This window comes from Xiphophorus couchianus, chromosome 13 (assembly GCF_001444195.1).
Source record: "Xiphophorus couchianus chromosome 13, X_couchianus-1.0, whole genome shotgun sequence".
In the NCBI taxonomy this organism is placed as follows: domain Eukaryota; kingdom Metazoa; phylum Chordata; class Actinopteri; order Cyprinodontiformes; family Poeciliidae; genus Xiphophorus; species Xiphophorus couchianus.
Window position 1 is genome coordinate 8,330,962 of NC_040240.1, and position 50,675 is coordinate 8,381,636.

General features: G+C 41.1%; 5 protein-coding genes and 2 long non-coding RNA genes across 7 annotated transcripts; 4 read left to right on the forward strand and 3 right to left on the reverse strand.

Moving 5' to 3' along the window:
* Positions 1-5,886: 5,886 nt before the first annotated feature.
* On the reverse strand, positions 5,887-9,748 carry LOC114155404 (homeobox protein XHOX-3). Its single transcript, XM_028035272.1, is given in 4 exon segments — positions 5,887-7,735; positions 8,074-8,312; positions 9,072-9,511; positions 9,513-9,748. Coding segments are annotated over 4 exon segments (1,314 nt in total). The 5' UTR covers positions 9,611-9,748; the 3' UTR covers positions 5,887-7,198.
* A 10,159-nt stretch (positions 9,749-19,907) lies between these two features.
* On the forward strand, positions 19,908-22,617 carry hoxa13a (homeobox A13a). Its single transcript, XM_028037213.1, has 2 exons — positions 19,908-21,029; positions 21,565-22,617. Exons 1-2 carry the CDS (start codon positions 20,372-20,374, stop codon positions 21,810-21,812), a joined length of 906 nt encoding a protein of 301 aa, XP_027893014.1. The 5' UTR covers positions 19,908-20,371; the 3' UTR covers positions 21,813-22,617.
* A 4,730-nt stretch (positions 22,618-27,347) lies between these two features.
* LOC114155611 (uncharacterized) lies at positions 27,348-32,205 on the reverse strand. The gene is made up of 2 exons (XR_003597794.1): positions 32,094-32,205; positions 27,348-27,651 (listed from the first exon to the last, which is right to left on the reverse strand). It is a non-coding gene; the product is annotated as an uncharacterized LOC114155611 (long non-coding RNA).
* On the forward strand, positions 27,658-36,919 carry hoxa11a (homeobox A11a). Its single transcript, XM_028035574.1, has 2 exons — positions 27,658-32,750; positions 33,487-36,919. The coding sequence occupies exons 1-2, from the start codon at positions 32,045-32,047 to the stop codon at positions 33,717-33,719; spliced, it is 939 nt and encodes a 312-aa protein (XP_027891375.1). The 5' UTR covers positions 27,658-32,044; the 3' UTR covers positions 33,720-36,919.
* Positions 36,920-40,270: 3,351 nt separating this feature from the next.
* On the forward strand, positions 40,271-43,704 carry LOC114155606 (homeobox protein Hox-A10). Its single transcript, XM_028035573.1, has 2 exons — positions 40,271-41,370; positions 42,668-43,704. Exons 1-2 carry the CDS (start codon positions 40,503-40,505, stop codon positions 42,940-42,942), a joined length of 1,143 nt encoding a protein of 380 aa, XP_027891374.1. The 5' UTR covers positions 40,271-40,502; the 3' UTR covers positions 42,943-43,704.
* Positions 42,968-47,878, reverse strand: LOC114155610 (uncharacterized). The gene is made up of 2 exons (XR_003597793.1): positions 47,669-47,878; positions 42,968-43,085 (listed from the first exon to the last, which is right to left on the reverse strand). It is a non-coding gene; the product is annotated as an uncharacterized LOC114155610 (long non-coding RNA).
* On the forward strand, positions 47,165-49,664 carry hoxa9a (homeobox A9a). The gene is made up of 2 exons (XM_028035575.1): positions 47,165-48,171; positions 48,554-49,664. The coding sequence occupies exons 1-2, from the start codon at positions 47,646-47,648 to the stop codon at positions 48,793-48,795; spliced, it is 768 nt and encodes a 255-aa protein (XP_027891376.1). The 5' UTR covers positions 47,165-47,645; the 3' UTR covers positions 48,796-49,664.
* Positions 49,665-50,675: the final 1,011 nt, after the last annotated feature.

The window sequence follows — 50,675 nt, forward strand, 5'->3', positions numbered from 1 at the left end:
CACAGCAGAGATCACATTGTCATCACCTTCATTACTGTTCTGCGGCGGATATCAAGCAAACCCATAGAGGGGCGCATTCTCATTGTGAAGAACAAAATCTAATGTTGTGAATGACGCAAACCCATGTGTGGCTGTGGGAACGGTGCCATCCCTCACACTGGAGTTTGTTTGATTGTGTGGGAAAAATGGGGACTAACTTTTCCTGTCGCCTTCGACCACCGCCGTTACTGAGCAGTAAAGCAGCGAGCGAGCAGTAAAATAAAGGGAGGTGTGGGGAGAATTGGACTGATCGGCTAAGCTTTTGGCAGCCGTAATGGCTGTAAAATAATACAACACTGTCATAAAATGAAGTGCTTATTAAATTATTTTTAAACAGTATCTCACAATACGGTGCATGCTTTGCGAGCTCCTCCACAAAATAGACAGACCTCATGGGGAAAGCAGCAGAACAATCAAATGGCGTTTAACAAGTTGGTCATTATCACAACACTGAGTAAGACTTTAGGCAAACTGTGGTGACAGAGCTCCTACCAGCACTATCAACAAAGTCTCACTTTGCCATTGTGTGGCCATTACTTGGACTTTAAATGAAAATTGTGCATCACAGTAGCAGTTGAATATGGCCTCATCTTCAATTCCACATTATGTTTGAGAGGCTTTTGTGTAGGCTTTATGGGGGAAGGTGTAGAAACTTTGGCAGGAAAAGACCAAAGACCAATATATGCAAATTATCCGAATCTCCATTCAGAGGTATTGCCTCAACGCCAGTGTTTTTGCACATGACCAATCACACGACATGTAAACAAACTACAAGCTGTACTTGTTGTAGCAGTTGCAAATTTGGATAACAAAATTATTCCGAGTGCAACTGTTTTAACCTGAATATGAATCTTATGAAAAGGAGAACATATTGAAATCACAGCCTCTTTGATTAAAGCTGGTAATATTACTTTGCTACCTGACCCCATGCCTAAAAAAAAGACAAGAAAAGGAGAAATAGACAACATACTTGTACAACTCTTAAATGGAGTAGACGTTTTTCTAGATTGTCATGCAAAGAACAATACCTTGAAATCATGTCTGTGTTTCATCAGCATGGGACATAACCATGTGAAATGTGGAATTGTCATTATTTTCAAAATCCCTCAAATTTGCATGCATAAGTGTGGTGAAAAGTTCTGGTATTACAAATTTTGCCATTTTTCAGGTTTAGTTGTTTTCTGTGCAGTGTTTCTGCAGTTTTGCCTTGTGTGCTGGATAGTACAGTAACTTCTGTTCACAGTAACGGGGGAATATATTCTGTACACAAGACAGAAATGGACAAGACAAAAGATGAGCAAATATTGTGCTCTGAAAATGAAAAAAAAAATAAAAATAAAAATCAACCATGATAGTAGTTTGATGTTCTGCAGCTGCTCTTCTGTGTTTCAGGAATCGGACAACTTGCAGTTACTGATTCAGCTTTTTGTTTTGCTCCCTCTCAGAAAATCCTGAGGACAATAGCCTGACCATCAGTTCGGACATCATGACTTTGTAGCAGGGTAGTGATCTGAAGCAAACCAGCAAAGTCCACCTCTGAAAGGCTAAAAAAAATATCTTGAATGAAAATTCAAACATGGATTTCTTTGTGTTTAAATTAATTGCTAATGTTTTTTTCTAGTTAGCTCCTGAATAAACAGATTAATGTCTTTGGAAATCAGCAGGTCAGTGAAAAGGCCTAATACTTGATAAATGTCCCATTGCACTGTCAACTACTGAATATTTTTCAGCTTCATTTCAGCAAAATGAAGCTGAAAAACCTCCTAGAGATCCAACTTTTGTTTTTAAGCGGTTGATAGTTTGAATTAAATCCTGCTCAGTTACTGGGAAAGCCAGTGGAAGTTAGCATTTCTGATTAAAAGGTGAATTCATTTCAACAGAATTCTGTACATTTATGTTGTGCCAATTCACAGCAAATGCCATCTCGAGGAACTTGAAACACCTGTTATTATTTCTCAATCAAATCAAAACGGTTTTAATCGGTATATTGCCATTTTACATCAGTTTGAACAGATGTTTATGTAATTTAAAGATGTATCATTACGTATCAAGAAGTTCTCGTCAAATGCTGAAACAGCTAGTTTGTTCATGCGTTACCGACCATTGGTCAGTGCAAAATGGTTTCTGTTGTGATTTAAGAAAACAACGAAAAGATTAATGTAGATGGAATTTATTTTAAGGTTTTTGTTTAAAATCTAAACAGGAGGAATCCCCGCAGCATGGTGCTTCCACTACCACTTTAATCTGTTTCACCGTGTCTTAAAGGTGACGATAGTTTCACAAAAATCTCTTTTAGAAAATGTATCCAAACGTATGGATCCAAATGATAGCTTTTGCAGGTTTATATGCTGGATGAAACATACAACTTGGAAATATTATACGAAGCCGAACAAGGCATGAAATATATGTCCTCTTGAGGACATATTGTTGTCCGAGTTTATTTAACGTACTCGGCAAATGACCCAAATTCGAAGCACTTCAGACTCTACTTAATTCAAACACCTAAAGATGACGATGTAATTGAGTCGTTCCTTTGATGGCCCGAATCCTTCCCGCTCTGTTATCCTGTCTGACAGAAGCCTGCAGCAGCCGGGGCCCATTTTCTCTCCACGCTCGGCTGTCTCCTGTGCGCCGTAAGTAATGTTGATAAAGACGCCACCCGCAAAAAAAAAAAAAAAAAATAAAAAATACTTTCGCGTCTCTCACTCCTCCCTCTCCCGATTGATTTAACGTGACCTTCGTTTCCAAATGATATTGGAAGGCCGTTTAAACAGATGAAGGCTTAAATTGTCTTGCTTGTGTGCGCATTAATCTCCCATTCATCATCATTACTGTGCGATCGGTCCGTCCACGCCTCCGCCAGTTTCTCTTTTTTTTGTGCGCTGCGAGGCTCTGTAAATTAGGATGTAATCCAATTTAACCAGCAGCAGCAGCCACAGATCCGCTAACCACCCCCACCCCACCCCCCCTTCCCCCACCTCCCCTTGCTCGGTGGACAGCTGCACTGCACCGCCCATATCAAAACGCTTTGTGCTCGTTGTGAGAGCTGGGGGAACCCTCCGCCGATTCTCGCTAATAGGATCTTATAAGTCGGATGTAATTGCTGTTTTACGCGCAATCTATACGAGCCCATCACGTCTTCCAGCTCAGTCATCTTCCTGCAATTAACTGACGGTGCTGATGCTGCCGCTGAGGATACAGTCGCATCCAAAGCCACCAGTGCGGCTGGGTAAATGTGGTTGTAATTTGCCTCACTTTAATGTGTCACTTTGGCACGCTCTGCTTTACAAAGCTTTTTTTCTTCTTCTTCTTTTTTAAGGAAAGAAAAGAAAAGCGTTCAAAACACGGCGGTCTTTCAGAGATCGGCCTGATCCCTGCTCATCTTTGTTGTATTACGCGCTAAAAAAAAAAAAGACAAGAAAGCAATTTCCCTGCTTGACCCTCGTTTCTGCATCAGACGCCGAGCCTGATAGTTTACATAAATCTGCCCGACCCGCGAGGCTTAAACGCTGTATTATTCCAAACATATGCATTTTAATCAGCTCGGTCACACTTACAAGAACTCCAGTTAATAAGGCCATCAATCAAACGCGTGTTGTGGAGAGGGGAGGAGCGTGGGGGTTAAGGGAGATATGGGAGGGGGTCCAAAGGAGTAGGTGGGGGGAATCGGTGGGGCAGGGGGGCTTGTGACTATTTAGGACACAACATTTTTATCTAAAGAAGCGACAGAAAATAAACAGTCTGGTCGCTTTTTCTTTTTTTAATTTTTTTTTTATTAGAATATTTGAAAAAAAAACAAAAAAAAACCCCAAACAATTATTATGTTGTATGTTTATTAGTGTTCCATTAAAACAATCTAAGACATCATCAGTTCGCGCTCATTTCTATGTACGTATACCTGGTGTGAGATTTAACAGAGCCAGGTGTGTTGCGCGAATAGCAGTCAGTTCTGCAACAAATGTCCGCAGACGGTTATTTTTAATGTTTGTAGACGAACGACGCAAGTAGGGCAAAGATGTGCTCTACAAATGGGAAAATTGAATGTGTTTGAAAAATGTATTTGAAATGTAACCAAATAACATGTTGATTTAGGAAACTTTAGACAAGTGCCCATAAATTAATAGTTTTAATTAAACCCATTTAAACTCTCATCACACTATGGTCAGGTTGCATCAAAGAAGACCTCATCGTTGTAGTTTTTTGTTAGATTTTCTTTTAACAATATATTGCAAAAATGTTGCAAAATTTTACAGTGTTGGCCCCCCTTTTTGTTGGTTAGAAAATTCAGGAAAAAAAACAAGAGATCTTTGTGGTTGCTGTATCTGTGAAATGTTTTAAACTGAAGTATGTTTGATCTTTGTATTTTAGAGCAAATAATTAATCGCAGGGCCGGCCCAAGGCAGACTCAAGTGCTACTTACGGGCATCCAGACCAGATGGGCCCCCGAGAGAGCTTGATTTCTCCCAACGAATAATTAAGAGTCTCGGATGTTGCTTCGCGGTTTTATGAATTGCAAGTTCGAAGAAATCCAAAATGTTTTCGAATTCAAAATAGTTTATTTATGATTTTATACAACTGACAGATGTACTTAAAAGAAGAATGTATTCAGAGTACATGTCGTAATTTAATGTTCGATTAATCATGTCTGCGGCTTGCGTCTGGGTTGTAGTTCCACTTTGTGCACGTTGTAACTGCTGACTAATAAATAAATAAATGACAACTGAAGTCTAGCCCTGCTTCTCAGGACAAACGAATAAATCCAGTAAATAACTTTGTGTTAATGATTATTTTTCTTTTTCCTCGTCATACATAATCTGAACTTGAATTGGGACAAGCTCTGATCATTAATTATATATAAAATGAATACATCACTGTGCTGCTTGTGCTATTAAAATAAGTTGACTATAAAGAAAAGAAATCAAGATTTCTGAGTTACCTCTCCATTTCGATGCCCCTGAAAAGTTTCTATTTTTAAGGGCTACAGTCATTTTATTTAACCATCTTCCTCTACTCCACAGAAACATCTGGGACACCGTACCCCTTAAAAGCATAGGTTTAAGGATTATGACTGAGTGAAAATTGGAAAATGGGAATAAATCTTATTGTTTATTGTGAAAGTCCCCCCCCCCCACCCCCCTCTATTTTTCTGCAGTTACTGTCACTCAACATTCCAAGATGAAGCCTCAACGTCCAGCCTTTAAAATACGAGGCATCATGTCCCAATGACGTCTTATCTGCGACATGAAATGCCTATCAAAAGCAAATCTGCATATCCGTGAGCCGCATGCTTCCCCCCTCAATCCCATTTACGCTCTGAAAACTCGTTTAATTTGCGCGGCCCTGTTCTAACGCGGTCAATTAAGATGCCGCTAATTGTTTGCGCTCCTAACTTGAAAGATCGATGCTTCTACATTTTTTTTTTTTTTTTATCTCGCTCTTTCTATCGCTCTAGCTCCAGCATCCAGACAACTAATTCCATGTCTATTAAGTGGTTGCAGGGAAAATATGAGTGGCGTTAACGGAGCTCGGGGACCACTTAGCTGTCACGGTCAATCTCTCGCTCCCGTCAGGAGATATAGTGGAGAGGATTGGGGGGCCACGCTGGGGTGTTTTGACAGCGGCCACTTGAGAGCAAAATTGGTGTTATTTTCAAAAAAAGGAAACTGGGGAACTTGTTCTGATCGAAATCAAAGAATATTTTATATATATATATATATATATATATATATATATATATATATATATATATATATATATAAATGAAAAACAACAAAGGTTTTGTTACCATAACGCATCACAAGAATTTCAATAACTTAAAAAGAGACAAATGTGTTTAGCTAACAAAAATTAATTTCATTGACTTAATTTATTGCAAATAAGACATTATGGACAACGCAGTCTGAAAAAACATGAGCAAACAATCACAAATAATAATAATAATAATAACAACAACAGTAATAACGACACAAAAACGAATGATGCAAACATAGAGCAAAACAGAACAAAACATACTCCCCCCCCCAAAAAAAACGATGGAGATCTATGGATTTGTATGGCTATCTATGGTTGGTCAGTCATTGCGTTTATCAATAATAATAATAATATTATTATTAATAATAAATCTTAAATCTAACTCTTTAGTTTTTTTAGAACACAGATCGCGTCCGAATTTAATCCAAATAAGAACTTTCAAAGTCTTTTCACTCTCACTTCCCAGTGACATTGAAGCTTCAGAGTAGGTCCTTTCACCTTTAACTTTTTCAACAAAAATGCCAAAGTTTGGTCAGGCAGTCCGCTTTCCTTCATGAGGCGCTAATGAAAGTGTTGACAAAACGTACAACTTAATTGTGTTTAATCGTATTAAAAAAAAAATATATATATCTGTATTTAAAAAAAAAAAACACACCAAAAGAGGAGCTCAAAAAAAAAGGAAGATGTTCTTCCATTTTCTCCTCCTTTCGATTGTCCCCTCTCCATCCTCCTTTGGGCCCCCCTCCGCCCCCCTCCCCAATCCATCTCCCGCATCAAGTCGCGCGGGATGTGCAGTCTAATCCGTTCCCTCGGCGCCTTGTTATACCTTTTGTCAGCAACGATCCCTTCCTGCTGGTATTACCATTAATTCAGCGCTCAAAATGTGCCGGCTCGTACATATACATCACTTACTAATTTTACTTGCATGTGCACATTTCGGCCCGCGCCGCTGCCTCCGCCTCTTCTAGGACCCCGATGTGGAGAGTGGCTTTTAATGAGGCGGTCATAGTCTGCCTTATGGGGGAAAAAAATAAAATATATATCCCCTTGTTAAAAAAAAGAGAAATGGGAAGCATCATTCTCGCGTAACTAATTACACGCGTAGATCGATTTAGATGCCTAAAGAGGCGACAAGCAATAACAATGAGAGAAAACCTTAATGACATCCATCCAATTGGATTTGCCCGCCCTCAAATAAGTCTTCTAAAAATCATATCTGGTATCCCTGTTTTGATGTCCTGGCTCTCAAGTAGAATTAAGTTACAGTCAGGCCAGATTCTTTGAGCGCTTTCTCGAACGTCGGAAGTGTTGTTTTCCTCTCCGATTTATTCATGCTGTTTTAGTCCCGGTCCAATAATGCAGAGGTTTACGCTTACACAAGCGGGGAGAGTTGGTTTTGGTTTTGGTTTCATCTGGTCAGAGGCACCTCTTCCCTCTGGTCTAGTGTAACAGATGAAGATTTGCTGAGCACTGAAGGCGTAAAAGTGACAAAAGAGTCTGTCCTGCTGGTTGGGGAGCAGGTAAAGTCCGAACCGGATGGCCTGCTAGCGATCCCGTTGGAGTGACTAGTGTGACAGGCCAGGCAGGAACAGGGACTCCCACCCGGGCCGAGGCCATGGGCCGGGCCTGACGGGTAAACGGAAGGGTGCCTAAAGGCGCACAGAAGCTCTGGCCTCTGGTAAGGGTGAGACAACACCCGGAAGCTGTCCAGAGAGCGCAGCGGGGTCGAAAAAGGTGTGGCACCAGGGGCCGGGGCGCCGCCGACACCAACACTCAGGGGAGAATAGTAGGGCAGCGGCAGGTGGGACGGGAAGGGGTAGGGCAGGTTCCCAGTGGCCGCGGCGTGGCTCATCATGTAGGTGTAGAAGGCCGGGTCGGCGGGGTGAGGCCACGTCATGGCCAACCGCTGGCGCTTGTCTTTCATTCTGCGGTTCTGGAACCACACCTGGAACAGAGTCGCATTGGGTCAAAGATTAACCACGGCCCTCCCAGTGACCAACAACAACAAAAGCTGAACCCTCCAGTACTTCCGCTTTTACGCAAACAGGCCCAACTTCTAATTTAGTGTTTTCTTTCAAGAGATTTCACATCTACTGAAGCAAAGTAGCTGCATTTCTTAAAGGAAATATGATAAAATGACAGAAAGTGATTTTTAAAATATTTTTATTTTTCAATTCAGATTGTACTAGCGTAGAGTAAGACTCTTTTGTGCATCTGGAGCCTGGTTGCCTCCTTTCTAATTTAAGCCAAAAACAATATTGTCACCTGATATAAAAATCTTACTTTGATTGTGGTTTCAGGTAGATTTAGAGCAGCCGCGAGCTCGCATCTTCTCGGCCTGGACACGTAGTTTTCCCGATAGAACTCCTTCTCCAGTCGGGCGATTTGCTCCCGGGTGAACGCTGTTCGGTACCGGCGGATTTGGTCCGCTCCGTAGGACAGAGAACCCTGACCAGGGATTGTCTTACCCGGGTCGGCGCCGCTCTCACCCGGAGAATGACCCGGAGATTCTCCGTTGCGACCTGAATCAACATGCAGAATGGTGCATCATGTTCAGCGAGGAAGAACGATTTGAACAAACGCTCACTGACTGCAAAGGATGAGCATAGCCATATTTGAAAGGGCTTCTCCTCCACTCTTAACGGGCCTTCCTGACGTGCATCTTTGTAACAGCTGAAGTCTTTATTCACTGGGGTGTCCTCCTCTTTCACGGTTTACACAAACAACGAATAAATACGAACGTGCCGTTTGATGTGAAGAAGACGTTACATGTACAGATAAATATGTGTAACATTTCTGCAGGCCTATTTCACACTTACGATACTCGGTTTTTGAATCTTGCACAAACCAAGAAAGAAAGAAAGAAAAAAAACAGCAATAAGGAGATTCAGATGTTCTTTCGTTCACACATTTATTTCGTGTGGGTTTCTTTTGGCGGCTACTTAAAAATCTATTTTCTGCCTCATGCAGTTCAATTAGGCTTACGGGCACATTCGCTGCCAAAGTCAGTGATGAGAATGTCTGATTACACTGTGGGTGTCACCGCAGCGTTTTCAGCCACTTGACAGAACAGCTGCATGCACCGACAGCAGTTGTGCTTGATTTCCTCCGGCTCCACTAAGTCGAAAGTGTGAAACATTCGAGATTTCATTAAAGCAGCGTTCAACAACACCCTGGTAACTTATGCACGGATTTCTTTGTATGACATTTACAAGATGCAAAATTCAGCGTTTTGGTTTGCATGTAAACACAGACAGAATCCAAAAGAAATGTCGCCCTACCTTTAGACGTTGGGTAGTCCATGCTGTCAGGGGTGCAGCTCACATCAATTTCCTCATAGAAGTCCGACTCATTGTCCGAGCTGCTGCCATCTTTGTGATGCCGTACCCCGGAGGAAGATACGGTGACCGACCTGGTGTCGGCGCACATGCTCCTCCGTGCGCTCTCCTCCGGCGCAAGCTCCGTGGTCCTCTCCCGCGAGTACGGCGCAGCGCCGGGGCTCAGGCAGCTCCTGTGGCCCGGTTTCCCCTGCGGTTCCCGAGCTGGGATCCCAGTGACTCCCTCCGCCGATCTCACCATCACCACCTCCTCTCTGCCTTCCATCACCCGTCGCTGTTCTGAAAAGCGTCGACTTCGCGGGAGAGCGTGAGCTGCCAGGAATGTGAGCCGGAGGTTCTCAGCTCGGAGTCGGCGGCGGTGGGAGGGGTGGGGTTGAAAGCGCTTTGGAAAGGCTGCTGGGAAAGAGGGGACGCAATCCGGTGTGACCCTCAGAGAAGAGCGCGGCAGAGTGTGGAGATGGAGCTCTGGGAGGGATCACCATTTACCCTCTCTCTCTCTTTCTCTCTCCCCTTCTACAGAGCTGTCATTCCTCACAGGCCAGTCTTCAGGATGGTCCCCCCTGATGACGCCACGGATTGATTAGAAATGTGGGTAAACAGAAGGAAGAGAAGGTGGTGGCGCTGTGGTTGGAGGAAGGAGGGGGGGGGGGGCACGTTCTGTATTTCAAATCGATAATTTGTGTATATTGATTCACTTGGCTACCTCAAAAATAGCAACAATTGTAACAACTCATATCAGTGTGTATAATTCCAAAACAAAACTAAAAGTGAAAATGCTGAGAAAATAATTTTTACTTTGATATATATATATATATATAATTTCGATTCGTTAGCAAATTCAGAATGAATAACACTCAATTTTAGAGCAATAACTACACCTCCTGGTAAATTGGTATTAACGAAATGTAATATCTATGAATTATGTGCATCCAGAATCAAAATCAAACCCAGAATACTTAACTGCTCCCCTGAGCGACAATCTAATGTTGCAGCAGCATCCATTATGAAAGCATGAAAAGAATAGGATACAAAGATAAAAAAGAAATCAGCATTGATCATACATACAAGTAAACATAATATTGCCCATATGTGAATCATGCAGAAATGTTTTAAAACCCATATAAGTGATGTCAAACAGTTGGGGAGGAGCTGCAGAGTCCAGTTGCCAAAGGTAGAAATAAGTTTCTGCGGCGCTCTGTGCTACATTTTGATTTAATCCTGAACTTGACCAGTGAGTCGTGGAGTGGGTGGGAGACATTGTCCAAAATGGCATGCGGCTTCTGCAGGATCCTCCTCTGTCCTGCCCCTTTATTTGCCCCTTCCTCCACCCCCTCGTCTTAAGTGGAGTCAAGTAAAGTCCTTAAAGGTCAAGTCGTCGGTCAGAGTTTTGATAAGAGACTATCCGAGGAAAGCTCTAAAACCAACAGATCCTTGACTAAACTATAATCTCACGTAGAAACAACCTGTATGGGCCCTTAGGTACATTGCGGTTGTCACACTTGTGCAATTTCAGCCTTAAATTGTAGAAGTTTAAGATTTTCTGATCACTCCGCTCACAGCTGAGATTAACCAGAGGAAATCCATGTTTTTGCTTCATAAAAATAAATTAATAATAAATACATAAATATATAAGTAAATAAATAAATAAAAGTCAGCAAACAAACAAATGTTGTATAGACATATGTATATATATACACATATATATTTATAGGGGACTTTTTAACCAGTGGCGCCACCAAGGGGGTTAAATGGGCGCGGTGGCCTCCCCTGTCGCATCCAGTCCGATCCAGCTGCCCAGCTCTGTTGGTACAGCACTAGAACGAAGTGCTGCAGAGAGCAGTAAGACAAAAATCCACACAAAAATATAAAACACAATGAAGTTCTGAATTTTCCCAGATATAATATTTGTATTAATGAATTTAAGAGAAGGGAGGACAGGTTTTTATGAATTACTTACTTAGTTTGTTTATGACGCTGTGGTTCTTTTCTGTCATTCTACTTTGGTTGTCTGACACGGTACTGGGCCCTCAGTCAAATGTCACCAGAATCACACACTTAGGCAAAACAGTTTGGGGATTAACAGTATATTAAAGCCATGGGTGCTGATTAGCTGGTGACCCTGTCCAAACATGACATGCCTGACGAACGATTTACTAATATATTATTTTAAGAGAAGGAAGGACATCCTTTCTCTCTTTTCTTCTTCCTTCTTTTCTTTCTTGCTTTCTTTTCTCCATATTTGAATCAAAATTAAGGTGCCCACAGCAGACTAAAATTAAAAATGGTGGGCACTCTAAAAAATATATATATGATAAACTTATTTGTGTATATTGGTGATTAAAAACAAAAAATTAAATAAGAGGGGGGTTTTTTTAAATGCCAAAAAAAAAGAAGATATTTTGTATTAATTTTTGCTGCCTGATCTCCCATCCAAAGCTTATTGGTGCCCCCAATTTGGCCACCCCTTACATAATTCTCTGGAAAATGATGAAATGTAAATGTAATCAACATTTACCTCCAAAACGTAATCAAATATTTGATCTCTCTTTCAAGAAGATAGATCTTTCTGAATGGAAGAATGGATCTTTTCAAAACTCAGACATGACGTCTGAACGCCAATCAACACGTATGAAAGGATCAGAATTTTTTTGTGTGTGTGTGTCAATAACAGCATGGAGAGAACCACAGGACAGAACCTGCTGCTTTGCATAGATAACATGTTTTCTCTGAATCACCAGCTTGTAGCCAGTCTTGTGGTTCAAGGTGCTTTTTAAAATCGTATCTTTACAGTGATTAGCGAAGAAAAATACTTGGTGATTAAAAAAGAAGATAATTTTGCATATGTCTTGGAAAAGTGAGGAAAGTTTGGTGCCTTGCACGTCATTGGGGTGTTTTCAGACCACGTGAATGTTTATTCTATTCAAGCAACATGGCTTCACCACTTTCCAGCTTTTCATCAAATATTAAAAAGCAACTATTCGAAACGTGCAACATGCTTTTGGAATTATATCTTTCTGTGACACAATCATCTCTTTTTCTTTTTCAATAGAAATCGAGCAGCAGCACGGGCCTCATTTGTTTACACGAATTTCAAGCATTTTCTCTCCTTTGCAAAACTCCACATTATTAAATGTATGACAAGTTACGTCAAACTACATAAATCAAGGCGGTTTACGTTGAACCGTGCAGCGCTTCTGCACGAAGACAATGACACGCTGAACTAAGCTCGGTGCCTATGGATTCAGGCTGCTTTACGCGTGTTTCTGAATTAACTTTCAGAGAGAGAGAGAGAGAGAGAGAGAGAGAGAGAAAGGAGTAGAGACTTTGGATGGAAGTGATGCACTTCAAAGTCAGACACCAGAGAGCTCCTGCCATGTTGGTCTCTCTCACGCACACGCGAGAGATGGGGGGTGGGGGGAGCAAACGGTGGCGCTCCTGCAGCCTCCGCTGTCCTTGTGCGCCCTCGCCTGTCCAAAAGAGGAAAAGCGAGTGACTGTAGTGGCATCCCTCCCACCCCTCCCCCCTCCACACGCCCCGGAGGCTGAGAAGTAAGGGAAATTCCTTTGCCCCCCCCACCCCAACTCCTTCATCTGGTCTGAAAAGGGGAGGAAAAACAAATACTTCTTTTTGCACCATGCTCACTTTGTGTGCTAGTGGTTTTAAATGTGCAAAAGTGAACTTAAAGTCATTTTGTCGCGCACGTGTCATTTGTTATTTACTGAAAATAAATGTATACGGCGGAATGGGCGACAGCCATGTGAAAGTGTTACCGTGTGATTGGTCAGAGTTATAAGTCAACCACCAAATTAAGCAGGAAAATGCACTCGAACACTGAAAGGAATTGTCAGCTGAACCAAAAAACATCTCCTAAAACCAGAAAGGAATTTGTTTCATTTCCGTCCTTCACCCGCAGAAGTAAAACCTTATCAGGCAGCTCTTTACTTAGTCTAACGCTTTTTGACCAACAGAACCCACAGTGTGTGTGTGTGTGTGTGTGTGTGTGTGTGTGTGTGTGTGTGTGTGTGTGTGTGTGTGTGTGTGTGTGTGTGTGTGTGTGTGTGTTCTTTTTCCCAGAAGATGAACATGTTGCGTAAAGCGCTTCGTTGCAAATACATAGGGAAGGAGGATGCTTGTCAAATCTCATCCGGGGAAGCATGGGGCAGATTATTTTGAATATTGAGAATTCCCCCGTCGCCTCCCTCCGGTATATAGGGGCGGAGTTGTTATACTTTTGCTCTGACATTCATAAATGTGGGAATACATGCGCTGTGTTTGTGCACTCCAAAGGTGGCAACGATCCATCCGGTTACTGAGTTATGGAATGGGTCGTGGCCGGGGCAGATGGGATCTTGTGATCGTGCGGAGATAACGCCTGGAAGCCTTTTGCGCAACAGATGGATGACCTTGCGCGTTTACAGTAGTGCCAATTATATTGTGTGTGTTTAAGATAGTGAAGGACATCGGATGGGTTTACTCGCTTGTGCATCATGTTAACCCCAAGAAAGGAACGAAAAAAAAAAAACAAAAAAAAAACAGGGACCGCAGACATACCTTTAAACCAAGCGGCAGGTCGGGTTGCTCGGGTTGTTTTGCAGGGTGGTGAAGGTGAAGAGTGTGGGGGGAAGTGGGGGTGGGGCTCAAAGAAATGGGGGAGACCAGAGAGGCAGACGCTGCAGTATGCGCACCCCCCCAGTTTTATTAGCCAGCCCAACTTGAACTTGACCATGGAGCCTGCGCAGTGCGGGTGTAATCCAATCCAGCCCACCAAACCAAACAGAATGGCTCTCACGGAGCAGGAAAATATTTCAATATGTGACAGGGCTGGATCTTCAGTTCATATCAAGTGGATTTCTTCTCTAATATAAACAACCTGTAAATGGGGGGGAAAGAAAGGAATGCCTCCTCGGCGGCCCCTCCCGTCTCAATTTCTTCAACTTGGCCTTGAAACGGGATGACGCAGCAAGCCGAGAGTAACTCATTGACCTTGGAGCGAAACCCTTTTCGATGACTAAACAGCCGGAAATCAGTGCGCTTTGAGAACGTCTTTTCTCAGATCCGTCCCACAAACACAAAGTCTCTGAAATCAGGCCCGTGTTACCCCGTTTTAAAAATTGGTGGAGGGGGCAGAATGGGTTTCCTTTATCACCTATTCTGCAGTAGCAGCAGCAGCAGCAGCAGCAGCACACCAGGTGCAAAGCCCTGGCATCTCACTTGTAAGTCTTTAGACTGATCCGTGCATCTCTGGCATCTCAGAGAAAGGTGATATTTACAAGTCTGTCTGCTTGCAAATGGGCTTTCATTTTTAGTGGGTGTCGGTCCCGTCAGTTCCGGTCTACCTTCCACTGTTTCTTTCTTTCTTTCTTTCTTTCTTTCTTTTTCGTGCCATTTAGAGGATGCTACTCTAAATTTCGAACACTGTTTTGGTTCGATTACGTTTTGTTAAAATGCAGTTTGGTCTGTTTAAAAAGAAACATGCGTGTGACTCACGATGCAAATAGGGAGACCCAACTGATTTGCATCAGTGTAAGAGCAAGAGCAATGAACGAGGCTCGGGTCTTTTTTTTTTAGGCTGACGACCCATATTGAGTTTACCAAACTAATTTTGCACTTTAATTTCTTTCTCTTTAATGTTCATTGTCACTTGGCCTTCGGTCTGCGTTCACTATTTTAAAAAACCGGTGTCGGGGTAGGTAGTGGCAGCAAAAGTAGGTCACAATTTAGGAGTAATAGCTGGCGCTTCAATTTGCTGTAATTCGTTACTGTAAAATATAAATATGTACAAACTAAATTTGTGGTAAACGACTTTTTAGCTATTAGCGTTTCCTAATTAATATAAATATAAATTTTATCTGCAAAATTAAAATGACATCTAGTCAGTTTTGGTAAAATAGTTTTAAGTAATACAAAATAAAAGCAAAGACAATTATTTAATAATAATAATAAATGTTCTTTATGGAAATCTAGAGAATTAAAACAAAAGTCTGACTTAATTTTTTGGTTTAAACGCCTTAGTATTTTTCAGTGGAAACTGAGCGTTCATTACATTATGGGTACATTATATATATATATATATATATATATATATATATATATATATATATATATATATATATATATATATATATAGTATATAGTATATAGTATATAGTATAATGTAATACACATTACAAATTATGCAAAGAATATATTCATAATAATTTCTTATATTTTGGAATAAATGAAATAGAAAAATCATCTGAAATTATATTTTTGGTTCATTCACTAATATAAATGTTTCATAACCAACAATTTGGAGACAATATATTTACTCCGGGCTCTTGTTAAAATTTCGGGCTAAAAACATAATAATAATAATAATAATAATAATAATAATAATAATAATAATAATAATAATAATAATAATAGAATTAGGCAGTCTATAAATTTACATTATATGCAAACGTGAACTTGACCGTTCAGTGTGACAATATTCCGTTCCTTCTATTTTTGTGCAGATTCCTGAATGCCTATAAATGAACGTGACGCGCAGCTTGCAGGCTGCGGCATTTAGCAGCCTGTCAACGCAACCTCCGAGACGTCTGCAGAAGCTGAAACCCGAGGCAGGGCTGATATTTCGACTCACATTCTGGACTCACTGGGAGTGAACTAACATTGCCGCTCATTTAACGAACCTTTAGGTGACGCTGGGATGAAATGATTCAGCTCTTCTTTCATTTTAAGTGAGCCGTCATCATCGCACCGCAGGCGAGCGTCCAAGAAAATATGGAAAAGTCAAGTGTGTGACCGCCCTGTGGTTCCCGGCTCTGACCACAGAAACATATTGGCTGTTATGTTTTGACAGCTCTTTGACAGTCACTTACTTTAAACACGTGTCACCGTCGAAGCTGGAATTCGACCACGGGGCTTTCGGGATGTTTATTTGTCCCGTGGCAATTTGGTGTTGTACGACATCTAAATTTAAACGTATACGCATCACTTTTCGAATAATTTTCTCATTCCTCGCTGACGCTCTATAAGCGTCGAAGCTGTGGAATAACTTGCTCTTTGTTGGGACCGGGGGGAACAAAAAGAAAAGAACAAAACAAAAAGAGGCTTCAAACTGATCTGAAACCCCACACAGTTCAACCTTGAACAATTTTTTTTGGTGGGTTTTCTGCAGATTAAGTCTGTGCTTCTTTGTTTGTAATAAATGCCATAATATGTCTTTTGCAAACAGCTTGGGTAAATCTAGGATTTGCACTCTCTGTGCTGAATACTGGTTCATGTGTATGTGTGGGTACACACACACACACACACACACACGCACACACACCCACACACACACACACACACACACCCACACACACACACACACACACACACACACACACACACCCCTCCTCCTCCTCGAGACACCGCTCATTGTGCGTGGGTTTGTCTCTTGTCTGGGCTGACCACGTGCGCGCGCCGACGGCCACCTTGGCGACACCGGAGCTGCTGATTCTGCAGGACTGCAACACAAATAATTAGACATGTAAATAATTCCCAAATGAGCATCCAAGAGTCAGAAAGGTTCGCATTTAATAGGATTGCCGTAAAGTGACTAAACACATCTGTCAAAAGTTATAACAGGACAAAACACGGAGCAAGGAATAGTTAACGATTAACACCACTTTGTGTTTATTCTGAGGTCTGATTTGCAATGGGTTGGATTTGCTTGCAGTGGCAGAAACGCCAGAAGGCAGCGCGCATGCAACAGGCCGGGCCTTGTACTCTGACTCATGATTATTGCTGCTTGTTGCCGCTGAATGATTTCATTTCTTGGCCTTCCATGTGCCGAGATAAAAACGCGACTACTGTGCATCGCCTCAGAGATTGGCTTTAAGGGCGAACCTGGCACAATGCGAGAGCACAAATCCATGCCAACTGCAGAGTCAGAGCTCGATATAGGAAACAGAATATGTAAAACTCAATTGATTCAGAAAGTGAGGAGACTATATCAGGTTTTATTATCTTGGTTACGTCTATGAATTTGTTTAAATTATTCTCTCATCCGTTAAAATGCTCATACACTGCCTTATTGGCTGCATGTAACAGGTGGGACCAGCTATTATTGACTGTAGTAAATGATATAATAGGTAGTATTTTGGCTTTAAATTATTATATATGTTATGAAAATTACATTTGAAAGACCACGACCTTCAGCAAAGTGTTTTTCGTTTTTCTACTGGAGGACGGTCAATAGTCGCCCTTCAATTCAATGAAAGACCCGCAGACATGTCTACGTTTAACCGAAGAAAACTCAATCAAAGGTTTGGTTAACCCATTTCATCAACCCCAACCGCCTGTTAAACAGATTTTAACATCAATATGCATTTTCAGACATTTTTTTTCAGCCACTCTTTCAAGATGATTACATTGAAGGAGATACATTTATGTCTATGTATGTGTGTTTTAATTCTGCTCATTGGTAATTCTGCTGCAAAAAGTAAAAAAGAAAAAAAATTATAATAATCTTTTATTTACTTTTACGCTTCTCAGCACATTTGTTTTTGGAAATCTGTTTTTATACATCACATTAAATCTTGACTGATATCAATCTCTTCTTTTTTCCTTATAGCCCAGAAAAACATGTTGAAAACAGGACTTTTTCAGACAACAGATTCGGGCCAAATTTAGTGTAAAGAAAGACAATGAAAATCAGGCTTGGTTAGCCCGGTCGATTAACCGCTGCTACCTTGTAACCAGATTCAGGCATCATTGAGGTCTTTAGATAAAGGTCAAGATTGTTTTTTTTCCTTTTTCTATATCTAAGCAGTTTTTATGTCTGTTTCAAAATCTCTAAACCTCATTGTCACTATTCAATTTTACAACACGTTTAACTCTGGGTTCCAAAGTAATTAAAAATGGATGCGTACGCAGCAATCTACCCACATCAAGGGAATTTCTTTCAATTGTTATTTGAGGATGACCAGGAATCGTTTTCATTTTGCTCCAAATATTTGTTGACGACTGAACTTTTTTTTGCCATGTCCAATCAGTACACAACCTTTTTTTCCCCTACCCCCTTAAAAAAGCTGTAAGTTAAACACCTTTCACATCACATTCACCGTTTTAGACGTCTTCATACCTTTCACTTTTAAACCACACTTTCGTCTTGTTTATTTAGACCAAGTTGTTTGAGCTGTGTCTGTTCACCAAAAAAAGCAACGTGGGAGAGACTGAACATTGTTTAAAAAACGAGAATATAGTTTCACCGTTAAAAACGCAATTAGGCGACTTGTATTTGGCATAACACTTGAATAAATGCGTCAGTGTTAACGTCTTTTCACCTTACACTTCCAACCACATGTTCAAGTTGTTTACGTTGAAGGCAGTCGGTTTTCGATGTGGGCTTTATAAACGTGGCCGGGCGAGAACTCTGCTTGGAAACTCCATATCGATACTTGACGTTGTGCAACATAATTTGATTGCGGGTTCCAGAGTGAAACAAAAATCAACAGTTTGCGTTTGCTTTACCCCGAAACGACAAAAATGATATGGTTAAAGTTCACTCGGGATTTTGATGTCTGGAGATTAGACTCGCATTTCATTCAAAACAGTTTAAGACGTATGCTGCTGCTAAATGTGTAATGTGGCTTTTTATATATGCAGTCTAAATCGCCCGCGCCATAAGATTTTATTTTAGAAATAAAGAGTGGAAACAAATTTGATGAGGAGTTTTGTATCGTCAAACACGCAAGGAGCAGCATAAACAGAACTCCTGCTGAACTTAAAGCTTTTTCCAGAGCCGAATAGAGCAGAACAGACACATATATACGCTTTCTCTCTCTCTCCCTCTCTCTCTCTCACACACACGCACACATACATACACCCTCCACGTTTATCCCCCTCTTTCCCCGTGGATCAACATCATTTTCACACCTATCTGCGAAAAACTCCTCCGCAATAATTTTACTTAAAAAGGACACGATAACATTGCTGTCTTGTTTCCAATGCCACGCAGCCCTCAAAGTTAGACAGCAAAGCGAGAAGACGCGGGCAAGGACTAGTTCGTGAGAGAAAGCGCACTAGAGAAACAAAACAAAATGATAGTAAAAGTTAGTGCCCTCCAATAGCTTTTCATTAGGACAGGAATTCTCACCCTTCTTCCGCTCTTTTCAAGCGCTCAGACGGGGCCCTTCAAAGCCTGAATGGTGCGACGGGCTGGACTGCCAGACAACAACAACTTTCAACTTGACCTTGGCCTCCAACCGCGTCTCACCTCCCTATGTAAAACACAGCCAAGTCCAGGGCTCGCCTTCTGACTTCGCATGCTGTAAACACGTCGGAAGCCGAACGTCTTCAATATTTAGAACAATAAATCAGACTTTTACCTCATTTGTGTTTCCTTTGTTTTATAGGAGGGCAGAAAAATCTCAAGCCATTTGTGTCTCGCAGAGATACTCGCGATGTAAATCATTTAAAGTGGGCGCTTTTCTAAGGCGGATCCCACAGAGTGTAGTGGACAGGGGTATTCCTGGACATTCCTGTATGGCGTATAACCCATAGCGTTTAGCATAATCGCACCACCGAGGTGTGCATGGAGACTGTGCTCAATTTAAGAAACAAATCAAGTACACTTGTTGCTTTAATGAGCTTATTGTTAAATAATATCGATTCATGCTAAGGTAAGCCTGAAATGAAGACAAAGAGGGGGCGATGTGCGTGCGTAAAATCAGTGTACATTGGTTATGCGTGCAAGTGACTGAATAAAAATCGTAAAAATAGCAAAAAAGAAATCATGATTTATGTACAAATGTATTTATTTGATTCTCCTTTGACCGTGCTATTTGACAAATGATCCAAAATGTGAATATCTCATTGTTTAACACCGAAAATATAGATATAGCGTATGATGATACATACACACACACACACACACACACACACACACACAAAGTAATTTCACATGCGCCGTATTGTTCAATGGGAAACACACCATCAAACTCAGTTAAATCTGCAGGGACAAAAGCAAAAATCCCCTCATATGTACCATCACCTTTCTTCGCCGCATTATTCTCCATGTAATTATCTGCTGATGTTTACCGTCCTCTTTGCATAGCCCCGGTCACATGAGGAAGTCTTGGCCAATAAGAGCCAACCTCTGCACTCCTGTGCGCGTCAGAGCGGCTTTTACTCACTGAGAGCCCCACCATCTCCTTTTTTCAGTCACTGGTCTTTTTTAAAAAGAGTCAGAAGCTTCCGATGTTGGATGCCGTGCTATGACAACGTCACTGCTCCTCCGTCCTCGCTGGGTCGACCCGTCGGTGATGTTCCTCTATGACAACAGCGGCGGAACCAACGAAGCGAGCAAAAACATGGAGGGTTTCCCGGGTGGCAACTTCGCCGCGAATCAGTGCAGGAATCTGATGGCGCACCCCGCGTCCCTGGCACCCAGCGCCGCTGCGGCTTATTCCTCCGGGGACGTGCCCGCCTCCGGTGTGGGCGAACCACTGAAGCAGTGCAGCCCCTGTTCAGCGGCTCAAAATTCCACCAGCGCGTCCCTGCCCTACGGGTACTTCGGCTACCCGTGCAGGATGTCGCATCACAGCGGCATTAAGTCATGCGGAGCACAGCCACCTTCTGCGTATGGGGAGAAATACATGGACACGGCTGCCTCGGGAGAGGAGTTCTCATCTCGGGCGAAGGAATTTGCTTTCTATCCAACTTACCCTTCTGGGCCATACCAACCTGTTCCAAGTTACCTCGACGTGCCCGTGGTTCCTACAATCAGCGCTTCGTCAGAAGCCAGACATGAGTCCCTGCTGCCTATGGAGAGCTACCAACCTTGGACTCTCGCCCCCAACGGGTGGAACAGCCAGGTTTATTGCGCCAAGGAGCAGCCTCAGCCTGGACATATGTGGAAGTCCTCTCTCCCAGGTAAGCAGAGCTGTCGAGCACATTTTTTGAGCAAACATGGAGTAGATAGGGTGTGTGTAATGTTTGGAATTGCCTCAGAGAGAGAGAGAGAGAGTGAGAGAGTGTAAAAGAGAGAGAGAGAAACATAAACTCCTTACCCTCAAATTTATCATAGTATTGTGATAAAAGGAGGGTTGAATGAAAATGTGGACAATTATTGTAGAAATGTATTTTTAGAAAATAGTAGGATATTTTTTAGAATTCGTTTATTTCACATTATTTCCATTTTGGATGACGTCTAATTCTCAATACATATATATGTATGTATGAATTGAATATATATGTATGTATGTATGTATGTATGTATGTATGTATGTATGTATGTATGTATGTATGTATGTATGTATGTATGTATCTTTAAATTAAGTTGCAATTTTCACACTTTGTATATATTCTTTATGCAAAAATGTCCATAATTTAGGGAGAATCACCATTTTTTTGACCACAAGTGATCAGATCTGAGACATTTCTCGTGTTTGCCCCCCTCTTCAATCAGACGCAGTGTCCCACGCAGCAGGAGACGTCGGCTCGTTCCGGCGCGGGAGAAAGAAGCGCGTGCCATACACCAAGGTGCAACTGAAGGAGCTCGAGCGAGAGTACGCCGCCAATAAATTCATCACGAAGGACAAACGGAGGCGGATATCTGCCCAGACCAACTTGTCTGAGCGGCAGGTCACGATATGGTTTCAGAACAGACGAGTCAAGGAGAAAAAGATTGTCAACAAACTGAAAACGATCAGCTAGTTGATTATCATTTCTGATTGCTGTTATTAATATTATATGGGACATAATCTGCTGGAGATGTACAGGCCTGCGGGTGTTTGGACACGTGGATTTGGACACCGTGCTCCTTGCTGACTGAACATGATTCAAATTTGTTGTAGGCAAATGATTTCCGGGAGCCTCTGGAACAAACTTTCCTGGGGCCTCTGAAGGCCGGACCATCCTTTTCCTGCCTCTTGTTAAATATTGATTTGGAGAGAGAGCTTGAGACAATATACAGATATAGTGCCAGCATGTGTGGCTTTTTTTTTCTCCAAAATATATATTTCCATTTTGTTTTTAGTTTTTTTTAGTTTTTTTGTTTTTTTTTGCCATGCCTCTGTTCACAGAGGTGTGCGCCACCGAGCTACACCTTAATCTTTTAACAAGGGCAATAAATAGACGAGTCACAGGAAATTCTGCCGTTCTGGGGGGATTTGGACCTTGGAAATGTTAAATATTAAACCATCCTGGCTTCCTTTTTTAAAGCCTGTTCTCGTGCTTAGCTTGTATGAAGTCTTTAGTCTTACCATATGGATCATCCATGCTTTCGTTCATATGCAGTCCATGGTGCAATTCCTATTGTAATACTTATAAATATCTCGTCCAGGAGATGTGCTTGTACCAATCATAACTCCTGCAATGTACGTGTGTGTCTTCATGTGGTTGTATATCAGTGTAAAAGTAAATCCCAGCATGATATCCATGTTATGTGTGTATGAATGTGAGAGTGCGCATGGTTGGTGTTAAAAGTCCGTCTCTGCAATAAAATGTAGACTTGGTTGAATTTTTTTTTTTAATCCAATTCATGGTGAAGATGCACGTCTTTTTTTAATAATAAGGACACTCTTGCATGCATATCTAGTGTACGACTTTTAACTTTTTTGAGAAAATTAAACCTTAATCTTGATCTCTGCTTAGTGTAAAAAAAAAAATACACGAACTTCAGGAGACATACTGCAGGGTCCAGTCAGGTCGAGTTTGTAGAACTCTTTGTAAGGCTTTCTGCAGGAACACTGCATACAAATCATGTCAACGGCTGAACAATAGTTTTGGTCGCTGTCTGCCGCAGGGAATAGAGGAGATGCAAAGGGCTGAGGCTGTTCAATGCTGTTTGGTAGTCTTATAGCGCCATCTGGCGACCACTTTTCACATATACTCGTGTAGGAGCAGAATTTAAGGTTCGACAGTAAAACTAAAATTACAACAACAGCAACAATAATAATAATAATAATAATAATAATAATAATAATAGAATAACTTAAAATGAAAGAAATATATATTTTAATTACTGCACACGTTCTGGTATTTTTGCTTGTTTTCGTTTTAAACATTGATTGAAATTTCTTGTTTTGCAAAAGTGTTTTGTTCAAGAAAGGTTTGGTCGCAGCTTTAGAAAAATACAACAGCAACAATGCTACTTTCACACATTTTTGCATGATCCTGTATGCGGATGCACTGCAACAAAATCATGCAAAGGTTCAGAATATGTTAATATCGCTTCCCCAACCACCCGAAAGAAACGTCAAAACAAACAAAATCCTGTCGCGTGGCAACAAAATGACACGTTTGTATCACCTGAATAATACATCCGTCTGAAGAGATGAAGGCGCACTTGAAAGTAAATTGAAGACAAAAAATAGAAAACGTTCTCAAACTCCCTTTATGTATTTTCCTACAGAGCTAAAAAAAAAAAAGTCAAACAATTAACTAAGAAAAATATAGCGCCAACATAAACCTGAGTCTGAAAATGCTGTTTTGCTAAAAAAGGTAGAAAATCTACCTAATAGAGAACTTAATTAAATAACAGGCGCTCCACCTCCTTCTGTTTTCAGTGTGTGTGTGTGTGTGTGAGGGGGGGGGGGGGGTCTGTGTGTACATAGGACACATATTAAACACTATATTCGTTTATATTCATATTTATTCTCGTTTATGTTTGAAATCCGTGGATTTTCACTGGACATTTGAGAGCCACGAGTACAAAAAAATCTTAATATGTGGTCATGAAGGAAAAATCAAAAAACAAAAGAAAAAAAGAAAAGAAAAGAGAAGAACAAATGAATTATTCAAGCTCTACTTTCACCGCTGTAAGGTCGAACATACATTCATGGTGAAGTATCTTTTTCATATAGTAATTATGAATAATAATGCGAATATGTGTACACAATACATTAGCTATCATTGGGGAAAAAAAGAAAAAAAACCCCGTATATCTCTATATACATTGAAAGCCGTTAAAAGGATGTTTAATCTTAATACCTTATTTCAATTTAAGGGATTGATGTATTAGTGCATTAAAAACGAATATACGTTCTTAATTTGCCGTATGTCATCTCTCGTTTGTGTCAACATATTACATATCTCCCATTTAACTTTTGGTGAAATTAATTTTAATTGCAGTAATGGGTAGACATGGTGCGCTATAAACGCCCACTACAGTATTTACTACCACAAAAATAAAACTACTACTACCGCTACTACCAATAATAATAATAATAATAATAATAATAATAATAATAATAATAATAATAATAAGTAGAGATAAAAAAATATAAAAATAATTTCTAATCCTTTTGCTATCTTTAGTACTTGAAAAATCTATCTATCTATCTATCTATCTATCTATCTATCTATCTATCTATCTATCTATCTATCTATGTATATATGTGTATATATATATATATATATAATTTTTCTTGTTGTTGCTCGTGTCTTTTAGCCATTTTTCATTGTTTGAAAATGATTTTGTGAATCTTACTAACCGAAACTCTTTAGTTCTTTAAATAGTAAATGTTTTTATGGTTCTGTGGCTAAACCTAAATATATATGTATGAAAAGCAACAAATTGTCACCAGAGAAAAGACAGGTAAATAAACACATGAATAAATAAATAAATAAATATTATTTAGCTAAGTCTCATAATAGTATGAAAATTCACAATAAAAAACAAAAACAAAACAAGTATACAATAAAAAAATAAACGAAACATAAATAGTCCCATAAACAGTATTTATTTCTCTCTCTTTTTTTTTTTTTTTCCAATGATAGCTAATGTATTGTGTACACACATTCACATTTTCATTCATAATGGGTGATGGGTGATCATAGTGCAGCTGAAGTGAAACTTAGAGACAATATTTAGTGGCCGTGACGTGAAGACAGAAAATCCTCCAACGCAACACTGCATCTTTCCCACGTTGTGTGACGTGGCCTTCGGTAGAGCGGGCGGGGGGTGAACGTGACAGATGACGTGATCGGAGATGGGCTTAAACAAGTAAGATGTATGACCGCACAGACTTTCACTGGGATGCGAGGAAAAAGGCAGAAAAGCCTACAGGAAGAGAAGTGCAGATAATGCTCGCAGAGACGCAGCTCATTGGCTGGAGGACAGCAGAGAAGCACTTTTATTGGATAAGGAGAAGCAAAACAAAGCCTCCAGCCTGTTACAGAACATGACTGTGCTCCACCCCCCGCACCCCTCCCCTCCCGTCCCGGTTCTCTGCACATGACTCATCGTTGATTGGACCAGCTAAAGAGGACAAACCGGGATCTTGGTGTCGAACTATGTTCAAGAATTGATGTTTGCTGCCACACTAAGGAAACACCAGGAATTGCAACCCATGTTAGTGAAATCAATGAACACAAGCACAATATTTTATAACAACAATATTTGGCAACATTTTCTAGATAAGTTTATATTCATCACCTTGCCAATTCGTTTGCTCTTAGGTAAATAATAATAATAATAATAATAATAATAATAATAATAATAATAATAATAATAATAATAATAATAATAATAATAATAATAATGTCGAAATACCACTGCGTTTTACTGAAACTGAAAAACTCAAATCAGAATTGGATCCTGACATGAAAACATATTTTAATCAAATAAAAAATATTCTTGGTTGGGGGAAAAAAAGAGAAAAAGACAAAAAGTGAAGCATCAACTTGCCACTTCTGAAACGACACAGGCTTAATTTATTAGGAAATAGAGGACCAGCGCGCGCAGCACTACGCGTTTCTCTCCCCCTCGTCAGGCGTTGCTGCAGCTCGGCCATCAGATCCGGGCGCTGCTCTTTACATTGACCTTCGCTGTCACTAAGGCGTAATGGAGGCGAGGCCTTCTTCATAACCTTCAGTCACCCCACTTGTGTCGCTCCGCTCAGGACTGCAAAAGCGTGATCTTGGAGACGATCTCGCATTGAATTGAAGCAGTCAGTCGCCAGCAGCCATAAGCCGATGCAGGATGGACGACCAGCGGTCAACTAGACGTACTTGACCGAGATGACATGTTGAAAGCCTTCTCCGTGTTCCGCTGAGCGAATTGGCTTTCCTGGCCTGGTTATCATCATGTCATTTGGTGTGAATTATACTTCCTGTATCATTTTTTTTTCTCCCCCTCGCTTAGGACTTGTGAATGGAATACACAAATGAATGCGTCATGGTTTAAAATAATAGCAGAGCCAATTTGCCGTTAGATAGCTTAGTTGAAACCGAGATGGATAAAAACGTGCACAAAGAAAAAAGCTCAGTGCTGTTTACATAATCTGGAGATAACTCAGAAGTATTCATGAAGCCCCATTTAAAGCCACAGGTAGTGATAATATAGAAATCATCCGAACAATGGATGTCCACGGACTTTTTATTTGGCTATTTCGCGTCGGCCTATCCTATCCTTTGTGTAATCTTGAAAACTATATTGAAAAATGGACTTTTGAACGCATAGATTCAGCGTCCTGCAAATACGCTGATATTTAGGCTTCGTAAGCTCACTTGGTCATCTTTATTAACTTTTTAATCACATTTAGACACAAATATACGTAATTGTGGAAGTCTTTTCACCATTCCGACTCAATAGGGAATTATTTTTGGCATTATTTTTACTGTTTGTGACTTGTATTTTGCAGGAATTGTTTTCGTTTCTGTATATATATATATATATATATATATATATATATATATATATATATATATATATATATATATATATATATATATATATAAATTCTGTGGTAGAAGTTTGGGTCATTTCAGAGTCACATAGCATACTTCTCGATGCGAACTCCCTCAAATATTTAAGAATTACTCATAATTTTACAGTTAGGGTTTTAAGTAATTCGTTCATGTAATTATAGAATGCCTTTAATTCTACCCCATTGCCACAAAACATGATTTTTATATAGTGAAAATATGAAAGAGTGGGGTGTTTTATAGACGACAATATGTCTGGCTTGTAATAATTCTAACTTGGTTCCTGGTGATCCATTCTTTTACATTGTTTTTACAGATCATAATTTCAAGGATAAGATATGTGTTACTATTTAAAAATAATACTAAATATAAGGAAAGAAAACAATTGTCTATACCTTTTTTTTGTCGTATCTTGCAGATTGCCACCGCAGAAATGCGCAAAATTGAATCTATTAAAGTTTAATTGAAATTCTAAAAGCTCTGAATGTTTTTTTGTTTTTTTTACGCTTCCAGTTATCAAAAAAAAAAGTATTTTCCGACTCGAGTCTCTTTGTTTAATTCCATCTTCCATTTTTTTTTTAAATGAAAATACACTTAAAGTTTCAACAGCAAACAGCGGGCTTAGACAACACTCTTTTATATTTCCTCGTGCAAAACCCAGTAAGCGTCCAGTTTGTCCAGAGGCCCCTCCGCTCTTCCCGAGTTCCCTGCAGTGAGCCGTTCCCGTTGACCGTGGAGTTGGTCGGTTCTTTTTGCCCCCCTCTGTGTGGTCTCCGCCTGCGTGGCCTCCACATGCTTTCTTTCTCTGTCGTCGCGATCTCCCGTCAGCTCACATTTCTGTCACCTGTGGATAAATCAACAGTTGCTCACTGAACCTGGTTCCAAAGGCGTCGCTCCGCGGTACATATATCAAAGCTTGTTCGTGTGGACGCTGGGATTGCTTCGTGTTTCAGTCTTGTGATTGTATAATCGCCCGCGACGTGATCAAGGCTGCGGCGCTCAGACGAACCGTGGCGAAAAGCAGCTCCTTGTTACTCAAGTTCAACGGTTTCGCAGAAACAAAATTTCCACTTGAGTTTCTGTTTTTTAACGCTTTTATTATTATTGCAAGCAAATTAAGTCCGAAATTTGATGCATTTTACTCAAAAACATCTATTCACTAACTTGTTACCCTTATTTAAAAAATAAAAAAAGAAATCATTGTCAGATTCTCGGACTACGCAAAAAGTCTGTGATCCTAAAGAAGGATTTCAGATCAGTAAACTAGAGTGTGACAACATGCTCCTTAAAGCTCTGATTTACCACCAGTCTTCTATTTGTCCTGACAATGCGTTGTACTTGAGTTTGGGCCTCGTTATAAGAGATATTTCACTCCCGATTTCCACACACCCTTTCTATATTGACTAAAAGAAGAAAAGAAAAAACATTTTTAAAAAAGCATCAAAAAAAAACTTTAAGTCTTTCAGTCGCAGGTGTGATGGCTTACTTCTTAACCATAAAACCAAAACAAAAACAGGCTGTTGGTCAAAGTCTAGGGCTCTTTACTTAAACCAAATAAAGGACTACAGGAGGTGTCTTTGCTGCAGACTGACTGCGTCTATTTAGCCTCATTTACAGCCTTCAAGGCCTACCTGAGGTGGCGTTAAACAGTATACTTCCACAGCCGCCCCCTTCCACCCTTGATTGTTTACTTGTTGTCTGATGAGGTTTTATGGCGCACGGCTATGCATTTTCCCCCCAATGACTAAACCAATGGGATTTCCTCAGCCCTAAAAGATGGCTTCCAGCTATTTGAAGTTCATTTCCTGCGCAATCGGACTGTTTAATCTAGATGCATCCAGATAAGCCCGTCGACCTATCTGTGGTTATGTCACTTCTTGCATTAAGCGCGTTGCCAAACGGGATTAAGAGTGCCTCCCTGATGAAAAAAAGACAAAAAACAAATAAAAATAAGATTAAAAAAAAGAAAAGAAAGAATTATTATTATTATTATTATTATTATTATTATTATGCAGTTAGTTATTGCCAAAACAAAAACATTTCAAGAATTTTGGTTGCATTTGTATGCATTTGACTACTATTTGAATAAAATGACATTTATGTGTGAATGTCTTTTAATAGCATGGTGAGCAGAACTATCTTAAGTATTTTCTTATTTAATTATTTAGTTTTTTTTTTGTTTTTTTGTTTTTAAAGTCGTCCTAATGATATCCACTCTTGTTGGTGGGCATGCTTACATCGAAGTTGAAGTTCTACGCTCACACTTTCAAAGCGATCTGGTAACATAAAGCCTGAGTGGATGCGGGGGGTGGGGGAGAGCGGGGGGGCAATTTAATGGAACTCCATCCGGGGCACGCTAGGCCCTTTGCTCTCTCTTGTGAAAGACCCTTTTCCTCCCCCGAACTTGAAGTCGACCGTACAGACAAAGCTTTGGCTTTGAGAGCTTTTTTTTTTTCCCCTCTTTTTTTTCACACACACACACACACACACACACACACACACACACACACACACACACAGCGCCAGACTGCAGGCCTGCTGAAAAACGGAACCAGCTCGCTGGGATCCTCAAAAAAGACGTTATTTTAATAAAAAACACATTTGTCATAAAACGGACCGAAGCTTTGCCCCCCCCCCCCCCCCCCCCCCTCACCGCCCCCGTTTTTAATAAAGCTACAATTATTTGGATTATTTCATGGACATTTGCATTAGATGTACGCCTGTTTAAGCAGGAGAAGACGTCTTACCTTAGCTGAGCGCAGACAAATGTTAATATAATTTTTGAAATTCCCCAGCTGCTGACTTTGACTTCGCGTAGGTGGCGACTTCCCATCACGCCTGGCCAGTTTTGTGGTGTCTGTCTGGCTCTGAGGAGGGGGGGAAGCCAAGCAGAATACTATAGCAGCTATAAAAACGCAGGTCTGTGCAGAACTGGCTTTAGTTTTTTTTTCTTTTCTGGGCATCCTGTCCTCAATTACAGCTTAAAAGCTCCAGCACAAGTCGTAGAATTGGTCTGTAGTGACCCAGAGAGGCGGAGCGTGTGGCCGCAAAGATACCCAAATCGTTTGAGTACCCCGCAATTTAATCAAATAAAGTCCTCTCTTTAAGCAGGAGCGTAACATCATGTGGTTTTTGCGTGTTTTTTTCATAGACTCACATGAGGCGTCTGTGGGCGCTCTGGCTGTATTAGTCAGTCTGTATATTTCAAGGTCGTGTTTCAGATGTGTCACTTAAATCCGTGTGTGCGCCATCGGGCACTAGGGTCCAGACCAGCCGCAGCGATCTTAATCCTAGCTCAGGTCTCTCATTCACAGCACATTAGAGTCAGGTTGCAGCTTTTCTAAAACAGGCTTCATGGTGGCCCCCTGAGCGGAGTAGAACAGGGCGGAATGGCCTGTGTGGCATGTTTACCAAATTAAACAGCAGAAATGCATCTAGTCTCAGCACATTTACCGCCTCTACTTCTTCTTCTACTTCCATTTGCTGAATGCGTGCATTGTCTGTTTGCCACTCCAAGAGAATTTTTTTATTTGTTTTGTTTTTTTTTTTGTTTTTTTTTTTAAATATGAGTGATAGCTAAAAGGCATCTGATGTTGCAGGTGTATATTTTAATTTTAACTTTAAAAATAAAACAGCAAGGCAGAATCTTATGGGTGAATATTATAAATATCACGTCTCCCGTTGATTTTTGGTTTGTTGATGTATGCTGCATTTACGTAAAAAAAAAAAAAAAAAAAAAAAAAGATATATACATATCTTAACAATGTGAATTAAAACGGTGTTATATAAAACTAGCTGAAATGTTTGCATAGATAAAAACAGAACTGCCAGATAGTCTTGTTAATATTCTGGAGATATTTATGTTGTCGAGCAACGCACAGTTGACTGCACACGTTGATGTAGACTTTGCCAAACAATCGTGCGTAAAAGTGTAGCCAGCCACTTTTGGAGCCGCCATTTGAAATCACGAAATGTTACTTATGCGTCAGAATGTTCTCTAAATATTCTCCATTTTAATTTGACCAAAAATATCACTTAAATCAATTTCAAGCAGAGGGTAATGTTTATTGAGGTCAATGTTAATTTCTTGGCTGTTTTTGCTTTACGCACCTATTTGTTTTAACTCCGCCAATCTGTTATTTCTGCACACTGACCAGGAATCTAGATTAAGAAAAGAAAAAAATAAATAAACAAATGTCCGAACTTCCCTTGATGTTCCACTTCAAGACAATGAAAACTTTAATTGACATCCAAAACAGCATTCACCTTGAAATACTGCTTGTCGTTGATTTATAAACCACCTTCGCTGTTTGCTATAGAAATACCTTCCGGAAAGTTTTGATTTTGTTGTTGTTGTCGTTTTTGCTGGCGCACAAATACAAACACTGTGCTCTTCTTTTTGTTTGTTTTTTGCTTGCAGTTGAAACAGTATAGCCGCTACTTTGAACATGACCCTGATAACCAAATGCTCACTGAGCCAAACGCTGCGCAGTAAAAGTACCAGAAGATGATGACTAAGGCATCTCCCTAAAAGCAACCTTTAGAAATAAGCTGCTCTCCCCCTTAGTTCAATAAAACTCTGCTACATATCCCTAAAGTTGCAGACCATTGATTTGGTTCCAGTGTTGTTTTCGAGGCTGAGAACAGGCGGCATAATTCATTTTGAGGAGCTGCTTCCTCTGAAATAAATTAAAAACTTTTAGGGTTTTATCATTTCATGGTTAAAGGAGCACGTTTAGTTTTTAAACGGTGTTCTACCTGCTGCGTTCATTCAGATTCAAATCTTTTTTCTTTTTTTTTTTTTAAATAGTCACTAAGCAGTTAAAGATGTCTTTGTTCTCCTCGGTTGCGTGTTAAGTAATTCATTTTAATCCGGTATGGTTATAAACCACCAATGTCAAGCTTCAGGACACACAGCAGTCATGTCTCTCACACTCCTACACACTCCTTCCCCTACCGAAGCCTTACACACCCAGAGGATTGGGCGCACGCACGCAAGCGCGCACGCAGCCGCGCACACAACTGGAGAAAATCTGTCAATTCCTGCCGCGTGGTCACGTGGCCTCCTCCTCAGTGGAGTGGATGGAGATGGCTCTCCACGTCAGCTTACGTATCCCAATTTGTGCTTAGCGAACCTGCTTCAAAGAGGCGAGAGGCACGGCGCTTCAGAGCCATGTTCGGGGTGGTTATAGAGGAATCAAAGCCCAGCACAGACTTGTAGAAGCGGCCGAGCAACAATGATGGATTTTGACGAGAGGGTCCCCGTCGGATCGAACATGTACTTACCCAGTTGCACTTACTACGTGTCGGCGGGGACCGATTTCTCGGGTCTTCCCTCGTTTTTGTCTCAGACCCCTTCCACCCGCCCAATGACATACTCCTATTCCTCTAACCTGCCGCAGGTCCAGCCCGTCAGGGAGGTGACATTCAGGGACTATGCGGGTATCGAAGCGCCCGGTAAGTGGCCGCACCGGGGGAACTTATCCCAGTGCTACTCGAGCGCGGAAGACATGGTGCACCGGGAGTGCCTGTCGGCGCAGACCGCCGTCGTGGGTGACATGTTTGGTAAAAACAGCCCCTACCACCACCACCACCACCACCACCATCACCACCATAGCAGCGGGAGCGGAGGAGGTGGCTCTTCGGGTGCTGGCTCCGCCGCCGCCGCCGCAGCCGCCGCTAGCTTCTACGGGAGCGTGGGCAGAAATGGCGTGCTCCCGCAAGCCTTCGACCAGTTCTACGAAACCGCGTACGGGAACGCGTCGGAGAGTTCGTCGTCGGTGAACACCGCCTTCTCAGGGGACAAAACGCCTGCAAGTAAGCATCCGGAGCAGACGCCGTCCTGCCGGGACTCCGAGGCAAAGGAGCAGCGAGATGAGACAAGCAGTCCGGAACTATCGTCCGGCAACAATGAGGAGAAATCCAGCAGCGGCAGCAGCAGCAGTACGTATTTAAACGCAGTGCTCTGCTTATATGGGAGAAAGTTTGCAATCTTGCGCGCTGCTGTTAAAAATTTTATATGCTGTTTTATAAGCATATAAGGGTTTATGGAGGGCCTGTAGACCCCCCCCCCTCTTCCCCCCCCCCCCCTCCAGTCTCCAACAAAAGTTTGTTATAAACTGCAGGATCACGTGTTTGGAATTGAAATTGGCCGTGAAAGACAGCATGCCCGTCAGATTTGTTCTTTTTTTTTTTCGTGTGCGTGTGTGTGTATTTTGTAATATTTGCCGTGACTCTCGCTGAAGGAGGATTTTCACACGGAGGAGCAGCAGCAGTTTCCATTTATGACGAGCGTGCTAGTTTTACGCTTTCTTTGCTTTTAAAAGACCTCTTGCTTGTAACGAGGGTGGTGTCTGTGCGCTTCAGGCTGTAGTGCACACGATCTGCCCTGTTAAAGCAACCAGTCGGTATATTTCGCATTTAAAGTGCATTGTTCGCGCATTTCTAAACGTGTTTACCTAAACGAGCTCGTCCTTGTGATCTGCATCGGATGAGAGCGTGTTTTCCCGAAAGCCTGCGAAACAACCCGGTTTTTCCTCTCGTGCAATATGACAGAAAATAGATGTGATTCAATTTTAATGGCTTATATACATTATAGTGAAAGCATATTAAAACGCTTATATAATTTGTGACTGCATGTCTTTTTCTTTTTCTTCCCTTTTTCTTCTGTGCCTCCCAGGTGGACAGAGGACGCGCAAGAAACGATGTCCCTATTCCAAATATCAAATACGAGAACTGGAACGAGAATTCTTTTTCAGCGTGTACATAAACAAAGAGAAGCGGCTGCAACTGTCGCGGATGCTCAATCTCACCGACCGACAAGTCAAGATCTGGTTTCAGAACCGGCGCATGAAGGAGAAGAAGCTGAACAGAGACAGGTTACAGTACTACACGTCCAATCCTCTGCTTTAGGGGGATCCAGAAAAAAAGAAGGAGAAGCACATTGCTCCGGTTTCCCCCTCCCCTCCTGGGACTACATAGGGTTCGTCCACAGACTCACTGACTTCTCCTCGGTGTACTTCGTGTACTATACCACAGTGGCCGGCGACGGCAGCAATAACACTGCTGGATTGTTCATTTCAATGTTCGATGACACGCAGAGTGCGCTGATATGAAGTAAGCATTCATGGGCCGTGGTTTTGCGCATCAAACTGATTTTGAAAAGAAAAAAATATATATATATATATACAAACTGTTTTTCTTTTTCTTCTGTGTGCGCTCCAGGTCTCTGTTTTCGGAAAGGGCCATGTTATTAGAACCTGTTTGTTCTTATTTGTCAGGGGGTGAGTGGGGGGAACAGTCATTAATTGACTGCTTAAGTGTATTTTGTAATCAAAAAATAATATTTTATTTCTTTTTATTTTTGTCTGTTGTTTAAATCAGAAATGTGCTGGATTTAAACTTAAGGCGAATAGGTTGACCTATTTAGGGAGTCTGGTGGAGCCTACATTGGTGTGACCAAATAATGAGTCCGTATACGGATGCGAATGATGGTGTTTCTGTTCATGTTTGTGCTTATTTATTTTGTATGGCCACTCGTTTGCTCCTGTCTCTTTTTATGCCACGGCTGTCCGAGTCCCAATCCACGGGCAAGCTGTTGAGATTCCGCCTCAAACCAGCTATTCTTATCTCTGACGGTCGCCTATGGAAGAAAAGAGGGCTAATTATTTATATAATGCGTATCTTTTAAACGCGTAAAGCCATGCTGATGATCATATGCAGGCCAAAACCAGACAGATAAGCTTTGTCCGCTTGGATCCGGAGCACTGAGGTGTTCACGCAGGTGTAGCTTAGAGCTTATCCCTCCAATCTTTGGACTTCTATGCATCCTTTTTATGACCTTGTTTTTGCTAAATCCAGGAAATGTGTTGAACATTTGACTATAGATCCCGTCCAAATTGTTTCTACACAAACGGAGACATTAAATGTCAAAATTGATTCGCCAATTAGAACGCCTTTTCAACCAAATAGAAACGCCACGATACATTTGGTTGAGCGTTCAAAAGTTTTTTTAAAAAAAAAAGATTGTCAAGCTTTCAACATATATGGCTATTGAAGTCTTCATCTTTATTTAACAAAGATAAATACTACAAATTGAGGGGGAGTGGATCAGCCCATGGGTCATGTCTAAATTTTTCCTGTATAAAGATGTTGAATGTCATAATTGGTTTGCCCATTATACCCACATTTAGACATCAGCAGACGCATAGACGTCTTTCCGTCTTTGACTTTTTAAACCACATTTTCTGTTGTTGTCTAGTCAGAACGCAAGTCGAGAAGAGTTTGCGAGGGGACATTCTGCTGCAGAAAAGTAACAACCTCATTGTCACTTTTTATATAATGCGTTTGATTGTGTTTTCAAATAATAATAATAATAAAAAAACAGCCTGCGCAGCTTTTTTCACCTTTTACCAAACATGGCTATTCGTCCTTGTTTTTCTTTTGTCCAGCGAAGGATACGGAAATGTGGATTAAAACAAACAAACAAAAAAAACCTCTCAGAGCTTCCATTTAAATTAAACCTACATACAGACATTAAATGTCACAATTGGTTAGAACCACGCTTAAACCACATTTATACTCCAATAAACGTCTTTAATAAAACGCATTTTCACATTTCTAAATTATAATTGCATTTGTTTTTTTACTTGCAGTCAGAATGCGGACCCCCACCCCCCTGTTTTTAATTGATCATTTCTTTTGTTGAAGAGATTCTGCTGCAAAAAACGTCTTGACGTCATTCTCACTTTGAGGCTTTACATTACTTTTCCTTTCAAATTCATTTTTAATATCACCATTCGTGCAGCTTAAATCCACCTTTCACCAAATCTTCTTCTTAACACCCAGAGGAATATGTCAGAAATGTGACACTCGGCTTATCTCGTCTATATTTAGCCTAAACAAAGACACTGAACGTCAGTCTCGATGAGCCTATTTGATCCAAGCAGATTTTTTTATCCACATTTGGACACCAGGAGACATCTTTATGTTGATGCGCTGACATTTTACGATGCACTGATCGAAGGCAAAGGCACATTCTCTGGAATTTAGCACGAGAGGGATTTTGGTGGTGCTGTTGGTTTTACGTGCACACGTACTCACGAAGGAATCGTGACAAGAAACATTTTTCGCGTGCGCACTGATTGCAGCGTCAGCCAGGGTCATGGCAGTGAAGCAGTTGCTTTTGATATGAGCCAAAAAATATTTTTGTAATATGCCACATTTTCAAATAACTTTAACAATAGTTTGGTCATGCTTAAAATGCGTTCGGTCTCAGTAGCTGTTTCCCTTTTCTTTTTTTTTTTTCAAAAGTTGGATTTTGTCTCGTAAATGTATTCTAAATAAACACATTGAAACTTAGGCTCAGTTGGCCCATTTAAATCGCCTCTCCAACACGATATACATACATGTGGAAATAAACAGGTCTTGATGTAGGCGTCTTTTCAACGATTTCCTCGAGCTATTTAGACGGAGTGCTACTTTGTCTTTTCTTTGTCTAATTAACATATCTTTGCCCAGGGGATTTGGTCTGCTGTTCGCAACATGTTTGTTTCCAAGAATCGTGATCCTTGCGCTTTCATAAAAGTGCTCAATTGCTTGGATCAACTGCTTTGGAAGGCCCAAATTGTGTATTATATTATATTTCTTAAATATAAGGAAGAAAGGAAAACAAAACGATAAAACCAAAATGAAACGCTGACTGAAAATAGCATTGATATCAGTTTAAATCCTGTTTGCTTAATGCCCACATGCTACTTTTCTTTGTTGAAAGCTGGCTCTCGTCTCGATGGATCACATGCGCGCATGTAAAACTTTTTACGCACCCAAGATCAAGATATTAAACGCACACTCGCAGAAAAAAAAAAAAAGACAAAATTTTTTTTTGCGGCAATCAGGTGTCTTTGCGCGCAGCAAACAATTGAAGGGAGTCACATGTTAAAACTTAGGTCTCTCAAATGCAATTTGGGAGCAGTCCAAACACACAAACACACACATACTCCCTAGCTTGGACGAGCTCAAGCAAAAAAGGATGACAGTTTGTTTGAGATATTTGTGTCATTTATCACAAACAGTGTTTACTTGTCGACTTTAAATAAATTGAAACGGTGGAATTCTGCCTTTATTTTGTGCTTTCTGAAAATGTTAAGCCATCTGGCTGCGTCGCGGTGCTTCCCATCTTGCCCAAAGCGATAAAATAGCTTACTGTGTCCGCCACAAATGACATTTTGGGGGCATCTTGCTGCAAATACATTTTAAAAACTACCGACTTTACATCAGCTTGTCTTCTAATGGCCTTCCTCTGGATCATTTCTTGTTTTTTCGTGCGCGCAAGCTGTCATTTTGCTGACTGGCCCTGGAAACACTCGTGGAGCAGCAGCCTCCCCTGGCAAAGGGGTCGCCATATTTGCTGTTGTTATCACAGTGTTTATGGGAGCTGGCCGCAGCGCATTGGCGTTCATATATGACAGTCAAAAGGGTCATAAACGCTGGGGAGAGAGAGGCTGAAGTTTATGGTTGCCTCTCTCCGCCATAGTCCGGCCTTGCCTTACCTCGCCTCGCCATGCGCATCCTTTACTGAGCGTTGGAATTCCGTCCCTAATTACGGGACATCCTCCCCCGTTGCCAAGGCAACGTGGTCATAAAAGCTGTCTGAGGGTCTGGAGCATTTGTACAATTGGAGTGCTGGTGCAATAAACCGTCTGAGACCCAAGGTTATTAACTGTGTTACCAAGCAAGGCGACAGCGATGACAAGCAGAGGACAGGATGGCAAGAGAGCCTTTAGTGAGCTTTGCTGCATCGACTTCATTTTGCAGGTTTTCCCCCCTCGATTCGGCTCTTCTGTACCGAGGACTTGACGCTACTACCACTGGGCGGCGCTATTGGGACCAAAGTCATGGCCTTGGATCTTCTGCTCCTAACGGAATGCAGGTAAGGGTTTCCTCAAGAGAGCAGACGTTCCTCTGTAGCAATAGCGTAGTTTCTCTTTTGTTAGGTCGAGTTTTGTCTCCTGATTTCTCTCTGGTACTAACTTGCGCAAAAAGTCTCCAAGCAGGACTTAATAAGGCAACACTTAGGCAAAAATATTCATGCCTCTCGTTCCTTTCTTTTCCCTGAGCTCGACCGATTACTAGTCTAAGCTTAGGCTTGCCAAATGTTTCGCATTAGGTTAAGCCGCTTTAATTGATAACAGTTGGAGACAGTTCCCCTTTCGTACCTGTGCCTAACATGCAGAAACCATTGCAGTTTATACTCAATAACAAATCCTCACCTTCCCCTGAAAATCCAATTAAACCTGCTCCACGCATTGTCTTTGATTGTCAAATTTAAACGCCTTGAAAGCTCGATTTGCTTTCTACAGTGCAGCAATCACGTCTTTCCCTTCCTGTGTAGCCTAGATAAACTTTGGCGATGCTCGTGTCAGTTCTGGACCGAGTCTCCCACCCCCTCCTCAAGTCCCCCCCACCTTTTGTCTGTCTCTCGTGAAAAATAAATGCTTCCGCTGGATGTAATAAAACGCCGCATTATTGTTCATAACTGCACTCAGGACGAACATGATACGAGTCAAGCGGCCTCTTCGGCAACCATTATATGGGCCCGATCAAAGCCAGCGGTTGGAGTAAAGTGTTTTCAGGGTATTACAGCGCGGCAGCTGTGGAAATGAAGATTTAATAGCAACAATTAATAACTGTAACACAAAGATATCGATAGCTGCCCTCCGCCTCCTATTCCTCAGCCTCCAAAATGCTTCTCCGACAACACGAAGTGTGCGTGTTATTAATCGATGGTTTCAGTTTCTTTTCTGGATCGTGTGTCCAAGAGAAAACTGGTCTGTGCTAGGAGACATGGGAATGGTTTGGGTGTTAATTTGTGAATAAAATCGGTTGGATTTAGAACCAGAATGTTGTTTTAAGTAGATATGTATAAAGAGTAATTGACTAGGAAGCCTTTTTAAAAAAAAAAAAAAAAAAGTTGCGTCATGCTCGGCGTTAATTGAAAAATGTTCACCGTTGACGTGGAAAAGAAAAGAATAAATCTGAGGCTTTCTACAGTAAAATTGCATCTATAAAAAAACAAAATACTTTAGAATGTGTTAATATATATACATCACGGTTTAAAAACCCAACTTTTCTTCTAAACATATAAAGAGTTTTTTTTTTTAACCCTCGGGAAAATAAAACAAAATAAAATAAAAATGCTACGATGCACAATTGGAGCTCTATTGTGTCTCAATGCTCAACAGGAGGACGTGTATGCGTCAAAGATTTAGATCTGCTTGATACACACAGACAAACAAACACACTCTCACACGCATTTAAAAATATGATTACTATTAGATTTTTCCTATTTAAAATGAGCGCATAAGTAGACAGACAAAGGGACGTTTTGAGCAACTGCATTGATAGTGTTATAGGCAGAGAGAATTATTATTACGATTATTGTTATTATTATTGTTGTTGTTGTTTGTGTTGTCATTATTAGTAGTGGTATTTAGAATTTAAATAGATAAGCTAATGTTAACTTTGATATGCTCTGAAGATAAAAAAAGAAGACAAAATGAACAAATAATGTATCTATTGAAATGATCTATACCTTATGAGAAACACAATAATAAATGTGCAACATGAATCATAATATACAAATAGTATATAGAAAATAATATAAAAAAATAGTAAATAGTATAAAACATTTCTTTTTTAAATCCTGAATTTCATTCCTAAAAATAAACTGCGAGCTAGTAAATGCGTTTGAGAAAACTGAAGTTCAACAAGAAATTAAGAATGGAGTACCTTTTTGTGTAGGAGTATATATTTTACCGGTTTTATGCGCAAACTCTTATCCTGCTGACTTTTCAATATTAGTTCAAACTCACGAGGATGATGTGACCGCACAATTTAAAACAGGAAGTGTGCGATACAGCCAAACCTTTCATAAGAGGTTTGACTTTGCTCTGTGGAAAAATGCGTATAATTTGGCCTTTTGGTGTTACGTTGTTCCTTTTTACCCGCTGTTGCCCTCCGGCTCGAAGACTCAACAGATAAAAAGTCACTATGCCAAAGGCGATTTCTTTCTGCAATCTTATTAAAGACTTTATTGCCAGGGATGCCCGTTGCTTTTTGTGTCATGTCTGTTTTGTGGCGGGTCACAGCGGCTATGCAGTTTAAAATTACTTCTTTACGCAAAGACTGTAAAGCCTCATGTTAGTGAATGTTGAACCAATTTTGATGTTACATTGGTTTTACTTTAGTATCCAATCACCCCAAAATTAGATATTGTCACTTTTGAGAATAGATATATCTTTTTTTGAGGATCCAAATTATTCTTGCTCTAACTGCTGAGTTTTTTTTTTGTAATATTTGATTTGCTTGCATTGCTACAATACTTGAAACACTTCGAAATGTTGTTACATGTTTCATCATTTAAACAAATAAATATGTATATTACAACCATGTGCATTGTTGGACTTATAGTCTCTTCTGCACAGGTTGGTGCATTAAGACGAGGTGTGGAAACACTCTGATTGCTCTGCCCGCTTCTTTCTCTGCTTGAGCTCCATGATGGATTTCTGTTCCACTCCTACGTAGCCTGAGAGTGGGAGGGGACTGTCCCTTCTTCCTGCGTTTTCATTGGTTTTACAGTCCTCTCGGCGGTGAGGGGGGTGCCTCTAATCATATCCAGCATGTTTTGCACAAGAAATGTCAGCCAGAAAGGGCTATCTTCTCCCTTCGCCAAAATACACTACAATAATGTCATGTTCGGACAGCCCGTCTGGAAACGCATTTTTAGTGGACTCCCTGATCAGCGCCCGCACCGAGAGCGGCGGGGGTCACTATGCCGGGAGTGCGGTGTGCTTGCCGCACAGCACCGCAGTAGAAGTGCCTTACGGACTACACAACTATGGATACTTCCCAGGTATGACTAAACGGAGCGAGGTCGGCCCCCAGAATGTGGTGTCCACCTCAGGTGCATACATGTCCAGCATGGAGATGTGGATGGACGCGCAGAGGTCATGTCGTATGGACCAAGAGCACTCTGTGGGTCCCCAGGTCGCACCGTGCACTTTCCCGCAGAACATCAAGGAAGAGAGCACCTACTGCCTGTACGAGCAACCCAAGTGTCCCAAAGCCTCCACCGCCGAAGACCTTACATATTCAAGATTGACTTCTTCTTGCACAGTCACCGATGGCGGCGGAGGTGGTGGTGGAGTTGGGGGCGGCGGGGGGTCGGTGCCTGTGCCGGGCTTCTTCCGCTTGTCTCAGACGCACGCACATTCTCATAAACTTTACAGCGCCAACAACGGCCCCCAGTCGAACCCTTCCCCTTCCCATTCTCATTTTGGCCTGCAGCACCCCGCCGACCACGCTCGCTTCCACTCGCCACCAACCTCTGCGTCTGTCCCAGCCACGGCGGAGAAGAAGGGGAAGGACGCGGAGGAAGCCACAGACCTGCCGCCTCAAGCAGCTTCGGGCACCGAGGAGGGGCGCGACTCCTCGGACGGTGAAGCCTCCTCTGCAGAGGAGGCGGAGGAGAATGATAAGGAGAGACGAGCAAAGGCCACTAAAGGTAATCGTTGCGGGACTTTGGTGTGGTCAGCCTTGTTTAGGTGGCAAACAGGTAGAGGGAGACTTTTTAATGGCACCTGTCTTGTCTTATGCTACGGTCTGGTCTACAGTCAGACGTGGAGGCACGTGTTTGTAAACATGGCATTCACAAAGTATTGCATGAAGCCGGTTTTGGCATTACTATTATTATTATTATGCGTCAAAACCCAAACATAGAGCTTATGAGCTAGGCATCACCTAGCTATCAAATTTCAAATGATCAAATGAGATAACTTCTAAAATTTTACGATTAGAGATATTTTCAGTGATAGACCGCTGTGGAAACTGGCGCACAGGCCTACACGCATGTATGGCACTAGGTAACAGGAAACATTTTCTAAGATTTTTACTCCAAAACATGATTCTAGATATACTTTCCCCTTGTGCGTTATTGGTGTAAACGTTGTTTATAGATAGAAAGCTGCAAAAGACCGTGCCATTATTTTACGGTTGAGGAAACTGGCAGAAGAGAAATTGATTGATTTTTTTTTTTTTTTTTTACATTTTCAGTCACCATTCAGATTTGTAAATTTGAACTTTTACGTGCTTTAACTCGTGGCACATGTTTTGGTGCGTTTGTCATTTTTCTTCTTCAGACATGTTTATTATTACAGCCGTCCTTTAAAATGTGTTTATAGCTACTAACCCCCGGACACAGTTTTGCTGAACAGACATAGGAAAAAAACAACAACAAAAAAAAGCTAGCTCTCCTTAGCTGATCTAAACAATAAGGGGAAAAAATGGGTGAAAAATGAGACGTGAGAAGAAGCTGGAATAATATCGCCTTGTTGTTGTTTGAAGGAACCAGCTGCGCCAACAGGCAAGACTATAATTTCAGTCTTGCTAAAAATGTATCCGTTTTTTCTCTTTTTTTCTGTCAAAATTAGTATGGAAGATATTACACAATGTCTTAGTAATGTAAAGTCACATAAAGACGTCTGTTTGTGTGTAATTATCATTAAAGGGCGATTAGGGTGACCAAAATTGATTTTAATATTTTTTTAAGGCTTTATGAATAAAACTGAATTTTTTTCTGGGTTTAAAATACACCGATGGACGCCCACAGTTTGGATGTGAAAATTATATTATTTAAAATATACAAAAACACACAGACACGTCTGAATAAGATCATGTGTTCATGTTTGTTGTGGTGTGCTTCATAATCATATGTGCTTAAGCTACTTTGCTCTTGCATTCATGATCCTCACTGCGTAAAAGCACAAAAAAACAAACAACCTATTTATCTGCCATCCTTCTAGGAGACACAAAAAGCGAAAACACGGCCAACTGGCTGACAGCGAAAAGTGGCCGAAAGAAACGCTGCCCGTACACCAAACACCAGACCCTGGAACTGGAGAAGGAGTTCCTCTTCAACATGTACCTGACCCGAGAGCGCCGCCTAGAGATCAGCAAGAGCGTCCACCTGACGGACAGACAGGTCAAGATATGGTTCCAGAACCGCAGGATGAAGCTTAAGAAAATGACGCGGGAGAATAGGATCCGGGAGCTCACCTCCAACTATGGATTTTCATGATAAACAGCGACTCAAAAAGGGAACAAAAAGTTTGGATGAATTTATTGACAAGCTATCCTCCAAATTCCTCAACTCCAAGCTCAAAGTTTCATTTCCCTGAGAGATGCAGCCTTCTCTCACGGCCCATCATCGTGTCTGGCCTTCTGAGAATAAAAAAGAAAAAAAAAAAAAGTTAAAACATAAAAAAAAAAAAAAAAAACATCTTTGGGTGTTTTAGCTGTGACTGTTTCTCATGTGTTTTTGTATTGTTACATCTGTTGTAGGGAAGGATCAGTGCAGTTGAATACACTCCACCCCCCCAACACACACACACACACACACACACACACCCCTACACGCCCACCCCCACGCACACACACACACACACACATGCACAACCCCCCCCCCCAACACACACACACACACACGCCTACACACACAATGCAAAAATGTATACAAAGTAATACCAGGGAATTAGGTTTAAATTCCTAAATGAGCCGCTGTCTAAATTCGGAAAATATACTCATTAATTCCTGGAGTTGTGCATAAAATTTCCACACAAATTCACATTTGAACAATGGAATCTGCAAGGCTGAAAAATCAATCAGAATGTGATGTTTCATGAGACATGGGCTGCCTCTACATGTTCGAGTTAAATGTGTAAATTGTAACTTTGTTCACACTGAGAACAAAAGCAGTGTGAAGGAGGAATATTTTTGGTTGTATATTTCTGTGTACAGGTGTGTTTTTTTTGTGTAATGCCTAATAAATTATCAGCTCGGACTCAAGACTAGCAGCTTGAATTTTTGCAAAGTGGATAATAATATGTTTTGCTTGTTAGCACAGGGGTAAAAGAAATACATATATATACTGATTAAATAGTCAACGGATGAAATCAAGCAGACTTCCTAACCCTGGAGGTCCTTTTGTTTTGTTGAGAAAGGACCGTTTCTGAGACCATCGGAAATAATTAAGATATTAGGCTGTATAAGCCGTCCTGCTGCATGCCCAGCCGGCTATTGTAGAGTTTTATGACTGGCTGGTATATGAGCTTTCTCCCTCTCCTCGAAGAGCTGCTTCAGTTGAGAGAGAGCCTGTCGCACGGAGAGGAGGCCCGTCTCACAGGCTATTAGTAATCCGAAGGCTCTGTGGATAAACTGTTTCCATACGCGTCAATCCGGGAATTAATGGGATAAACAGATCGAGGATTCGGGTGAGTCCATTCGCCTTTGTGATTCTGCCTCCTTTTTTTCGTTGTTGTTGTTGCGCATTGTCTCGGTGGCTTATCTACACATGTAGTTTGTAGAATGCTGTGTTATAGCAAGACGCTGTGCTTTTTTCTTTTTTTTTTTTTTTTTGGAAACATGATGACGGAAGCGACCACCACGGCGCATTACGAACCGGCCGATTGTATTCCTCTTGAGGCCCCGGATCGACTGTCGAGTGGTTTAGGTAGTTTCATGTTGTTGGGGGTCCATTTCTTAACTCTGCAACATGAAACTGTCTTAATTGCCCCAGTTGCAAACCTCGAGACCAAGCGGAAGGCAGTTTGGAGAAATAAAGATGGTCGGACTTTTTTTCCCCTCAATGTGTATAGGTGTTTGGATGGATAGGTAATAAATCGGGGAGGGGCTGGGCTGGTTGCTTTCGGTCTTTGTGTCCAAATATTTTTCTTGTTTTCCTTGAAACCCTTACAATCTTGCTACATACACAACAAGTGGGACTGGGCTCGAATATTTGTGCCCAAAACTCTGACGCAGTTTGCGTGCTGGATTTGGGATAAAGCATTACAACGTTTTCCGCTATTAGCAGTGACGCAGACACGCCAGACAAGGCCTCGGTTACGACCACTGCAGCAGTGGAGGGGAAGGGGAAGGTGAATGGGGCAACAGCGACCTCCGCGGGCAATGAGACCGGATGCTTCCTCTGCGCAATAGTGGCTCCAAACACAAAAGGAGGAGGAATGGGGGGCTTTATGGCGATTTTCAGATCCGCCAGACAGGCTGTTATCTGCAGAAGCAAAAGAAGTGAATAGCCCCTGCGGTAAACCGCGGGGGCTGAAAAAGACACCCTGATTTAAAAGCTTTTACAGCCCTGAGAGCCATTGGCGTGGTGGCGTCTTTTCCTGCTGCAAAGGTGTTTGTTCGTTCTTGTTTGTCCATTCGAGGTTTTAGTGAACAAAAAGGCGCACTGCAGCCGCTGGTCTCATCCTCCTTTCCTTCCTTGCTCGGTCTGTTTGATGTCTGCTGCTTGGATACTGTGCAAGTATACCAGAGAGGTGATTGGAAATCAGATTGTGCATTCTAGACACCTCGGAGTCTTTCCTTTCCCACATCCTCTTCTGTATGCTGTGCAGAATGCAGAAAATCTGCACGGCTTCAATTCCCTGTGGCCTTGTAAGGGTGTTGGCCAGACTGTTTATATGCTTGCATGAAATAATACACCAGAGTCGTGCAACAAAACCCAAAGTTGCAGCTTCTAAGCCCATAAGACAACATTAGAGCTAGACTATTAGAAAATGGGCATGCATAAACTCAAACATCCATTTTTTTACATTTTTTTTTAAATTAAAAGTGACTTGGTGCTGTTTTGTTTGCTTTCACGCTTAATATACACACGATTGAGAATAAAATAATTTTATACATTTAAAAGTGACTCAGTGCATAAATTGAGCTATTAAATATATGAATGTATTTTGTATATTTAACAGTTTAGAAATGTCTTAAGATAGTAACTCGTGGTATTTTAATTCTTTTTGCGCATTACTCAAGTCTGGCACAATATTCCCGCACATTTATTTGAGCTTAGGTGCTTCAGCATTTTATAAACTCAAACTTTCAGGAACCACATTTAAAACACAATCTAATTTTGTCGCTATTTTTTATTTATTTTATTTTTTTTGAAGGGTGAAAAGTACATGGACTACAGTTAAGGTTAATTTTAGCACTATTCTGAGCGTCATGTTACACCGAGTCTCGGGCTGCTGGCAGGTATTAGGAGTGCGTTTGTTAATGGTGGCGATGAAACCAACATGCAAGGGCAGCGCAAGTGATAACGGCGGTGTAAATAGAAACGGACGTCGAGTTAAGCAAACTGTTATTTACCATTAATCTCTTACACGGAGAGATATATGAAAAGACGTTACGAATTGGGTTTTTGATATTGTGCCACATGACGTGGTTCGACTAATTTAGTCAGTATTATTGGATACAGTTTAAATACAAGTCTTACTTAATATATTTACTCATTATCATTGCTAATTTACCGCTTGATATTATGATTTAAAGAATGCCGAAGTTACACTCTCATTATTTTTAACCAAATCTTACATCTGACAAACGTTTGAAAAACAAAATTCAGTGTTACTTCTTAAATAAATAAAATAGATTGGACATTGCACAAAAACTACACTTTTGTTACTTTCCTGTCGCCCGTCTTTAATTCAGTCTTCATTTTTTTAAAATTTAAAAATAATAGTTAAAGAATATATATCCGGACGATGAGACGCAGAGAAAATTAGTTGTGTCCTACTTTTCCAGCACGTTAACCAAGGGATCATTTAGAAAAATGATCCCTTTGCATTAATATATTTTTTTATTTGTAAATAAACTCACCTAAGTGAATAAATCTTTCTTTGTTGTTGTTGTTACTGTTGCCAAAATAACCCACAATTTATAAAGTATATAATAAAGAGTGTCCCTAATGATATAATGATAAAACTACTAATGCAAAACAAACGATAAAAATATGGACAAGTTGTAGGACCAACAACAACAACAACAACAACAACAACAACAATAATAATAATAATAATAATAATAATAATAATAATAATAATAATAATAATAATAATAATAATAATAATAATAATGAAACCGGAGCTCAAATATATCTTGCATCAGAAAATAACAAAAGTGACACAATATCTGTACTTCATTCAGCGACTTCTGAGACTCCAAACATGGGAAACTGGCGCACATTGGATGATGTTTCCCGCAGCCTTCGGAGCAAAAATAAAAACAGGACGCAATGTGTTTTGGTCGTAATTTATCCTTGCATTGCTTCAATCCTCGAGTTGCAAAGTTCCTCTTTAATACGCGGGTGTTTCTAAATGTGTTTTGGCGAGCGGCAGCGGCGGAGCGCTTACGTGTCCAATAAAGTAACTCGTAAAATAAGGCTTCCAAATACATATTGTATCGTTTTGGATAACCAAGGAAGGGATTTGAATGGCTGTAAGTAGCAGTGCTATTGTTGACTCTTCTCTCTTTTTTCATTCATATATATATATATACAGTATATATATATATATATATATATATATATTTTAAAATCTCACTCTGTACAGATGTTCAAATCTTGATCATTTATAAAAAAAAAAACAGTGCTTGTTATAGTGGAGCAGGCTGAGTATTTAATGACTGCAGGGATTGATTTATCTTTTATTGTTCGGCTTTATGATCACGTGTCTCGGCTGCCCAATGGCATCGCGGCGTGGCTCCCCATTACTTTCCCCACTGTAGTTCTCCGTGCATGGGGCCAAGTTGCTACTTGATTTCTCCACATTGTTATTTTGTGAGGCTGCGCTTTGCTGCGCGTGCATTTGTATGTGTGTGTGTGTGTGTATGTGTGTGTATGTGCTTTTGGGGAATGTGTGCTTTTTGTTTTACTTTGCATGTATCTGTTGTATGACTGCGTACATGTGAAATCGGTCTAATTTCCCTGCCATGTCGACGTCCGGAGCACTCACGAGCTACTACGTCGATTCCCTTATCCTGCCTGAAAGCGAGGAGCTCTCCACCCCGAGGTACCCCTCCGGTGTCGGTGTCCAGCACGCCAGACAGCCCGCCCCTGTGGTTGACCACAGCGAGCTCGGAGCTTGCGGCTTCCCGTCCAAAGCCCCTGTTTTCGGGCCGTCATGGAACCACGTCCCGGCTCAGTTCCCAGGCGCCGTCTCCTCTGTTTATCACCACTACGGGCATCCGCAAGGCCCGATGGCCGCGGAGACGGACGCCCGCTACCAGTCTTGGCTTCTTGAACCCGTGTCAATGACTGGATTACCGCCGAGTCACCATCACTATGCGATCAAACCGGAGGGTCTGGGGACGCCACCGGGATCTCACACGGCGCTGCTGCTCTCCGATTACGCCAACGGCACGGTGGCGACACCGTCACCCGGAGAGAAGGACGAGTTGTCCGCGCAGGGAGGGGAGCTGAGTGCAGAGGGCGAGGACAAACCGGCCCTGGACCCAAGTAAGTTAGTCCGCTCTACGATCTTTTATGTTTCAGCTATTTTTACACATAAAAGCCACGAGGTGCGAGGTGCATGATGTCAGTGGGCATTCTGTACGTGCCATTACCTTATGGAGGGCTGTGAAGGGCTCACGTTGCAGTATCAGATGTTGGAGGCTGCAGAAAGGTGGACAGCTGTATTTAGACATGATGCGTCTTTCACTTGACATACGTTACTGATCCATTATTTTTATTATTATTATTATTATTATTATTATTATTATTATTATTATTATTATTATTATTAATATTATTGATAAAATCAATTTTGAAATGTTCCTCAAAGTAGAACCAGTACTTGATCTCCCCCACACACCCCCACTCCTTTCCACATTCTTTCTAGATAACCCTGTGTCCAACTGGCTCCACGCGAGCGCCACGAGAAAGAAGCGCTGCCCTTACACCAAGCACCAGATCCTGGAGCTGGAGAAGGAGTTCCTCTTTAACACCTACCTGACCCGGGACCGCAGGTACGAGGTGGCTCGACTGCTGAACCTCACCGAGAGACAGGTCAAAATCTGGTTCCAGAACCGCAGGATGAAGATGAAGAAGTTTAACAAGGACGGCGCGCCGAAAGACGACTGAATTACGCGCAGATTTGACACAGGATATCTAGGCTGTGAGCAGATCAGCTGGACATTTGTTTTTAAAAACTCCCTCGTCTTATTGTACTATATAACATCTTATAGAATTATTTGTCTTGTAAAAGAAAAAAAATAGCATGTCGGAGATTAGTTTGATGCTACTACCTTTAAATTGCACAATTCTGACAGTGCCCATTGTTTTGTTTAGTTGTTTTAATTGCTTTGTTGATTTGAATTAATACCTCGTTAAAGTGTTTAATTAATTGGCCTGCTCCTTTTTATTGTGCTTGTTTGTGTATGGATGTTTCTAGCCAAGTGTGTGTGTGTGTGTGTGTGTGTGTGTGTGTCTGTTTTGTTTAGTTATATTTGTTGTCTAAACGTATAGTTTATGAAAGAAACTGTGTTAATTTTACTGTCTTTTCTCTATCAGTAATAGAACTATGACAGATGGCCCTGAATTTGAGACTAACTTTAAAAACCGTAGTGGGAAAAACAGCTCGCATTGATACACACACCGCTCAGATCTCTTAGAAATTCCTAATAGATCTTATCACAGGTATAGTTTCTGTCATCGACTACCTATATCGTTCAACTACCTACAATATGTTTGTTTGTTGTTTTTATTTAGACTTTGGGTCACATAGATTTGCTGGCATCACTGTAAAAAGAAAAAAGAAAAAAAAATAACACGTCTGACTGAATTTCAGGGAGTGACATTTCCAATTAAGGGACGCCATGTTTGTTAGAGAGAGAAAATGAAACACTGTAGGCTATCCATTGAATACCTCGCACGGTCTTCTGACCGTCAGACGTTTGGTTCATATATGTAATTTGTATTATTTATTAAATAAAACAAATTATATCACGAAAGCGTTGGTCGTCGGACTTTCATTTTAGGATTGTGTTTTAGTTAGTCTAGTTTTGCCGTGCGTAAAAAGTGCCCACAAATAAGATTGCATGCAGAAAATATATTGTCTTAAATGTATTTATTTATTTATTTATTTATTTATTTAGTTAGTTAGTTAGTTAGTTAGTTAGTTATATATTTATATATTTATGTCTTTTTATTTATTTCTTTTATTTATTCATTTATTTGCTTAGTTTAAGCTAAGTTATTTGGACAGTTTTTACACACAAACGCACAGTAATTAAAATGCAACTATTGGTGAGAGTGTGTACGTGTGTGTGTGTGTGTGTGTGTGAGTGAATGTGTATGTGGGTGTGTTTTGGGGAAAGAGTTGCGTCTTGGCAGAGGATGTTGTTAGCTGTATACAGCCATAAAAGACAATTACGGCTATAACCTTTTATGGGGTGCAAAGCGCTACGAGGCGAGAGGGGACGCGCACACGCTCACGCACACTAAAAGAAGAGACACTGAGATCTTCGACAGCTGAAGCTCAGAAGAAAGCGCCCGGCGTGTTTGTGTCCAGCTCAGCACAGATATGACAAGCCCACAGAACGGCCTTGTAGACAGACCAGATCCGCTTAAAACGTTTCTTTGCTGCTACAGTTAAATATAATACAAATATGATTATTTCTAAGTCACATGTTTTCCAGGTAAGCATATCTTGCTGCTTGTAGATTATAAATGTGGATGCCCTGATAGCGGCGCTGGTTCAAGTCCCCGCATGTTTGAGAAAGCGTTTGGCACACATGCACTTTATTAAATAATGCAAGGTTTCTTTTCAATCAACGTGTTCTAATGGAACAAGCTCTCACGGACTCTGGAGAAACAACAACAACAACAACAAAAAGTATTGACTGCCTTTCCTTCTAAGACTCAACCGAGTCCAACAGGAGTGGTGTTGTGACGCGTTTGGGGTGGACGCAGATGGACCCAAACTTCAAAGACTCGGCCAGAGACAGCGTAATAAAAGCGCC

Bases quoted from the DNA above. Each gene is read 5' to 3' on its own strand.
- hoxa13a (XM_028037213.1), top strand. From the start codon at position 20,372: ATGACAACGTCACTGCTCCTCCGTCCTCGCTGGGTCGACCCGTCGGTG. The intron at 21,030-21,564 runs GTAAGCAGAGCT...CTCTTCAATCAG, and splicing joins GTGGAAGTCCTCTCTCCCAG to ACGCAGTGTCCCACGCAGCA.
- hoxa11a (XM_028035574.1), top strand. From the start codon at position 32,045: ATGATGGATTTTGACGAGAGGGTCCCCGTCGGATCGAACATGTACTTA. The intron at 32,751-33,486 runs GTACGTATTTAA...TGTGCCTCCCAG, and splicing joins CAGCAGCGGCAGCAGCAGCA to GTGGACAGAGGACGCGCAAG.
- LOC114155606 (XM_028035573.1), top strand. From the start codon at position 40,503: ATGTCAGCCAGAAAGGGCTATCTTCTCCCTTCGCCAAAATACACTACA. The intron at 41,371-42,667 runs GTAATCGTTGCG...CCATCCTTCTAG, and splicing joins ACGAGCAAAGGCCACTAAAG to GAGACACAAAAAGCGAAAAC.
- hoxa9a (XM_028035575.1), top strand. From the start codon at position 47,646: ATGTCGACGTCCGGAGCACTCACGAGCTACTACGTCGATTCCCTTATC. The intron at 48,172-48,553 runs GTAAGTTAGTCC...CATTCTTTCTAG, and splicing joins CAAACCGGCCCTGGACCCAA to ATAACCCTGTGTCCAACTGG.